The sequence below is a fragment of the Sus scrofa genome, chromosome 4 (genome assembly GCF_000003025.6).
Source record: "Sus scrofa isolate TJ Tabasco breed Duroc chromosome 4, Sscrofa11.1, whole genome shotgun sequence".
Lineage (NCBI taxonomy): Eukaryota > Metazoa > Chordata > Mammalia > Artiodactyla > Suidae > Sus > Sus scrofa.
In genome coordinates this window covers 47,017,486-47,089,574 of record NC_010446.5, presented here as the reverse complement: position 1 = coordinate 47,089,574, position 72,089 = coordinate 47,017,486, and the positions used below count along the sequence as shown (strand labels likewise).

Here is a 72,089-nt window from a genome sequence, read left to right as displayed (position 1 = left end):
ACTAGGCATCTATGTTAGCAGACTTAAAAGCTCAGGATAAATTAATCCTCAATTCTTCCCCCAACCCCACCCCCTGCCCTGAATAGAGCAACTTCAGCAATTTTTTCATTGGTTTTAAAAATTGCTCCTTTCATCTCTGTCTACCTACCTCATCCTAAGGATCAACTCCAGGTTGGGCTGGTGCCCAAGCATTTTATATTGTTCTTACAGATTTACCCAACTGGGATGAGAACCTACTTCAGAACTGACTCAGAAATTTCAAAGGATGTGATCATTCATCCCCAGGATCACTGATCAATAATACATCCTGACCCAGCTCAAGGTCCCGACTAAAAAATGCCTTCCAGCTGGCCTCATCTCCACACCCTAGGCTCTACCTCATCACTAGTCATTGGTATCAATATTTATCTTTTCAAAGGAAATTTTTATCTCATAGGTCAACAAGTATCCTATTGTTATCCAGTTGTTTTGTTTTTAAGAGCTAATTAATAAAATAACTCCATCAACATTTTTGTGGGAAGATGTTGAATCTTTGCACTTTCTAAATAATCTATGCTTGGACTTCCTGTCGTGGAGCAGCAGAAACGAATCTGACTAGGAACCACGAGGTTGTGGGTTTGATCCTTTGCCTCGTTCATTGGGTTAAGGACCTGGCATTGCTGTGGTGTGCTGTGGTGAGCTGTGGTGTAGGTTGTAGGCATGTCTTGGATCTGGCATTGCTGTGGCTGTGGCATAGGCCAGCAGCAGCAGCTCCAATTTGACCCCTAGCCTGGGAACCTCCATATGCCGCAAGTGCAGCCCTAAAAGCAAAAGACAAAAGGCAAAATAATAATAATAATAATAGTCTATGCTTTATTTGTAGTATTAGAAAGCTCAACAGTCAAAGCAAGCACCCCATAATGCCTAGGCATCCAATCTGCTGCATTAGTGCTCCAAGCAGTAGGTGAAGCAAATGGAGGGCTTTAGAATTCTTTAAACATTTTGAGGTTTAGGGAGAGTTGCATTGGAAAACACTTTCATCATACTGTGAATTAATGACAATGAAAGCCATAGTGTCAAGCTCTTACAAATAGTTTAGAAGTCATACATGAAGATTACATAAATAAATACAAGTTACAGCAGGCATGTGAGAGATAATAAACCAAAACTGACTGGCACAGCTAGATCCCAAAGCCAGTTTGGTTACTCTGCACGTTTTCCCATGTGTAAGATGACATGCTATATTGTATGAATGAAAGTGTTACACCTAAATACTTTATCTGGTTGTCCTATGTTAGTCAGTGGAGAAATATTTATGGAACTCCACATGGATGAGTAATTTTAGAAACCATGTTAGCAGGAACACATCCAAGGGTGGAATAAGTGCTAAGCCTCTAAAAAACAGTTCTTATTCTCATAAAACTTCTGGAAGGTAGGAAAGACCCTTTGTTTTTCTATATGCGCCTTGTACAGTAGTCACCCTCAAAGGATACTAAACTGGAATTAAAGAAACCTTAGAGAAGAGCTATGATTCAGAACTAGAATTAATTAATGTGTCACAGCTCATGAAGTACTTCCATTTGTGTTATCTCATTCATTCCTCCCATAACACTTATGAATGAGGAAAGCAAGTTTCAGTAAGGATAAGCAATGCAACTACTAAAATAGAGACTGTTAACATGTTTTAATGTATGCGATTAAGACCAAACACACATTGTCCAGATATTTAAAGCCTCTATCCATCTACCCACAAATTATAGATAAGATATTACAAACTCATATTGTGGAACCTGACTCTTAAAACATTTTATTGCCCCAGAATATAGTATGGTACAGTATTCACTCACCATGTTATTGCTACTTTGCTGCATACAGACCTACCAGTGGTCCTGAAAGACATGGTTCTCATTTCCTGGATTTTGTAGCCCTCTCTAAAATGTACCAAAAAGTCTTTGCAAACAACTTTCATCCTATCTTGTAATATTAAAAATGATTCTCTCCTTTTCAGTTACACCTTCAGAACACCTCTTTCCATAAGTTTTTCCCAAGTATTTAACTACAAAATAATAGTGATTTAATTCCTAATTCACTAACTCTCTGGTAACCTACATATTTAGGCATATAATTGAACCTGCTTACAGTGTTTCTATTACATATTTGTGTTAATAAACATGTACAATCTGCTATGTCTCTAATGAGAGCTTCTTAATGACTGAGGTATCTCAGGCATTTAATTCAGATATATGCACCATTTGAGTACTCACTATATAGAAATATATAAAAAGTTTTTATTCTAAGGAGTTCATCACCTCATCACAAAGCAAATGTAAAGAAGACCACAAATTTGTGACATTTGGATCTAACTTTTACATGTAGAGGCTGTAGTTTTACTGTGACTCTAAGATACTATACCACAAACCTCATCTACAAGGGCTCTCTGATGCAATAAACCTAAAAATAAACTACCTGGTTTACTCTCTATCACCTTGTACTTGTAATACTTGAGGCTAGTCAATCCACTCTTAGATTCAGTTTCTCCATCTTTAAAATGAGAATAATTGAGGAGTTCCCATTGTGGTTCAGCGGTAATGAACATGACTAGTATCCATGAGGACACAAGTTTGATCCCTGGCCTCGCTCAGTCAGTTAAGGATACGCCATAGCTGTGAGCTGTGATACAGTTTGAAGACGCAGTTCAGATTCCGCATTGCTGTGGCGTAGGCCAGCTCGGATTAGACCCGTAGTCTGGGAACTTCCATATGCCTTGGGTGCAGCCCTAAAAAGACAGAAAAAGAGAGAGAGAATTGTTGGGAGGACGCTTACCATCAATCACCTCAAACTGGATATTTTCTTCCAGGAAGAGTTCTTCCATTGGAATAACGCATCCAGACTGTTGCTGTACCATCCATTCCCCTGCCTTCATCTGGCCTGGTACTTCTTCCCAGAGGAAGAGGAGTATCTTATCTGACTTGTGAGTTTGGAAGATTTCTTCAGAATCTTCCTGCCTTCAAAATATCATTTATAGCCCTATCATATCTCAATAGGGATAACAGTTACAACACAAGACTGTCTTAATAATATTGTATTTGGTAGAATGTAAAATATGGATTTCCCTGGTGGCTCAGCAGGTTAAGCATCTGTCATTGTCATCACTGCAGCTCTGGTTATTGCTGTGGCATGGGTTCAATCCCTGGCCCAGGAAATTCTACATGCCATGGGTATGGCCAAAAAAAAATAAAAAGCATTTTTTATGTATGAGGAGTTAGTATTTCAATTTTAGTTCTTCTTTAATCTATTAATTTCATAATAAGTTTTTTAAGGAAATTGATTTGTTCACTCGGTCAGATGACTGAGTTTTCACTAAATCTGCTAAGAGGAGTAAAGTTAACATCTAATTATGCTTGAAATAGAATATCTTCCATCCAATATTTTCAGTTGTACATAGTTTATTTAATAATATTTTAATTTTCTAAACAGGTGATAGAAAATACTACTGCACTAGATACAGTCTGAGTTTAGAGATACAGTTTAGATTTAGAGAGTTATCAGAATATTGGCTGCAAATATTTTTAATCTGCTACTTTTTCATAACTTTACCTCTGTGAACTATAATTATTTTTAAACATGAACTTGTAACTTTGAAAAAAAAATTTGAAGTGAGTACACCAGATAATTCTGCATGCTTTTCACCCAAGAATTACAGTCTTCCACTGGCTATAACATCCTTCCTCAGCCTAAAGTGATAATAGGTAGATTATTATCACTTTTATTCATTGTCCTAGGCTCTGTTGAAGAAAACAGATATGGCCCTTGTCTTCCTAGAGATTACGTATGACACAAGAGCATGGCTACACAGTTTTCAAGTTATTTTTCAATAATTCAAAAGCCAGCCTTGACAATCATCTTACAAAGTTGATAATTCTTACATAACTAAAATTGGAAAGGCCCAAATACATTTTTGGGGAAAGGAAACTAATATTTATTGGGTATAATATTATACATACTATCCTATTTAATTCTCTAACTCCCTTTTTAAAATTATTATTTTCACTATTTAATAGATGAAGGAAATGAGACTCACTGGGATTACAAAATACTAAAGAGGTCATGCATGTTGGTTAATGAAAGAAGGCTTAAACTCATGTCCATTGGATTCCAAAGTTCCCTGTTTTTCTGCTAGAATCAGATCAGTTAATGCAAATTATATCCCAATTCAAAGTTGTTATTATAATGAGAAAGATTTCTAAAGAATACAAATGATGTATTTAAAGATTTTAGTCCTCACTTTTATAGGTAACAATGTAGAGTTTATCCTATGTCCCATATTATATGCCAAAGAGCCATTCACATCATAATCATTTAATAAATGCTGAATTAAGTTGTTGATATGTAAAAGAAAAAGAAAAGTACAGCTACCATAAAGTTTAAATTATTCCTATGAGAAACCATTTTAAAGAGGCATATCAGGAGTTCCTGCTGTGGCACAGTGAGTTAAGAATTCGACTGCAGTGACTCAGGTCACTACAGAGGTACAGGTTCTCCTGGCCCAGTTCAGTGGGTTAAAGGATACAGAGTTGCCACAGCTGTGGCATAGGTTATTGCAGCTGCTGCTCAGATTCAATCCCTGGCCTAGGAAATTCCATATGCCACAGGTGCAGCCATTAAGAAAGAAAGAAAGAGAGAGAGAAAGGAAGGAAGGAAGGAAGGAAGGAAAAGGAAGGAAGGAGGACTTTAAGATTGCTAGACTGAACTTCTTAAAAGATATCTTTCCACACATAAAATAATTCTTCATATAAAAGTGGGTTGAGCAGTTCCAAATCATTCAGACTCCATCTCTCAGTACTCTAGTACCATGAGAACAGTTGAACTAATTCAGACTACAACAACGTAATTTCCTTGGTTCAATTGTTGACTCTACCACTTAAGAGCTGTGGGACTTTACATAAGTAACTAACATTTCTGTGCCTCAATTTGTGTATCTGCAAAGTGAGAATGGTAATAGCATCCAGTGCACAGTGTTATTGTACCAAATGAGTTGTTATACAGAAATTGCTCATAAGAGTTTCTAACACATAGCAAGCATTATATACCTGTTAGCTGTTATTGCTATTGTTGTTGCTGTTTTAGAAATTCAGGACCTTATGTCCATATCCCCATAATCCACAAAGGACATGAAGGATGAGATTATAACCAGCCAGAAGCTCTTCTTCTGCAGTTCTGGGCTCTGAAATAGAACTAACACCATAGGCAAGGCCCTAGAGAAGTCAAAGGAGCCAACTCTTTAAATGAAATGTGGATAGTGAGGTCTCCAGGCTGTGTAATAACTGCTCTAGGAAATTGTCAATCTTGTCTAGCCAGAGATGACCAGGAACATATCTGCAGTTCTATGAAGCTGGGTTTACTGACTCTCTGCAAGTAGAAGGGATGTGTACCACAAAGAACCATAGGACATTTCAGTAAGAAGATGTCAGAGAAAACTAATTACAGGATTTGGACTTGTTGTGGGTGATTTTGGGGAGCATTCAAAAAAAGGGGTATCTTCTCTGCATTGGATTCTGTCTGGTAATTCTCTGATCAGTTATCTTAATAATTCATATCTAGACAGTGAGAAGAACAAAATTGAGCTTAAGCTATACTTAGTAAAGAAGGAGCAGGCACTCACTATTAGCCAGGAAAGGGCAATGTTTGCTCATTCTTGTGTTTGAACAATGTTTTTTAACTCTGTTCAAACATGATTATGAAGTGGTCTTATTTTTTCTTATTCCACTACAGTGACAAAGTAGTCTTGTCTGAGGCTGGTGTCCTATGAAAGTGTTTATATTGAATAGGAGAATGTCACAGAGTCACAGGGAGTACCAACCCAGCTCCCAGCTAATAGGAACTGGTTTTCTCTTTCTCAAACTAGGGCAGAGATGGCCAGGAAAATAACAACTATTATTATTATTATTTACATAGATTGACAGGTTTGTAGTTTATAAAGTTCTTTCATATTCATTGTGTAATTGAGTATCTGAGAACAACCCTGGGAGATAGGTAGGCTGTAGGGTCCCCACATTGCACAACTCCAGGGGCCCACTCACAATACATTGCATGTAAATGGCACCTCTCCAGTGTGAATAGTATCTCCTGGAGTTGTGCAACAAGGTTTCCCAGGTAGGGCAGACATTTCTATTCCTTTTCACAATTATGAAAATTAAGTCAAAGAAGCTTCCTAAGTGTTCTTTAGTTCCCAATAAATTTTAGAGTTCTCTCTGGCAACTTGTTAAGCTGCTGACGTTCGATCACTGCCTTGGTCATAGTGTCCACTTCCAGACAATTGCACCAGCCTGCCTTGTTATGACCTAGACTACTGGCTACTACAATAAGACAAGCACTGCCTTCCTCCACAGCTTTGTTCCTGCCCCACTGAAAAAAAAAAAAAAAAAAAAAAAAAAAAAAAAAGGATGTTAAAAAGGTTAGTGAAATTACAATCTCTTTCACATAGCCACTTCCTAAAGCCAAAAAAAAAATGTGTTTCTCTGTGTGCTTCTGTGTCTATTGCCTAACAATATACTTTGGTATATTTTACTTACAATCTGGGAGTGACATATGGAAAAAATGACTTTTATTTCTGAAGATATTTTTAAAAGCAAAATATCCTGCTAAATTCAGGGGCTGAAATTTTTAAGTGCAGACTGAGCATAGTAATATATCTTTCCACACTCTTGGAAATCTGCCAAGTAAAATGTCAAAAGAAAATGGAATTTCCCAAGAAAAGTCCATAAATAATCAATTTTTGTCCAACACTTTTTGTATCTGGGAAATCCCCTCTTGCTAATAAATTCCTCTCCTGACACATTATATAAAGTGAAACTGAAAATGGAATAATCTACTGAAAGAGCAAGTGGTTCCCAGAAAGAATATGAGCTTTAACACAAATAGATCTGTACAGGAATCTTGTCCCTTTAATTTACAAACTCTATGACTTTGGGCAATTTGCCATACCTTTCTTTATTAAATTACCATGCATGTCTCTCTCCCCTAATATCTGAGTGTGCCCTGGACTTCACTATCAGACCCTGAACTTTCCTATCAGAACATTTTTCACACTGTACTATAATTTTATGCTCAGGTTATATCTCCCTTAGAACACTAAAAGCATTTTAAGGGCAGAGCCCTTATGTCTTATCCTTGAATTTCCAGCCCCTAGCATTATGGCACATAATATTCGTTAAATTTATTTGTCACCTTAGGGGAGGTGGACTGGTGATCTGAAGAGTCAGGAAGGCTTGCTTCTCATTTACATACCTTTTCATAATTCTCAAATATTTTATCATGTCAATCTGATACATGTATTTATTTTTAGTTAAAAGTCATATTTACATGAAAAGAAGAAAAAATGTTTCTTGAACATTAATAAGCAAATAAATATTTGGTAATGGAATAATAGGTACTCAATACCATCTAGCTTCCTTTCTTCTTTAAGCAGGAATCAAAGTAGGTGAGTTTAAAGCAAATTATTTTCTCTATTTTCTTCTACACAATAAACCATACGTACAATTTGAGGATTAAAGTATAGTTCATTTGGATATAATTTTTTTATTATGAAAAAGCGATAGTCCAGCTAGCTCTCTCTTAAATCCAAAACATTCCAGTTTGAGGTTAGATGGAGGACAGCAGCAAGAGGGAAGTTTCCTTGGGCCTTTTGCCTAGCATTCTAGTAGGCTAATGCAAGCTTTAAAAATATACTACTGGAGTTCCCATTATGGTTCGGCAGGTTCAGGACCTGATGTCGTCTCTGTGAGGATGCAGGTTCAATCCCTGGCCTCACTCAGTCTGTTAAGCTGTAGCATAGGCCTGCGGCTGCAGCTCCAATTCAGTCCTTAGCCCGGGAACTTCCATATGCCACAAGTGCAGCCGTAAAAAGAAAAAATACGTATTTGTTTTTTCCTACTACTTTTCCTTTTTTGGTTGCTATTATTTGTCCGTATAGATTTATCAGGGTACCTCATGAACAGGAGGCCTGGGGACTGAGGCATGATGTAGCTAAGCTTGAGCACCTTGGCCTAATGCCATAAAAAAGCACAAAAATCCCTACCCCTATCCACTACTAATTTGAATTTTTGAGCAACTTTCCCACATAGAATATTCTGAAGACTTTAATTGGTTATCTTCTTACTCTGAATGACCACAATCCTTCAATCTTTCCAAAGGACTTCTGTTTCTTTAGTTACATAACTCAGATCATGCTCATGTAAAAAGATTTGAATCAGAATTTATCTACCAATTGCATATTTTCTACTAGCTCATTCTCTATATTATCAATTTGAAAGGCTTAACAACATGGTCCATTTCAATGAGCAAATAAAAAGCAATTTTCCCAGGCTATAATCTGAAAAGTAAAGGGAAAATTTCCTATAGTTTTACAATCTATGTGAAAAATATTTTCTAGGGAGTTCCCTAAGGATTCAATGTTGTCACTGCTATGGCTCCAGTTCAGTCCCTGGCCCAGGAACTTCTGCATGCCATAAGCATGATCAAAACATAAATAAATAAAAAGAAGCTGGGCAAGCATTTGCTAGGCATTCCAATGAGAGATTGTACTAGTGCAGTGTCTTCCAACTTATTTTTTATTTTTTCATACTTTTACAGAAAGATATGTTATGTTAGTTTAAACCTCTCAGGAATTTTTTAAAAATAATTTCGCCTCTGGATTTCCCATCATGGCAAACTGGAAATGAATCAGACTAGGAACCATGAGGTTGAGGGTTCAATCCCTGGCCTCGCTCAGTGAGTTAAGGATCTGGTGCTGCCATGAGCTGCAATGTAGGTCACAGATACAGCTTGGATCTGGCATTGCTGTGGCTCTAGCATGGTCTGGCAGCTGTAGCTCCGACTGCACCCCTAGCCTGGGAACTTGCATATGCCATGGGTGTGGCCCTAAAAAAGTAAATAAAATTCACCTTGGACTTCTCTTGTGGCACAGTAGGTTAAGGATCAGCATTGTCACTGCAGCAGCTGAGGTTGCTGCCATGGCATGGGTTTAATCCCTAGCCCAAGGGTACAGCTACAATAATAATAATAATTGCACCACTTTATGAATGTTAAATGATGAAGATACATCTTTAAACTGAAAAAATGTTTGAGAAAAGTGTTATCACTAAATACTATATTAAAAGTCTGAATTTACAATAGCTGAGACATGGAAACAACCCAAATGTCCATCGACAGATGATTGGATTAGGAAGATGTGGTATATATACACAATGGAATACTACTCAGCCACAAAAAGGAAGGACATAATGCCATTTGCAGCAACATGGATGAAACCAAAGACTCTCATACTGAGTGAAATAAGTCAGAAAGAGAAAGACAAATACCATATGATATCACTTATAACTGGAATCTAATATACAGCACAAATGAACATTTCTACAGGAAAGAAAATCATAGACTTGGAGAATAGACTTGTGGCTGCCCCAGGAGAGAGGAAGGGAGTGGGAGGGATGGGGAGCTTGGAGTTAAGGGATGCAAACTATTGCTCTTGGAATGGACTTACAATGAGATCCTGCTGTGTAGCATTGAGAACTATGTCTAGATACTTACATTGCAACACAACGATGGGAGGAAAAATTATGTACACATGTATGTGTAACTTGGTCCCCATGCTATACAGCGGAAAAAAAAATAAATTTAAAAAAAGGTTGAATTTAATGTTATCTTTACTAATAATCCCATTTTCTTACAATTGGCATGCATTTTGTTTTGTTTTATTTTTTTCTTTTTAGGGCCACACTTGTGGCCTATGGAAATTTGGAAGTTCCCAGGCTAGGGGTCGAATCAGAGCTGCAGCTGCCAGCCTATGCCACAGCTACAGCAAGACCAGATCCGAGCCACATCTGTGACCTACACCACAGCTCATGTCAATGCTGGATGGCTGACCCACTGAGTGAGGCCAGGGATGGAACCTGGATCCTCATGGATACTAGTCAGATTCATCTCTGCTGCGCCACAACAGGAACATCGACATGTATAGATTTTTTTAATTTAGCTTATCAGAAAAAGCATCATTTTATCAATCAATTTTAAAATGACATCATGGGAGATCTCACTGTGGCTCAGCACTAACAAATCTGACTAGTCAGGTTTGAGCCCTGGCCTCATTCAGTGGGTTAAGGATCCGGCATTGTCGTGAGCTGTGGTGTAGGTTGCAGATGTGGCTAGGATCCACATTGCTGTGGCTGTGCCGTAGGCTGGCAGCTAGAGCTCCAATTTGCCCCCTACCCTGGGAACTTCCATATGCTGGAGGTGTGGCCCTAAAAAAACAAAACTAAAATAAAATAAAATAAAATGACATCATGTTCAATTTTAGGACTGAATACAATTAGAGTGATAAAAAGAGAAACATTATTGTGCTAACTGCCAAAATGTGTAGTTTTCACACTTAATAATAACAAACTCTAATGTCATCAGAGGTATCAGATGTTTTCTGATATTTGGGAGGAGAAAATGTAGCAAATGTGCCCACAATTTTAGTAATATGCAGTACATGGGTAACATGCAGAACATTCATTGTTATGTAATTATGTGTTTTTTAAACTTACATGATGCTTTTAGACCAAAAAATAGAAAAGACTGGAATGTTTTTAATTCTTGCACTTGTAGTTTTTTAAGTGGTTTACTTTTCATCTTTTCTGTCTTGTTTCTTATTTAAGAGCCTATGAGAAATTTCAAGCATGTCATTTCAGGCTTCTACATCCCTAAAATAGCATGTACAGGTTTAAATAACCTTTATTTATTGGAAAATGGAAAATATAACTGAATAGAATTTTACAGAATTTTGAATAGAGGAATTCAACATGCAGATGTGATTCTTGTTTTTTTTAGGTTGTTTATTTTTTTAAGCCTAATGTGAACAATTACTCTCATTTATTTTTTTGTTTCTTGAAGTTCAGCATCAGTATTCATCAGGCATTCTGTCTTTAGCCATTCATTATGGGCATAAATTAGACAATATCTGAATGACTAAGAATACATACTTTTTTAAACTATATAATGGTGAAACTATCATGAAAGTTAAAGATTTGAGGTTGAGATAAACAAACTGAGGTCAAATATTTAGAAAGTTTGCAATAAAAAGAATTTAAGCATTTAAATGAGTTTAGAAGGACTGAAATATAGTAATCAGCAGACAAACAATGTATCTCAAAAAGGAATGAAGACAAGTATGTGGAGAAACAGCACTCTCATTTGTCTGAAGAAAAAAAAATGGAAAAATTTCAGAGAAGATCAATTCAACAATACAAATCAAAATTACAAATGAACATAACTATTTGGCCCATCAATTCAGCTTCTAGGACTTATACATGTAGATATAGTTGCACATGTATGAAATGACATGTGTAGAAATTATTTATTGCAGCATTATTTGTAATAGCAAATACGTGGAAACCATCAAGTGTCCATCAATGGAGGATAAATTATGGTATACCCATCATTAAAATAGTTGAGGAGACTTTTTATGCATTCATATGGAAAGATATCCAAAAAAGATGGCTAAGTGAAAAACAAGCCAAGTGAACAGACATATAGTGTAACCTAATTACATAAGACATAATATATATCCACATTTATTATTTATTTGTATTTAAACCTATGAATTTTTTATTGAAGTATAACATACATACACAGAAAAGGACACATTGTGTAAACTCAGAGAATTTCTATAACTGAACATATCCAGTTATGGCACCTAGGGTCTAGGTCTTAAATCAAGAAACAGAGTATTACTATCACACCAGAAGCCTCATCATGTCCCTTCTAGTTAATACATCCACCCTACAAGAATAACCATTATCCTGATTTGTAAAAGCATAGTTTTTGTATTTAACAGAAATTGACTCATAAAATGTACTCTTCTGTGTCTAGCTTTTTTGCATCCAGTATTATGTTTTTGCATTTGATCAGTATTGTACACTGTTCAATATCATTGCTGTTTAGTACCCCATTGTGTTAATGTGTCACAAATTACCCATTCCATTGTTTATGGATATTTGGGTAATCTCCATTTAAAGCTATTATAAATAGCACTATGAATATTATAGTATATTATATATATAGTCTATGCATATGCATGTCCACATATGTAGGCAAGGAATTGCTGAGGATATATGTACCAGAAATTTTAATAGATTCCTCCATGCGGTTTGCAAAACTGCTTATACCAACGGACATTCCTGCAAAATGTATAAAAGTTCCAATTGCTACAAAATATCACCCACACTTGGTATACTGTCTTTTTAATTTTAGCTATTCTTGTATCTGTGTAGTGATACTGCACTGTTTTTTAACTTGTTCTCTGATGACCAATAATGTTACGCACCTCTTAACATTTATTTACTATTCGCTATTTAGATATCCTCATTTGTGAGGTATCTAGGTCTTCTGCTTAATTATCTACTGGATTAGAACCGTGTAAATACATTTATTTTCTAAAGTAAACTTAAAATATAATTAAAAATAAAAATTATAGAGCTCTATGCTGCATGTTCTATCCTTCTTAGAGATTTATAATATACTACTATTTCAGAGCTTTAAAAAGTCTTAAACTTTTCACTACCACAATAGTTTGGAGAAATGCTGTTTCCATTCCTCTATAATTTTTATTTTTCATAGAATTAATAATTACCTCATTTTTTCACTTGCTTATATTTTTAAAAATTCTGTCCAGTTTTATCACATATATCATTAGATCTATCAAACACCTATGAATGTAACTACCCAAATACTCAAAATTAGGTAATCTGTAATTCAATTATTTTAACTAGTTTCTCTTCTTGGAGCCTGCCCTCCTCCTGCTCCAGTGAAAATGGATTGCTCTCTAATTCTGCCACTTACCTTTCATCCTAATATTTCCCTTCATATTCTTCTGTTCTTGTGTTCTGAATCCTATGTCATTTTCTTTTTTTGTTTTACTCTCATATTTTGTGGGAGCACATCTTCTAGAAGCTTTCTTTAAAAAAAGGCAAATGGATGGAAAATAAATGTTTGCGTCTTTATATATAGGTGCAAATGTTTTTATTCTGTTCTTATACTTAATAGTTTGACTACAGAATTCCAGGCTGAAAGCTACTGTCCTTCAAAATTTGAAAAAAATCTCTGCAGTGCATTAGCATAAAATCATTATTATTGAGAAATCCAATGCCATTCTAATTCCCATTCATTTTTTTGTTTCTTCCCTCCGAAAACTTTTGGAATCTTTTCTTTCTTAGGGTTCTTATCTTTTTATTGATGTGTTTTAATATGTATCTTTATGCAAACTATTACATTTAGAATTAATAAGCAATGAGGTCCTACTGTACAACACAGGGAACTATATCCAATTTCTTGGGGTAGAGCATGATGGAAGACCATATGAGGAAAAAAAATGCACATATAAGTATGACTGGGTCACTATGTTGTACAGCAGAAATTGACATAATACTGTGTATCAACTATACTCTAACAAAAAATGTAAAAAATTTTAAAGATATAGGTCTTTTTTCATTCACTGTGAGGAGCTAATGGGCCCTTTCAATATGAAGACCTTTGTCCTTTGATACTGGAAAAATTTCTTAAATTGTTATTTTGATCATTTCCTCTTTATTTACATTTTACTCTCTTTGGAACTCTTTTTTAACTGGATGAAAGAATGAAAGGAAAAAGTTTTCTGAGCACTTTTTGAGCAAAAAGCTTATTAAGTAATAAACCACAGATTATCAGACCATATCTTTGAAGCTAGACATTTTATTTTGAATGATCAAATTTTAAAACACTCTCATTACAGTTTCCATTTATTGTAAAATGTAACATTGCCACTATCATTTCAGACAATACAAAAAAGGAAGCACCGATTCTCTTTAGGCAAAAATCTCTCATTGAAATCAGGCATTCCTTATTACTTTTGTCTTAGAATTCATTAAATGTCTGGCATGATCTTGGTATTGCATATATTTGCACGCACACTTTGCAAAATAGTCATTTCAGTAGAAAAGTGTTTAAGGTAAAAAGATGAACAGATGTTTGCAGTTTTTTCTGACTGACATTAAACACTGTTTTCTTCCCAGATCTATAAGACAAGCGTTTTCAGTCTTACCTGGAATCAGAGGGAAGGAGAGACTGAAGGTTATTTTTCAATCTCTGTCTATAATTGTGGACTTTGGGGGTGGGGGAAGGAGTAAGAGAAATAGGTCTCATAGTGAACTAAACAGCTGAACTTTTTGTCGGGGTTAAACTCCGACAATCCACCCCCTCAAGACTGAAGTAGCTGGAAGTAATGGAAGATTGGAGTTCAGATAGGCAGGTAAATTTACCCCTATCTGACTCACTGGGTTCAAGAGCTGAGTCCTGGTTAGTCACCACTGCATTCCCTCAAAGCACATTCTGCGCAGGCGCACAGTCCTAGTTGTCAGTCATCACACCCGCCCCGCCACCCCTCCGGGGTTTAGCGACTCCCGGAACACTCGGGGCCCAGAGGAAATTCCTCCGGGGTAAGGGGGGGGGGGGGGGGCTGCTGCCCGGTATGAGGCTGCAGAGAGGAACTGTGCCCAAAAGCAAACTTTCCAAACCTAGCAGGTGGGGGGAGAGAAGACAAAATTGAGCGCCTCTGGTTCCCTTCCCCATCCCAAGCCCGCCCGTACCCCGCCGAAGCGGCACGGGTTTTCTGGGCGCCACCAGGCAGAAATCCTGGCCTCATATCGAGGCCGGAGCCAGCTGGAAGGACCGCGGGCTGTACCGGGGCCCTCTTCGTCGCTTTAGCGTCAGTCGCTGACGTCGACTGAGAAGTCTAGGGAGGGAGGAGCCCCGAAGGGCGGGCTCTGGTGGCTGCGCCTGAGAGGAAGCTCCTCCTCCACCCGCCCAGCGACCCCAGTCTCTAGAGGAGTACTCGGGCTCGGGAAACGCTGCGGCTTGGTGTGGGCTGCTCGGGGAATGGATGACCTCGTGACCTAGCGTCCAACAGCGGGGAGGGCTGGCCGCCCCGAGCGCGCTGGGACGGAGCCGCGGGAACAGCGGGCACACCCGGAACCGGCTGGTGGCCGAGTGCCCGCGCCGCCCGCCACCATGAACGAGGAGGCCATCTGCAGCGCCCTGCCCACCATCCCGTACCGAAAGCTCGCTGACCTGTGCTACTTGAGCCGTGGCGCGTCCGGCACCGTGTCGTCCGCCCGCCACGCAGACTGGCGCATCCAGGTGGCCGTAAAGCACTTGCACATCCACACCCCACTGCTTGACAGGTAAGTCTCCCCAGCGGTTCCCCCGCGGAGTCCCGAAATGTATGTGCCCTGTCCCCTCTGGCTCCAACCCTGGGCTGGCGGGCTCTTCTGCCCAAACGACGGTGACCATGGAGTCGGCCCTACCATTCGTCACTGCTAGGCAGCCCTTCAAGGCTCAGGGCTAACCTGATAGGGAAAACTGGCTTCTCTGAAGATGCAGCAGCCATCGCACTTCTTTTCACAGCCTTCTCTCCTTGGCCTTACTTTCTCCAGGCACCAAAAATCTGCAGTCACAGCCCAACTCTAAACGTCCTCTTTACTGAAATTGGATTTTGTTTGCTTTGTTTTCACCCCTTCTTTTCTGTTTTTGTTGTTGTTTTTTGGGGTTTTTGGTTTTTTTGATTTTTTGTTTTTTTGTTTTTGTAGATGGGTTTCTACCCAATAGGTAGCTCTTAACCATAGGTGGCTTTTGAGCACTTGAAATGTGGCTTTCTGAACTGAAATGTGCTCTAAGTGTAAAATACACAGCAGATTTCTACCACTCACTATTGAAAAAATTATATATATCATTAATACTTTTATATTGATATGCTAAGATGATATTTTTGATACACTGGGATAAATATATTAAAGTTCATTTCAGGTGTTTCTTTTTACTTTTAAAGTGGCTGCTAGAAAATTTTTAATTGTGTGGCTCACATATTTTTATTGCACAGCATGGCTCTAGAGTCAGGGATGTTTCAGTTTTGGCTTTTTATTGTTGTTTTGGTTCGCTACATGTAGTCATGAAAGTTTAGATATCAAATTCAATTCAGTTTGGTTTCTACCCTTAGTCTCACAGAGAAGGAAGCCTGTCCCTAGAGGAAATACATATTGTTTTTTGCTAACAATAAACCAAAATCAGAAGATGGTTATATGACCAAAATTTTTGAATGTCTTTCAAATCCAGCAACAATATTAGTGCAGTTGTCCAGTTTTTAAGGGACAGCTAGCAATGGTTTCTGTTTCCAGAAAAGTCTTTGAACCATATGTATTAGTCAGTGATCTAGTCAGCAGTCTTGTGTATTTTCTTTCCAACAGGAATTTAACTAGGCCCTGTATTCAATTCTTAGTGAGTTAACATTCATGATTGCAACATTCTCCTCTCCTCCTCCCTGTGTCTAAAGTGAAAATACATCATGCTAGATGCCTGATTGGCCAGAGGCTGTAGGCATCCAATAGCAGATTAATTCCTCAGCTTCAGCACTGCTAATATTTAACTTTCATCTGCCTGGGGCTTTTCTTTGCTCTCTTGTTGTCAGGCTTGGATGGACTAGATCTTACAGTAAGTTTGAGACATCTTTAGATATTTTTCACACTTTTTGTGTACCATAATCCAGACCTACTGATATACAGGGTGTGTTTATCCTGGGCCTTGAATTCTGTGGAGCAGGTCCTGGGCAATGTTGTGTATGTGAATGTAGTCAGCTCTGAAGAGTGGTGATTGATTAAAGAAGGCGGACATATTTTAGAATCAACTGTTTTAAAATGTAGAAGTCTAGTACTTATGTACTCATTAGGTATTTTAAAGCAAATTGATCCATTTTGGATCTGCTTCTCAAGATTTTAATTTAAGTTTTGTGCCATTTGGGGCCAAGAAATGAAGATGGAGTTTCCTTTCCATGCTCATTAACAATTTTTATAATCTAAAATTCTTTACTAAATTTGGAAGGAGACTAACTCTGTTGTCAAAGAAACCATAAAAACCAGTGATACGCTTTGGCATTACTGCATCACATTTTTTTCTCCCACTTATTACCTAGAATGTTAACATTAGCAGTATTTTGGTAGTCTGAGCATAGGGCTAGGCTGTGCTGTTGACTCACAGGTGTCTATTTCCTCACTTGTAAAGCCAGGCATACAAATACATGTACTTCTTGGGCTCTGGTGTGGATAATGTTTGCTTTGTTCTTTGGAATCATGAAAGAAAAATAAATTTATGTGCTGTCACATGTTCATTCTTATTTTAGTGATTGGTGAGTTCTCTATAACCTGACTTCTGCCCAATGAGTGGTCCTTCAATAGTCTTCCAACTCCTTATGAGTAGATGAGTCTGATTGGTTTTATGAACACCCTGTGTAGACAACATAGCTGTTTTGTGACTGAATTTTTTTTTTTTTTTGGTCTTTTTGTCTTTTTGTCTTTTCTATGGCTACACCCACGGCTTATGGAGGTTCCCAGGCTAGAGGTCTAATCGGAGCTGTAGCCACTGACCTACGCCACAGCCACAGCAACGTGGGGTCCGAGCCACGTCTGTGACCTACACCACAGCTCACGGCAACGCCGGATCCTTAACCCACTGAGCAAGGCCAGGGATTGAACCCACAACCTTATGATTTCTAGTCAGATTCTTTAACCACTGGGCCAAGATAGGAACTCCCTAAAATTTTGATTTGTGTGGTTTTGGTGATGTGTCTGTAGAAGTTGTATTTTACATTTTTATTTTTAAAATATAAAAACCTATTTTTAACCTGTTTTGGCTTTTTCTGTTTTCCTAATCACTCATTCTTCCCAAAATCTGACTTCAAGAACTTTTCTTCTCTGATCAAGCAGTGAATGGAAAGAACAAAGGCTTTAGAATCCCACAATTAACAATTCACATCTGACTCCAACCCTGCCACTTATGGTTGGTATGATGGTTAGAAAATTACTAATTTTTCTGAGCCAGAGCACCTTCATATATAAAGTGGAGATAAACAAAAGAAACCAACTTTAAAGGGTTGGTCTTAGGATGATGGTGACTATAAAGTGGCTGACACTTAATATGATCATGGGAGAAGGAAGAATGCCTCATACTCTTAAAAGGAGGAGGCATTATTACGTTAAGTATCACTAAGATTTCCCTAAAATGCCCTCTCTATAGTTCTTTCTCATAGTATCCAGGAACCTTCAGGTCCATCCTGTCTCTGCAAATTTCCTACTCAATAACTGCCTTGTTGACCTACATCTCTTGAGACAAATACGAAACTGTTTCAATTTAGGAAATATAAATTTAATTAAAACAGATCTCACAAACGTATGTAATTGGTTGCCTCACAGCTGGGATATTAAGTGGCTGAAGAACAGGGAGAAGGAGGGAAACTTTTTGCTTTATCCTTTCTTATAACTCCTGAATTTTGAAACATGTAAGTATATTACCTAGCTAAGATTTTTTGCTTTATTTTGTTTTTTGTTTGTTTTTAAGGGAGGCCTCATAGTCTGGTCTGAAATGTCCATTGCTTTTCTTACTTCAGTAGCCATTCATCAAGAGCTTGGGTGATTTAAGCACCAACCAGTCATCATCACTTACCTAATAAGCTTCTCCTAGAGACATTTCTGTTTCTGTTATTGCTCCTACCAACACCAAATCGTCCACAATAAAAATTGGTGGAAAATCTAGTTCCCTTCCTTTTTATATATTTATATACACCCCCCCCCACTTTAGTCAATCAGTCAGTTACCACAGCCTGGGCATTCTATTCTGCTAGTATTTTTCTTTCTATTTCTACTGCAATCTTTATAGTTTCAGACTCTCATTGCTTCACATCTTAACTAATATTATATCTTCTAACACCTGGTTTTTCAACTCTACCTCTTTCTGCTGAGCCTACACCCTTGCTGCCAAGTTAATCATCCTAAAAGTTTGTCCCACTAACGTCATTCCCTTTCTCAATAACCTGCAGTCACAACTCAGTGACCACCAAATAAAGTGTGAACACCCTCACCTGCTTAAAGGCTCTGAAATGAGGCCCTACCCTACACTCTTCACCTTCACTGTATACATGGTGTTACACACCTATTCGTACTAAACAATTTGCCATTTTCCAAATATACCTTTCACTTTAACTTCCTTGAATACATTTGATACATACCTCTTAGACATATTCTGTATACTAGATACTATTCTACATCCTGGGGATACAGTGATGAAAAAGAAAGGCAAAAATCTCCCCCATCTTGCAGGCCACATCCATCTTGGATACCATTTTTCCAGTGGTAGAAATTTTATCCATCCTTAAAGTACTATTGAAATCTCTCTCTAAGAGCTATAGCAACTCCCTTAGCCCAAGTTACTAGTTCTTTGAGCTCTCTATAGTTATTTATTTACTTACTTACTTGCTTATTTACTTGTTTTTGATGGCAGCTCATTCTACTTTATATTTAAGTATTCGATATTCTTTTTTATTTGCTTTTCTTATTTTTTAACTTTATTGAGGAATAATAGACAAATATAATTGTATATATTTAAAGTACACAAGGTGATTGTTTGCTATACATATCCATCATCATGGGATGATTAACAAGATCAATATAATTAACATATCCAAAGACATACAAATGACCAATAGTTATATGAAAAGGTCTCAATATCGCTAATCATTACAGAAATGCAAATCAAAACCACAATGAGTATTTTCCTTAAAAAGAGTTCTGGACAGCTTGGGGTCACAGACTTTTTTTTTTTTTTGCATTAATAGTCTCCATAATGCTAAGCACAGTTCTTTATTCATAATAAAAGTTCAGTCATCTACTTGTCTTAATGATAAGCAAATGAAACTGGGATCCAGAGTTATAAGCATTTACCTGTTCCCATTGTTCTTTTCCTAAGTTCCAGTGTATAGTTTCTAAGCATCATTGACCGTCATGAAACTATTATCATCTAGCCGTTAAGATCTGTAATATTTAAGCATTTTAATATTGAGGATATTTAGAAAAACTTTATGTGATATGCAACCATAAAATTTAATGTAACATTCTAATCAAATTTGATCATTTTAATCAACATAAACTTAATGTAATTAGTTAAAGCACCTCTCATTCTAATATAGTAGACTTTTTTAAGGGGCCGGGGGGGTGGGCACACCTGCAGCATATGGAAGTTCCTAAGCTAGGGGTTGCATCAGAGCTACAGCTGCCGGCCTATACAGCAGCCACGCCAGATCTGAGCCGTGTCTGCAACCTATACCACAACTCACAGCAATGCCAGATCCTTAACCCACTAAGTGAGCCAGGGATCGAACCTGCATCCTCATGGATACTAGTCAGATTTGTAACCCACTGAGCCACAACGGGAACTCCATAATAGAGTAGACTTTATAGACTTAAACATCTTGTTCTTTCCCTTCCCTAGGAAAAGGACAATAATAATTTGTATGTAGCAATTTTTTCTGTCAGCACTTTTGCTACAAGCACGTCTGGCTTATACAAGTTATTTTGATCTCTAATCAGACCTATAGAATATATACAGTAGATATTATCTCTACTTTAAATAGGAAGAAACTAAGATAAGTTGCATAATTTACATGACCAAAAGCTAATGAATGAAAAAAATCTAGGTTTAATTAATATTATGGGCATGATAATTGTCTATTTTTCGTTAATTTGAAATAATTATGCATTTTCTTTCTTTAGTGAAAGAAATGATGTCTTAAGAGAAGCTGAAATTTTACACAAAGCTAGATTTAGTTACATTCTTCCAATTTTGGGAATTTGCAATGAGCCTGAATTTTTGGGAATAGTTACCGAATATATGCCAAATGGATCGTTAAATGAACTCCTACATAGGGTAAGTATTATTTGTTTTCAGCGCCTGCAATTCTCTTATTCAGGCCATGTAGTGCTTTGGTTTTACATATGATCATATTATTTGGGGATATATAGATGAATAAGAATAATGAAAAACAATTGCAATGGTAAAGTTTCACCATTTATTTTATCAGAGAAGCCTTATTACTTCTTTAAATGATATAATTTTCAAAGAAGTTACCTTTTTTTTTTATTATTTATACGGTTGCAAATACGACATATGGAAGTTCCCAGCCTAGGGGTCAAATCAGAGCTGTAGCTGCTGGCCTACAACACAGACACAGCAACGCCAGATCCAAGCTGCATCTGCAACCTATACCATAGCTCACAGCAACACTGGATCATTAACCCACTGAGCAAGGCCAGAAATCGAACCCGCATCCTCATAAATACTATTCGGGCTTGGTACCACTGAGCCACAATGGGAACTTCCAAAGTCACCTTTTTATAGATTAAAAGATTCAGTTACTCAAGGGAATGGGGATCTGTGTATACAGGAGAAAGTAATGTTCACCATTTGTGTTTTGTGTTTCTTTTGGTGTGCTGCGTTGTGTTATTAGGGTAGGGTTTATCTTGACATACCCTCCCCCAACCTCACAAAGATTGAACGAAATACTTATCAACACAAAGTATTTTGATCCATTCCCCTGCCAAGTTAATCAGTGAACTATAAGCTGACCCATTCACAGAAAAAAAATTCTCAAGAACAGTTTTGAGCTTTCACTAGAAGTGTACTTTATCATATCATTTAGAAAAATATACCCAGTGATCTCTCATGGTTCGTTGTCAAATTTTCCCAAATTATCTAATTTCTCTGAGTATGTTCATCCTCCTAGGAAGCTGTATAAACTTTTATGTTTAGAAAACATTTAAGAAAGTTCAGATGGTTATCACTTGTAAGTAGCAGGAAATAGAAAAAATTACATTTTTAATTGTCAATGTTATATACGCTTAGAAATTAAAATGATCTTTGTCCCCTTCATGAAAACTCCCAAAAGCTAATTTTTCAGGCTTGAGTGCAAATAAATTAATTAATATGATTTAAAAGTTTTATGTATTAATGCTTATTGAATATAATATAGTCATAATTCTAATTGATACGTGTGTATGTGCACGTGCATGGGCACAAGTTACTTGATGAATCCATAGAATGGGGAGATGGGCATAAGTATAAATATATATGTCTGGGTATTATATATATATAAAGGAATTAAAAACTGTCAACTAAGAAAAGACCTCATACTATGTAATTGCATTACCTATATAAACTAAAAGGAAATATCAGTAAAGTCATTTTCTCTGAAAATTGAGGAAAAGGAGAATAGGGATCTTAAATAATGTCAAATTGATACAATTTAATAAAAATGAGCATATTTTTGATCTATATTTAATTATACTAGATATTTAGTGTATATTTCCTCAAGGAATATTTCATTTTCTAAGTGAAAATGTAATGAAATTTAGCCACTAATTTTGGTTTTGTTTCTTTCATATATATGAAGAAAAATGAATATCCTGATGTTCCTTGGCCTTTGAGATTTCGTATTTTGCATGAAATTGCACTAGGTGTAAATTACCTGCACAATATGAATCCTCCTTTACTTCACCATGATCTGAAGACTCAAAATATCTTATTGGATAATGAATTTCATGTTAAGGTAATTGGTAATTACTTTTTTTTTAAAAAAAAAAGCTTATCTGCATCCTTGTGTTTAATAGTTTTAAAGACTTTTTAGTTGTTTCTTCTACCCTACCAGTTTAATACCTCTTCCTTTTCCATAGCTCCTAATATATTATAGTGGCTTGGTTATTCCTAGACTATAGAGATTGATAAAATTATGGTTCAAGAGAATTCCTGTCATGGCTCAGTGTAAACAAATCCAACTAGTATCAGTTAGGATGCGGGTTTGATCCCTGGACTTGCTCAGTGGGTTAAGGACCTGGCGTTGCCATGAGCTGTGGTGTAACTCGCAGACGTGCCTTAGACCAGCATTGCTGTGGCTGTGGTGTAGGCTGGCAGGTGCAGCTCTGATTCTACCCCTGGCCTAGAAACTTCCATATGCCGTGGGTGTGGCCCTAAAAAGCAAAAAAATAAAATAAAAGTTATTATGTTCTTAATTGATATTGTCAAGTATACCTGTAGTCTACTTTTTACTTTGAAATTATTATAGATTCACTGAAAGTTGCAAAGGTAAACAAAGAAGTTGCATGTATCCTTCACCCAATTTCTGCCACGTATAATTATAGCACCGTTTCAAGACCAGGAATTTGACATTTGTACAATGCATGTATGTAGTTATATATTGCTTTACAAGGTAAAAATTTGTATAACCACCACAGCAATCAGCTGTAGCACTGTCTATCATAACAGAGATATCAGTTATACTACCTCTTTCTAGTCACTCTCACCTCTTCCCCTTCATCATCCCTAACCATCATCAGTCACTAATGTGTTTTCCATCTGTATAATTTTGTCATTTTGAGAATGGTATATGAGTGGAATCATACAGTGTATGATGTTGGCATTGTTTTACTTAGCGTGTTCTATCTCATAATGCCTTTGAGATCCATTTAACTTACTGCTTTATCAATAGCTGATTCTTTTTCATTGGTGAATACTATTCCATGGTATGGATATACCAAAATTGTTTCACCATTCATCTATTGAAGGATATTTTGGTTATTTTGAGCCTTTGGCAATTACAATAAAGCTCCTATGAACAGTCCTGTGAAACTTTTTGAACAAACGTAAGTTTGCATTCCTCTGAAATAAATACCCAAGAGTATAACTACTTGGTCATATAGTAATGGTATGTTTAGCTTTTTAAGAAACTACCTATCTGTTTTCCACAGTAGCTGTACCATTGTACATTCCACCAGCAATGTATGATAGACTAAGCTTTTCTGCACCCTCACCAGCATTTGGTATTATCATAGTTTTTTGTTCTAGCATTCTAATAGGCATATGGTGATATGTCATCATGGTCTTAATTTTCATTTTCCTAATTGCTAATGATGTTGAACATTGTTATTTACTTATTTGCCATCTATATATCCTTTTCGGTGAAATGTCTCATTATATCTCAAGACCATGTTCTACTTGGATTCTTTGGGTTTTTACTATTGAATTTTAAGAGTTCTGTATATTTTAGATACAAATCCTTCATCAGATATGTAGTTTGCAAAATTTGTCTTCCAGTTCAAAATTTATCCTTTCCATTCTTTTAAGAGAGTTTTTCACAGAACAAAAGTTTTTATTTTTTCTTTAATGATCATGCTTTTGCTGTCCTGTCTAAGCAATCTTCACCAAGCTATAGGGATTAAAGATTCATTTCTATGTTATCTTCTGCAAGTTCCATACTTCCGTGTTTTACATATAAATCTATGGTCTATGATATATTTCAAATTAATTTTTTGCATAAGGTGTAAGATTTAGATACATAAAGTTACCAGAGGAGTAATGATTTAAGTTACCCTAAATCTAACTGATGACAACAAATAAAAAGCAGTTGCTGGAAAATTAAGACTAAATAAATTGTCTTTATTTTTATATGTTAATTTGCTATACTTCTTAGGATAATATACATATTTGAAGGTTTTTTTCATTTTATTTAGTTATTTTTATTTTTTTTTTTTTGCTTTTTGTTGTTGTTGTTGTTGTTATTGTTGTTGTTGTTGTTGTTGTTGCTATTTCTTGGGCCGCTCCCGCGGCATATGGAGGTTCCCAGGCTAGGGGTTGAATCGGAGCTGTAGCCCCCGGCCTACGCCAGAGCCACAGCAACGCGGGATCCAAGCCGCGTCTGCAACCTACACCACAGCTCACAGCAACGCCGGATCGTTAACCCACTGAGCAAGGGCAGGGACCAACCCGCAACCTCATGGTTCCTAGTCGGATTCGTTAACCACTGGCCACGACGGGAACTCCAATTTAGCTATTTTTATTTATTTTTTATTTTATTTATTTATTTATTTACTTATTTTTTATTTTATTTTATTTATTTTTTCATTTTATTTAGCTATTTTTATTTATTTTTTTAATTGTTATTTCCCTAATGCAGTTTTTTTCTGCTGTACAGCATGGTGACCCAGTTACACATACATGTATATATTCTTTTTTCTCACATTGTCTTGCTCCATCATAAGTGACTAGACATAGTTCACAGTGCTACACAGCAGGATCTCATTGCTAATCCACCCCAAAGGCAAAATTCTGCATCTATTAACACCAAGTTCCCAATCCATCCCACTCCTTCCCACTCCCCCTTGGGAACCACAAGTCTATTCTCCAAGTCCATGATTTTCTTTTCTGTAGAAAGGTTCATTTGTGCTGTATATTAGATTCCAGATATCAGTGATATCACATGGTATTTGTCTTTCTCTCTTTCTGACTTAATTCACTCAGTATGAAAGTCTCTAGTTCCATCCATGTTGCAGCAAATGGCATTATTTTGTTCATTTTTATGGCTGAGTAGTATTCCATTGTGTATATATACCACATCTTCCTAATCCAATCATCTGTTGATGGACATTTGGGTTGTTTCCATGTCTTGGCCATTGTGAATAATGCTGCAGTTAACCTGCGGGTGTGTGTGTCTTTTTCAAGGCTAGTTTTGTCCAGATATATGCCCATGAGTGGAATTGCTGGGTCATATGGTAGTTCTATGTATAGTTCTCTGAGGTACCTCCACACTGTTCTCCATAGTGGCTGTACCAGTTTACATTCCCACCAACAGTGCAGTAGGGTTCCCTTTTCTCCACACCCCCTCCAGCATTTCTTATTTGTGAACTTATTGGTGATGGCCATTCTGATGATGTGAGGTGGTATATCATGGTAGTTTTGATTTGCATTTCTCTATTAGTCAGGGATGTTGAGCATTGTTTCAAGTGCTTGTTGGCCATCTGTATATCTTCCTTGGAGAAATGTCTATTCAGGTCTTTGGCCCATTTTTCCATTGGATGGTTGGCTTTTTTGCTGTTGAGTTGTATAAACTGCTTATATATTTTAGAGATTAAGGCCTTGTCAGTTGCATCATTTGAAAGTATTTTCTCCCATTCTGTAAGTTGTTGTTTTGTTTTCTTTTTGGTTTCCTTTGCTGTGCAAAAGTTTGTCAGTTGGATTAGGTCCCATTGGTTTATTTTTGTTTTTATTTCTATTGCCTTGGGAGACTAACCTGAGAAAACATTGGTAAGGTTGATGTCAGAGAATGTTTTGCCTATGTTCTCTTCCGGGAGTTTGATGGTGTCTTGTCTTATATTGAAGTCTTTCAGCCATTTTGAGTTTATTTTTATGTGAGGGTGTGTACTGGTTTCATTGGTTTGCATCCAGCTGTCCAATTTTCCCAGCAATAGTTGTTGAAAAGACTGTCTTTTCCCCATTTTATGTTCTTGCCTCCTTTGTCAAAGATTAATTAACCGTAAGTGTCCGGGTTTACTTCTGGGTTCTCTATTCTGATCCATTGGTCTGTATGTCTGTTTTGGTACAGGTACCACACTGTCTTGATGACTGTGGCTTTGTAATATTGCCTGAAGTCTGGGAGAGTTATGCCTCCTACTTGGTTTTTGTTACTCAGTATTGTATTGGCAATTCTGGGTCTTTTGTGGTTCCATATAAATTTTTGGATTGGTTTGTTCTAGTTCTATGAAAAATGTCATGGGTAATTTGATAGGGATTATATTGAATCTGTAGATTGCTTTGGGTAGTATGGCCATTTTTACAATATTAATTTTTACAACCCAGGAGCATGGAATATCTTTCCATTTCTTAACATCTTCTTTATTTTGCTTGATTAATGTTTTATAGCTCTCAGCATATAAATGCTTCACCTCCTTGGTCAAGTGTATTCCCCAGGTATTTAATTTTTTGGGGTGCAATTTTGAAAGGTATTGTATTTTTGTATTCCTTTTCTAATAGTTCATTGTTAGTATACAGAAATGCGACTGATTTCTGAATGTTAATCTTATATCCTGCTACCTCGCTGAGTTTGTTGATCAGTTCGAGTAGTTTTTGAGTTGAGTCCTTAGGTTTTTCTATGTATAGTATCATGTCATCTGCATACAGTGCCAGTTCTACCTTTTCTCTTCCTATTTGGATGCCTTTTATTTCTTTTGTTTGTCTGATTGCTGTGGCTAGGACTTCCAATACTATGTTGAATAACAGTGGTAAGAGTGGGCATCCTTGTCTTGCTCCATATTTTAGTGGGAAGGCTTTCAGCTTTTCTCCATTGAGTGTTGTATTTGCTGTGGGTTTTTCATAAATGGCTTTGATTGTGTTAAGGTATGTTCCCTCTATACCCACTTTGGTAAGAGTTTTGATCATGAATGGATGTTGTACTTTGTCAAATGCTTGTTCTGCATCTATTGAGATGATCGTGTGGTTTTTGACCATATTTAAAGATTATTATAAGTATCCAAAAAACATTCAGATAAGTAATAGCAAAGTTGCAACAATAGAAATATGCATACAGGAGTTCCCATTGTGGCTTAGCAGTTAACAAATCCGACTAGCATCCATGAGGACAGGGTTTGATCCCTGGCCTTGCTTAGTGGGTTAAGGATCCGGCATTGCCATGACCTGTGGTGTAGGTTTGCAGACTTGGCTCGGATTCCACATTGCTGTGACCCTGGCATAGACTGGAGGCTACAACTCCCATTGGACCCCTAGCCTGGGAACTCTATATGCTGTAGATATGGCCCTGAAAAAAAAAGAAATATGCATATAAAAACTGTGAGAAAAACTAAGTGAAAAAAAAATAAACTTTTATTTAAGGCACTTCCTCTCCCTGTAATAAAATGGAAGAAAAGGGAAAAGGGAAGCAAGCTGCTGCTTCAGTAGTGCTTTAACAAAGAGACTAATCTATTACATCAATTATAGCACCCTATCAGTAGAGCGACTTAGTTTAGTCCCCTAATCAGCTAGTCCCCTGAATTCTCACTACAACAGTCCCTCATCTCCCAAGGTGGTTATCCTATTGACACGGGAGTCGTTAACATACATACCTGAATGTCTGTGACATTTTCTTTTTTTTATGATCCGTCAAAACTCCTCCCCAGTAGATTCCACTGACTGGTCCTAGTTCTTCGCTATGTGATAAAATGGTTCAAAGTCCAATTTTATGTCCACCTGACAGCCATTCTGAGATTTGAAATTAGTCATAATCCTTCTGTCCCTCACATACACTTGTGTTTTGTCCTTCTCCCTTATACATATCTTTATTCATTCATCTCGTTTCCTTATTACATGGGTTTTAATCCCAGATGCTATCTAGATGCATTTGTGTAAATCTCTTTTAAATTTTGATCCTCACAAGTAAACAAAACAGCTATATTACCAAACTTAAGTTCATGTGCTGGACACACAATGAGGTCAAACAAACAGAACTGTCAGAGCAGAGAAAGATTTATTTCAGGGCCAAATAAGGAGAACAGGTGGCTCATGCTGAGAAAACCCAAACTCCCCAAAGGGTTTCAGCAAAGCATTTTTTAAAGGCAAGGTGAGGAAGGAGTGTTCCACCGTGTATGATCAGCTTATCCACAGTTCTCTGATTGGTTGATGGTGATCAATCCTTAAGTGCCAAAAGGCCTGACATGATCATCATGTTAATTTCTTCCATTTGGTGGTGGTTTTAACATCTGAACAACTCAGGAAATATGCATCAAATACTGGTATCTAGGTACTTCAGAAAGGAGCTAAATCAGAAGATATGGGGGAGGGGTCTGTCCCCAGAAGACCTCATAGGGTCATGCTGGGTAACACTCTTAATGTGGTCTGGTAAATGTAGAATTGTGTGGAGATTCATTTCCCAGGTCCTTAAATACTTCACTTCGTATTCATAGTTCCTTAATAATTCATGTTTTAGGGGCAGTCCTATAACAACATTAAATTGGGTTCAATGTCAACAAAAAGCACTGCGAGGTTTTCTTTTTTTTTAATGTATTGTCAGTTAAGTCATATCTCCTTGTCCTATACTTTACAGAATACATTCTGGCAATCATCAGAGTTTAATCTTGTTAGATTTGGGTGATAACTTCAGCTCTTAAGACCTTTCTGGGAAGACAGCTCACGCAACATGGGATCCTTAACCCACTGAGTGAGGCCAGGGATCAAACCTACATCCTTATGGATCCTAGTGCTCTCATCTTCAGTCACACTGAAAATATACATGTATGTTTAAAATGCCACCTTGGGAAGACGGGATTAAGATAACAGAATAGAAGGACTGGAGCTCAACTTCTCTCCTAAAAACAGCAAAATTCACAACTAAAGGCTGAGCACACTTCACCAAAATGGACCGTAAACCTTAAAAAAGATACCCTACTCCAGAAGAAAAAGAGGAGGGCATATCAAGAGGTAGGAGGGGCAATTTCTGCTATAAACAACACCATACCTCCTGCGTGGGAAGCTCCACAGACTGGAAACTAATTCACAGAGACTCACCTACAGGAGTGAGAGTTCTGAGCCACACATCAAATTCTCACGTGTGGGGATCTGGCATGGAGAGAAAAAGCCTCTGGAGTGTCTGGCGTTGAAGACCAGTGGAGCTTGTGCTCAAGAGCTCCACGGGACTGTGGGAAACGGAGACCCCATTCTTAAAAGGCGCACACGGACTTTCACATGCACTGAGTCTCAGGGCAAAGTAAAGTCTCCAAGGGAATCTGGGTCAAACCTGACTGCAGTTCTTGGAGGACATCCTGGGAAAACAGGGGTGAACGTAGCTTGTTGTGAGGGAAGGACATTGAAAGCAAAGCTCTTGGGAATATTCAGCAGCTGCCTTTCTCTGGAGGTGGCCATTTTGGGAAAATATGGCCCCACCATCAGTCAGCTGCTGAGATGCCCCAGGGCAAACAAAAACCCAGGTGGGATCAGAGCCCCACCCATCAGTAAACAGGCTACCCAAAGACCCCTCAGGCATACAGCTGCCTCTAATCCAATCCAGAGACTAAGCCCCACCCACCAGAGGGATTAGAATCGGCTCCTCCTACCAGGGGGCAGGCATCAGCCCCTCCCATCAGGAAGCCTACAGCAAGCCCCCATACTGACTTCAGCCACAAGGGAGTCAGCCACCAGATGTAAGAGAGGCTACAACTCTATTCTCTGTAAAGAGGTCACCACACCAAAAACCTATAAAAATGAAAAGAACTATAACTCAGATGAGGGAGAAAGGAAAAACGCCAGAAAATCAACTAAGTGATCAGGAGATTCCAGCCTCCAGGAAAACAACTTTAGACTGTTGATGCTGAAGATGATGCAAGACATTGGAAATAAACTGGAGGCAAAGATGGATAACTTACAGGAAACACTGAGCAAAGAGATACAAGTTATAAAACTTAAACAAGGAGAGATGCAAAATACAATAACTGAAATAAGAAATTCACTAGAAGCAGCCAACGGCAGAATACAGGAGGCAGAAGAACAAATAAGTGGGATGGAGGACAGATTAGTGGAAATTACAGATGCGGAACAGAAAAGAGAAAAAAGACTGAAAACAAATGAAGAGAGTCTCAGAGAAGTCTGGGACAACGTTAAACTCACCAGCATCCATATTATAGGGGTGCCAGAAGGAGAAGAGAGAGAGAAGGGGACAGAAAAAAACATTACAGAAGATAATAGCCAAAAACTTCCCTTGCATGAGAAAGGAACCACTCCCTCAAATCCAGGAAGCACAACAAGTACCATATAAAATAAACCCAGGGAGGAATACCCCAAGACACATATGAATCAAACTGACCAAATGAAAGACAAAGAGAAAATCTTGAAAGCAGCTAGGGAAAAGAAACAGATAATATACAAGGGAACCCCAATAAGGTTATAGGAGCTTTCTCAGCAGAAACTCTGCAGGCCAGAAGGGAGTGGCATGATATACTTAAATTGATGAAAGGAAAAAAGCTCCAACCAAGATTACTTTACCCATTGAGGCTCTCATTCAGATTTGAAGGAGAAATCAAAAGCTTCACAGATAAGCAAAAGCTAAGAGAATTCAGCAACACTAAACCAGCCTTATAACAATACTGAAGGAACTTCTCTAGGCGGAAAAGAAAAAGAGAAGAAGGAAAGGAAAAAGAGCAACAAAGCAAATCTAAAGTAATTAATAAAATGGCAATAAGAACATACATATCAATAATTACCTTAAATGTGAATGGACTAAACGCCCCAGCCAAAAGACATAAACTGGCTGAATGGATACAAAAAAAAGACCCATATATATGCTGTCTTCAGAGACCCACTTCACTTCTAGGGACACATACAAATTGAAAGTGAGAGGATGGAAGAAAATATTTCATGCAAACAGGGATCGAAAGAAAGCTGGAATAGCAGTACTCATATCAGACAAAATAGACTTTAAAATGAAGAATATTTTAAGGGACAAAGAAGGGCATTACATAATGATCAAAGGATCAATCCAAGAAGATGATATAACAATTTTAAATATCTACACACCCAACACAGGTTCACCACAATATATAAGGCAACTGCTAACACCCTTAAAAGGAGAAATCGACAATAACACAATCATAGTGGGGGACTTAACACCCCACTTACAGCAATGGACAAATCAACCAGACAGAAAATGAATAAGGAAACACAGGCCCTGAATGAAGCATTAAACCAGATGGACTCAATAGATATTTATAGGACATTTCATCCAAAAGCAACAAGACACATTCATCTAAAGTGCACATGGAACATTTCTAAGATTGATCATATCCTGGGCTTTAAATCCAACCTCAGTAACTTTAACAAAATTGAAATAATATCAAGAATCTTTTCTGACCACAACGCTATACAACTGGAAATCAACAACAAAAAAAACTGCAAAAAACACAAACACATAGAGACTCAACAACAGGCTACTAAACAATCAGTAAATCACTGAAGAAATCAAAGAGGAAATTAAAAAATACCTAGAAGCAAATGCAACAAAGATACGACACTCCAAAACCTATGGGATGCAGCAAAAACCATTCTAAGAGGAAAGTTTATAGCAATACAAGCCCACCTCAGGAAACAAGAAAAAGCCCAAATAAACAAGCTAACTTGACATCTAAAGCAGCTCAAGAGAGAAGAACAGACAAGACCTAAAGTTAGTAGAAGGAAAGAAATCATAAAGATCAGAGAAGAAATCAATGAAATAGAAACAAAGAAAACCATAGAAAAGATCAATGAAATGAAAAGCTGGTTCTTTGAAAAGATCAACGAAGTTAATAAACCCCTAGCCGGACTTATCAAGCAAAAAAGAGGGAGGACTCAAATCAATAAAATTAGAAATGAAAAAGAAGTAACAACGGACACCACAGAAACACAAAGGATCATAAGAACTACTATATGCAACAATAGGCCAATAAAATGGAAACCCTAGAAGAAATGGACAAATTCTTAGAAAAGTACAATCTTCCAAGACTAAACCAAGATGAATCGACCCATCACAAGAACTGAAATTGAAACTGTGATTTAAAAACTTCCAACAAACAAAAGTCCAGGACCAGAAAGCTTCACAGGCAAATTCTATCAAACATTTCAAGAAGAGCGAACACCTCTCCTTCTGAAACTATTTCAAAAAATTGCAGAGGAAGGGATACTCCCAAACTCATTCTATGAAGCCACCATCACCCCGGTACCAATACCAGACAAAGACTCCACAAAAAAAGAAAACTACAGGCCAATTTCACTGATGAACATCGATGCAAAAATCCTCAACAAAATCCTAGCAAACTGCATCCAACAATACATGAAAAGGATTGTACATCATGATCAAGTGGGATTTATCCCAGGGATGCAAGGGTTCTTCAATATCCGCAAATCCATCAGTGTAATACACCACGTTAACAAACTGAAGAATAAAAACCAGACGATCCTCCCAATAGATGCGGAAAAAGCCTTTGACAAAATCCAACACCCGTTTCTGATAAAAAGCCCTTCAGAAACTGGGCATAGTGGGAACCTACCTCAACATAATAAAGGCCATATAGGACAGACCCACAGCAAACATCATTCTCAATGGTGAAAAGCTGAAAGAATTCCCACTGCGATCAGTAACATGACTAGGATGTCTGCTCTCGCCACTACTCTTTGACATAGTTCTGGAAGTCCCAGCCACAGCAATCAGAGAAGTAAAACACATAAAAGGAATCCAAATTGGAAAGGAAGAAGTAAAACTATCACTATCTGCAGATGACATGATCCTATACCTAGAGAATCCTAAAGACTCTACCAGAAAACTGTTAGAGCTCATCCACGAATTTGGCAAAGTCGCAGTATACAAAATCAATACGCAGATATCGACAGCGTTTCTATATACTAACAATGAAAAAGCAGAAAAGGAAATTAGGGAAGCAATCCCGTTTACCACCACATCCAAAAGAATAAAATACCTAGGAGTAAACCTAACTAAAGAAACAAAAGACCTATACTCTGAAAACTACAAGCCACTGATGAAAGAAATCAAAGATGACACAAATAGATGGAAAGACATACCATGCTCGTGGATTGAAGAGTTAATATTATCAAATGACTATACTACCAAAGGCAATCTACAGATTCAATGCAATCCCTATCAAATTACCAAGGACATTTTTCATAGAACTTGAGCAAAATATTTTAAAGTTTGTTTGGAAGCACAAAAGACCCAGAATAGCCAAAGACATCCTGAAAAAGAAAAATGGAGCTGGAGGAATCAGGCTCCCAGACTTCAGACTATACTACAAAACAACAGTCATCAAAACTGCATGGTACTGGCACAAAGACAGAAATATAGATCAGTGGAACAGGATAGAAAGCCCAGAATTCAACCCACGCACCTACAGCCAACTAATCTATGACAAAGGAGGCAAGAATGTACAAAGGAGAAAGGACAGCTTGTTCAATAAGTGGTGCTGGGAAAACTGGACAGCCACATGGAAAAGAATGAAATTAGAACACTCCCTAACACCATACACAAAAATAAACTCAAAATGGATTTAAAACCTAGATATAAGACCAGACACTATCAAACTCCTAGAGGAAAACATAGGCCAAACACTCTCTGACATAAACGACAGCAACATCTTCTCAGATCCATCTATCAGAATATTGACAATAAAAAGAAAAATAAACAAATGGGATCTAATCAAACTTAAAAGTTTCTTCACAGCAAAGGAAACCCTAAACAACACAAAAAGACAACCCACAGAATGGGAAAAAATCTTTGCAAGTAAATATTGACTGACGAGGGATTAATCTCCAAAATTTATACGTACCTTCTGCAGCTCCATACCAAAAAAACAAACAACCCCACAAAAAAAATGGGCAGAAGATCTAAACAGACATTCTCCAAAGAAGACATACAAATGGCCAAGAAACACATGAAAGGATGTTCAACATCACTCATTATTAGAGAGATGCAAATCAAATCCACTCTGAGGTACCACCTTACACCCAGCCAGAATGGCCATCAACAAAAAGTTTACAAACAATAAGTGCTGGAGAGGGTGTGGAGATAAAGGAACCCTATGACACTGTTGGTGGGATTGCAAATTGGTGCAACCACTGTGGAAAGCAGTATGGAGAGTCCTCAGAAAACTAAACATAGAACTCCCATTTAATCCAGCAATCCCACTCCTGGGCATCTATCCAGAGAAAACCACAACTCGCAAAGACACATGTACTCTGATGTTCATTGCAGCACTATTTACAATAGCCAAGACATGGAGACAACCTAGATGTCCATCGACAGAGGAGTGGATCCAGAAGATGTGGTACATATACACAATGGAATATTACTAAGCGATCAAAAAGAACGAAATACCAGCATTTTTTGCAACATGGATGGACCTAGAAATTATCATGCTAAGTGAAGTCAGCCGTACAATGAGACACCAACATCCAGTGCTTTCACTGACATGTGGCATCTGAAAAAAGGACAGACTGAACTTCTTGCAGAACAGGTGCTGACTTACAGACATTGAAAAACTTACTCTGGAGGAGACAGTTTGGGGGAGGGGGGATGTGCTTGGGCTGTGGATGGAAATCCTGTGAAATCAGATTGTTATGATCATTATACAACTACAGATGTGATAAATTCATTTGAGTAATTAAAAAAAAAAGAGACCTTTCTGGGGAGTTCCCTTTGTGGCTCAGTGGTAATGAATCCAACTAGGAACTATGAGATTGCAGGTTCGATTCCTGGCCTGCTCAGTGGCTTAAGGATCTGGCGTTGCTGTGAGCTGTGGTGTAGGTTGCAGACGCGGCCCAGATCCTGTGATGCTGTGGCTGTGGCTTAGGCCTGCGGCTACAGCTCCAATTAGAACCCTAGCCTGGGAACCTTCTCATGCTGCGGGTATGGCCTGAAAAAGGCAAAAAAAAAAAAAAAAAAAAAAAAAAAAAACCTTTCTGAATGTTTTTTCTGTCAATCAAGGTTTTTTTTAACTTTGTCTTCTAGCTTTGTGTCATCTTCAAATTTAATTTTTTTTTTTTTTTTTTTTTTTTGTATCTTCAAGTCGTGATTAACTACTAACTAGTACAGAGGTAAAATCAGAGCTACACAACATGGCCCTAAAAAACCTCCCTTCAGGTCAAGATCAATCCTTTATTAATTAGCACTTTTGGAGACTATGCATTCATTTTGTTTGGAATATTCTTGAAAGAGCTGTTATACAGCCCATGTTTCTTCATTTTGTTTATAAGAATATTACAAAAGTCCTTGCTTGTTTTCTTAGGTATCCTGTCACCAAGTCCAAGCACATACTGCCCAATGCACAACAGGCCAATAAATTGATAGACAAAATGTTGGAACAAGGAATAATAACTTATTTTTAAAACCATCATCTGATCAAGAAGATGGTAGAATAGTGTCCCAAAGAACTACCTTACTCAAGTTAGAACTCAGGCTTCTTTTATACTAAAAGGGGAGAGGGTGTGGTTGGTTGTTGCAAACTTCTTGGAATCTTTTGTTCTTGCAGCTGTCCATGTAGATTAGGTCATGATATTCATGTAAACCATCAAGACAAATGTTATTCTCTGTTCTGTAACTTTTTATCCCTATATGAATGGGAAAATGTTATACTTTCAAGGGTCACAGCCTTGCCAGTGGGCTATCCTGCATATTTCAGGCAACATTCTTAACTTGTAGCAAAAGCAGTAGAAACAAAGGTTAAAATAAAAGAAATAGATCCAATACAGAGTGATTTGTTCTTCCCCATCACATCCTCTTGGTTTATTTACATCCTCCCCTTCTTGAAACTCATCACAGTGACTTTGCTGGATGCCCCATCCAGTTCTTTGGTTTACTCATACCTTAATTAATGCTTCTCATAGTATTTTTTATCATCTAACAGCATTTTTTATTAATGCCTTTGAATAACCATCTCCCCCAATTAGAATATAAAGTCTGTAAAAGCTAAAATTTAGTCTTTTTTATTAACTACCACCTGCTCAGCACATGCCGTATAGAAGCATTCAGTTATTTGTTGAACAAATGAATGAATTTCAGATGGAATAGGCCTGATAATTTAATAGTCAAGGATATTATTATAGCACCTCAAAGTGTTTTATACAAACTGTTTTAATATTTGTTCTTTGACAGTAGCACTACGGTCATTCATTTATTCAGTTAAGTAGTCGTGGAGCAACGGTGTTGTGGTAGACGTCTCAAGTACTTGGTATATGTTACATGAAATCTAAAATTGACCACTGGTCTGATATAATTTTTCCTTTTTTTTTCATTTTTTAAAGTTTTATTGAAGTTTGTTGATTTATAATGTCATAATTTCTTCTGTATAACAAAGTGATTCAGTTTTACATATTCACACATCCATTCTATTTCAGATTCTTTTCCCATATAGAATGTCACAGAATATGGGGTACAGTTCCCTATGCTATATAGCAGATCCCCATTAGCCAATCAGTCCATATACCACAATGTGCAGATGCCAGTCCCAAACCCCCAATTCATACCTCCCCCGCCTGTCTACTTTAGTAACCATAAGTTTATTTTCAGTCTGTGGGTCTTGTTTCTGTTCTGCAAATAAGTTCATTGTATCTTTTTTTTAGATTCTACATGTAAGTGATATCATGATATTTATCTCTCTCTGACTTATTTCACTTATGTGCTAAATCTCTAGGTCCATTCATGTTGCTACAAATGGCATTTTTATGGCTGAGTAATATATGTATATATTCCATATATATATACACCACATTTTCTTTATACATTGCTCTGTCAGTGGACATTTAGGTTGCTTCCATGTCTTGGCTATTGTAAATAGTGCTGCAGTGAACATGGGGTGCATGTATCTTTTTGAATTATGATTTTCTCTACATAAATGCCCAGGAGTAGAATTGCTGAATCATATGATAGTTCTATGTTTAGTTTAATTGGAGAACCTCCGTACTGTTCTCCATAGTGTTTGCACCAATGTACATTCCCACCAAGAGTATAGGAGGGTTCCCTTTTCTCCAGACCCTCTCCAGCATTTATCATTAGTAACATTTGGACAATAGCCATTCTGGCTGGTATAAGATGGTACCTCATAGTAGTTTTGATTTGCATTTCTCTAATAATTAGCAATGATTGGCACCTTTTCCTATGTTTTTGTGCATCTGTATGCCTTCTTTAGAGAAATGTCTAATTATGTCTTTTGCACCATTTTTTATTGGATTGTTCATTTTTTCTTATATTGAGTTGCATGAGTTGTTTGTATACTTTGGAGATTAATCCCTTGTCAATCATGCCATTTGCAAATATCTTCTCCCATTCCGTGAGTTGTCTTTTCATTTGTTTATGGTTTCCTTGGCTGTGCAAAAACATTTAAGTCTAATTAGGTCCCATTTGTTTATTTTTGTTTTTATTTTCATTAGCCTAAGAGGTGGATCTGAAAAGATATTTCTATGGTTTATGTTAGTATTCTGCCTCTGTTTTCCTCTAAGATTTTTATAGTATCTGGTCTTACATTTAGGTCTATGATACCTTTTGAGTTTATTTTTGTGTGTGGTGTTAAGAGTGTTTTAATTTCATTCTTTTACATGTAGCTGTCCAGTTTTCCCAGAACCACCTATCAAAGAGACTTGTCCTTTCTCCGTGATATATTCTTGCCCCCTTTGTCATAGATTAATTGACCAGGTGTGCATGGATTTACTTCTGGGCTTTCCATCATGTTCCATTGATATATGTTTCTGTTGTTGTGCCAGTACCATTACTGTTCTGATGACTATAGCTCTGTAGTATAGTCTGAAGTCAGGGAGCCTGATTCCTCCAGCTCTGTTTTTCATTCTCAAGATTGCTTTGGCTATTTGGGTCTTTTTTGGTTCCATACGAATTTTTTAAATTTTTGTTCTAGTTCTGTGAAAAATACCATTGGTAATTTGATAGGGATTGTATTGAATCATTAGATTGCTTGTGTGTGGGGGGGGGTAGTATGGTCACTTTGACAATATTGATTCTTCCAATCCAAGAACATGATATATCTTTCCATCTGTTTGTGTCATCTTTAATTTCTTTCATCAATGTCTTATAATTTTCAGAGTACAAGTTTTTGCCTCTTCAGGTAGGTTTCTTCCTAGGTGTTTTATTCTTTTGGATGCAGTGGTAAATGGGATTGTTTCCTTAATTTATCTTTCTGATCTTTCATTCTTAGTATGTAGAAATGCAACAGATTCCATGTATTAATTTTGTATCCTCCAACTTTACTGAAATTATTGATGAGCTCTAGTAGTTTTCTGACAGCATCTTTAAGATTTTCCCTGTATAGTAATGTCATCTGCAGATAGCAACAGTTTTACAAACAGCAACAGCTTTACTTCTTCGTTTTCAATTTGGATTCCTTTTATTTCTTTTTCTTCTGGTTGCTGTGGTTAGAAAGTCCAAAACTATTCAACTTTCGTGTTGAATAGAAGTCCATTCTCACAGTGGACATCCTTGTCTTGTCTTGACCTTAGAAGTTCTTTCAGCTTTTCATCATAGAGAATTATGTTAGGTGTGGGTTTGTATATATGCCCTTTATTGTAGCTTCCCTCTATGCCCAGTTTCTGGAGGGTTTTTTTTAATCATCAATGGGTGTTGGATTTTAGCAAAAGCTTTTTCTGCCTCTGTTGAGATGATCCTATGTTTTTACTCCGCAATTTGTTAATGTGGTATATCACACTGATTGATTTGTGGATATTGAAAAATATTTTCTTCCCTGGGGTAAAACCCACTTGATCAGGGTATATGATTCTTTTAATATCCTGTTGATTCAGTTTGCTAGTATTTTCTTTAGGGTTTTTGCATCTATATTCATCAGTCATATTGGCCTATAATTTTCTTTTTTTAGTGGTATCTGGTTTAGGTATCAGCATGATCATGGCCTCATAAAAAGAGTTTGGGAGTTTTCCTTCCTCTGAAGTTTTTTGGAAGAATTTCACAAGGATAGGTGTTAACTCTTCTCTAAATGTGTGATAGAATTCTCCTGCGAAGCCATCTGGTCCTGGACTTTTGTTTGTTGTCAGTTTTAAAATCACAATGGCAACTTCAATACTTTTTATTGGTCTATTCATATTTTCTATTTCTTCCTGGTTTAGTCTTGGAAGATTGCTTTTGCTGCATCCCATAGGGTTTTTTGTTTGTTTGTTTGTTTTTGCTTTTTGTCTTTTTAGGGTTGCACCCACAGCATATGGAGGTTCCCAGTCTAGAGGTTGAATCAGAGCTGTAGCTGCTGGCCTACACCACAGCCACAGCAACACAGGATCGGAGCCACATCTGTCACCTGTGCCATAGCTCAGGGCAATGTCAGATCCTTAACCCACTGAGCAAGGCCAGGGATTGAACCCACATCCTAATGGATACTAGTCAGGTTCATTAACCACTGAGCCATGATGGGAACTCTTGGATCATTGTGGGTTTTTTTGTTACTTGTCCCTAGGATTTGTTTTTATTGGTCTTTTCCTTCCCTTCCTCTTTTGTTCTCCTTGTTTGTGGTTTGATGACTACTATTAGTGTTGTGTTGGATTGCTTTTTCTTAACTGTGTATGTATCTATTGTGGTTACCATGAAGTTTTCATTTGCAGTTACCATCCTTTATATATATGAAGGATTGTTTTTTGGGTGTTTTTTGCTTTTTAGGGCCACACCTGCAGCATATAGATGTTCCCAGACTAGGGGTCGAATCAGAGCTACAGCTGCTGGCCTACACATGGATCCAAGCTGTGTCTGCAACCTACACCACAGTTCATGGCAGCGCTGGATTCCCAACCCACTGAGCAAGGCCAGGGATTGAACCCACATCCTCACAGATACTAGTCAGATTTGTTTCCACTGCATCATAACAGGAGCTCCCTATACAGGATTGTTTTTATGATGCTGGTTTCTCTTCTTTCTGTCTTTCTTTTTTTTTTTTTTTTTTTTTTTTTTGCTTTTCAGGGCCATGACCATGGCATATGGAAGTTCCCAGGCTAGGGGTCAAATCAGTTACATCTGCCAGCCACAGCCACAGCCACAGCCACAACTACAGTCAATCCACAACAATGCCAGAACCATGCCTCATCTGTGACCTACAGCACAGCTCATAGCAGCACCGGATCCTTAACCCACTGAGCGAGGCCAGGGTTCAAACCTGCATCCTCATTGATACTAGTTGGATTCGTTTCTGCTACGTCACAATGGGAACCTCCTGTTGCTGGTTTCTTAACTGCAAATGCATCTCCAGCATCATGCATTTGTACTCTCCTATTCTCACAGTTGATGGTTTCGATATCATATTTGCATGTGGATGATTTCCTACCTTTATTATGTTTGCCTTTACTGGTGAGCCTATATTCTGCTGTCAGTTCCATATAGTGAACTCTTCATTTTGATTGTTCTGTTCATCTGTGCTTATTTGTTCTTTAAATCTCCTAATTCTTTGTTAAAAGTTTCTTGTAACTATGAATTCTTTGTTAAATATTTCTTGTAATTTCTTGATCTTTGCCTCCAGTATTTTTCCATGATCTTGGATATCCTTACTATCATTACTGTAAAGTCTTTTTCATTTAGGTTGCTTATCTCCACTTCACTTATCTGTTCTTCTAGGTTTTATCTTGTTCCTTCTTCCAGAGAATATTTCTCTGCTATTTCTTTTTGTCCAGCTTTCTTTGTTTGTAGTTTTCTTTTTGCAGGCTGCAGTGTAGCCATTCTTGCTTCTGGTGTCTTCTTGTGGATGATGTTTATATAGTGGCTTGTGGCAGGCTTCCTGGTGGGAGGAACTGATACCTGCCCACTGGTGGGTGGAGCTGAGTCTTATCCCTCTGGTAGGTGGGGCTGTGTTCCCACCCTGTTTATTGTTTTGTCTGAGGCTTCTCAACAGTCATGCCTGCATGCAGTTGTTGGGTGGGCCAGATTTTTCCAAAATGGCAGCCTCTAGTGGAGCTCACACTGATGATTATTCCCTGAGTCTTCTGCCTCCTGTGTCCTGCCCTCATAGTGAGTTACAGCTGACCCCTGCTTTCCCAGAAGACCCTCCAAGACTCTAGGTAGGTCTGGCCCTGATTCATGTAGAGGCCCTGCTTTGCCATGGGACCCAGTGCACGTCATACCATGTGTGCGCCTTCCAAGAGTGGAGTCTTTGTTTTCCCCAGTGCTGTCGAGCTCCTGTAGTCAAGCCCCACTGACCTTCAACACCAAATACTTTGGGGGCTCCTCTTCGCAATGCCAAACCCTGGGGATTGGAACTCACACTCCTGTGGGAGAGCCTCTAAAATAGTGATTTTCCTGTTTGTCATATGCCCACCTGGCATGTATGGGATTTTTAATATTGTGAAAATGCTCTTCCTACCACCCTGTTGTGGCTGCTTCTTCATTGTTCAGTGTAGTATATCTTTTTTGGTAGCTTACAGTCTACTTTGTTCATGGTTGTTCACCAGTTAGTTGTGATTTTGGTGAGCTCAAGTCCTTCTATAACTTGTCTAGAATTTCTGGTATAATTTTTCATCAATTCTTTCTGGCTCTTTGAAGTACCCCTTTCATTAAATCTTCTATTTTTTTTAACCTTTATTTAAGAATATTTTCTATCAGCATGTAGATTTGCAAAAATCAACATTTTTTTTTCCTGTTTAAAAATCAGTATCAGGAGTTCCATTATGGCTCAGTAGTAACAAACCCAACGAGTATCCATGAGGATGCATGTTCAATTCCTGGCCTTGCTCAGTGGGTTAAGGATCCAGCATTACTGTGAGCTGTGGTATAGTTTGTAGAAACGGCTCAGATCCCATGTTGCTGTGGCTGTGGCTTAGACCTCTGGCTTGGGAATTTCCATATGCTGTGAGCGTGACCCTAAAAAGATGAAAAAATAAAAAATAAAATCAAAATGGCATTTGGTTTTCTCATAATATGTAGTGCACAAATATTCTAACTAACCTAAAATATATGTATTAAATGACCTGAGATTTGTATTTTATGAACTCCATTCTCTTTGGATTTATTTTTATCATCTCAGTCTGAAAAGTATTCTTTTTTTTTTTTTTTTTGTCTTTTCAGGGCCACACCAGCGGCATATGGAGGCTCCCAGGCTAGGGTTCTAATTGGAGCTGCTGGCCACAGCCACAGCCACAGCAACGCCAGATCTGAGCCACATCTCTGACCTACACCACAGCTCATGGCAGCGCCAGTTCCTTAACCCACTGAGCAAGGCCAGGGATTGAACCCACAACCTCATGGTTCCTAGTCATATTTGTTTCTGCTGTACCACAACAGGAACTCCTGAAAACTATTCTTGATAGTGAAAACAGAAGCAGAGTAATAGGTGATTATTCCTACTTTCTCTTTTTCATTGATCAGTAGGGTACCCTTGGCCTTTCTTTGAAAAGAATATAATTTAATGTAGTTTTTTAAATTCTATTGTGTGGGGTTTTTTTAGTTTTTATTAGTTTTAGCACATACAGAATTGTTACCTTTCTAGTACTGTTCTTATAAGACAGTGACATTCTTTTTTATTGGAATATAGTTGCTTTACAGTGATATGTTATTTTCAGATATGTTATCACAGCAAAGTGATTCAGTTATACACATACATATATTCCTTCTTTTTTTTTTTTTTTTTTTTTTGTTTTGGTCTTTTTAGGGCCACACCCACAACCTGAAGATTTCCAGGCTAGGGGTCGAATCAGAGCTGTAGCTGCAGGCCTACTCCAGGGCCACAGCAACTTGTGAACCAAGGCATGTCTGCGACCTACACCACAACTCACAGCAGCACCGGCACCTTAACCCACTGATTGAGGCCAGGTATTGAACCTGCGTCCTCATGGATGCTAGTTGGGTTTGTTAACCACTGAGCTGTGATGGAAACTTCCATATATTCATTCTTTTTCAGATTTTTTTCCCATATAGTTTTTACAAAATACTGAGTGGCATTCTTCTTTATCATCCTATGTGTCCCTAATTTTTATTTTATAAATGTGCCTTAAAAGTCAAAATTTATCCACAACTCAAGAAAAAGTAACAATGGAGTTCCTGTCAAGGTCCAGTGGAAACTAATCCAACTAGGAACCAGGAGGTTGAGTGTTCGATCCCTGGCCTCGCTTAGTGGGTTAAGGATACAGCATTGACATGAGCTGTGGTGTAGGTCACAGATGCAGCTCAGATCCTGTGTTGCTGTGGCTGTGGCATAGGCTGGCAGCTGTAGCTCTTATTCCTTAGCCTGGGAACCTCCATATGCCATGGGTGCAGCCCTAAAATAAAAAGGAAAGAAAAGAAAAGGTAACAGTTATCTGATCTTCTTGGAAGGGCCTTTAAGTGCAAAAAAAAATCTTTGAAAATAGTACAAAAAAATCTTGTGAGAAATAGATTTTAAAAAGTCTATTACTGTACCTTAGATACAGATGAACCAGTGATAGTCTTAATTGAAATAAATATTCGTATGTACTATATTTGCTTTCTCTACTATCCTCTCAGTCCTAGGTAGAAAACAGAATACGTAGAAGTTATTCTTCATAGCTTAGCTATTCTAGTAGGGTGATAGGATCATGGATTGTTTTTATGAGTAGTGTGTTTCAATTTTTCTAATTTTTTAATCTTTTTTTAATTGACATTAATTGATTTACAATACTGTATTAGTTTCAGGTGTACAGCAAAGTGACACAGTTACATATTTTTTCATGTTATTTACCTGTATGTGTTATTATAAGGTACTGAATATAGTTTCCTGTGCTATATAATAAATTCCTGTTCCTTTTTTTTTTTTTTTTTTGCTTTTTAGGACTGCACTCGCAGCGTATGGAGGTTCCCTGACTAGGGGTCTAATCAGAGCTACAGCTGCCTGCCACAGCCCCAGTAACACAGAATCTGAGCTGTGTTTGTGGCCTGCACCTCAGCTCACGGCAAGGCCAGATCCTTAACCCACTGAGCGAAGCCGGGGATCAAACCTGCAACCTCATGGTTCATAGTCGGATTCGTTTCCGCTGTGCCAGGATGAGAACTCCAAACCCCACTGCTTTTGACTGCTTTTTTTTAAAATTATTAAAAAAGAACATTTGGAGTTCCCATCATGGCTCAGCAAAAACGACTCCAACTAGGAACCATGAGGTTGCGGGTTAGATCCCTGGCCTGGCTCAGTGGGTTAAGGATCCAGCATTGCCATGAGCTGTGGTGTAGGTCGCAGACGCGGCTGGGATCCCATGTTGCTGTAGCTGTGGTGTAGGCCAGCGGCTACAGCTGATTGGACCCCTAGCCTGGGAACTTCCATATGCCACCAGTGAGGCCCTGAAAAGACAAAAAAATAGAAACTTTAGCTTTTAAATGGATGTTAAGATCATGTGTAGAATAACAAACTTTCTATTCTCTGTTTTCATTGCTGAATACTAAATATATTAGGACCTTCAAGAAGTCATGGAACTCATATTCCTTTCATCATATTTTTCCCTTTTTTCCTTCTGTGGAAGATGCAGATTTAATGAGTCATATCTCTTGTTAGTGGTGTTGGTAATAGAGAAAAGGAAAAATATGGTTCCATGTGAAAGACAGACTAAATTAGCTGATAGAGGGAATTCTGATTAAGTTTTCTGGTATAGGTTTGAAAACACAGAGATGAAGTAAAAGGAGTACATAAGGAAGTAAGCTCAGAATACATTTTCTCCAGCACTATAAACAAACCAATATTTAGCCTGTTAGTTTGCATGGACCATGTCCCCAATTTATTTTTAGCATTTTTCACTCTGGCACAAAAATAAACTTTACTTCTCGTAGTAATGCATGTTATCTTAGCAGATGTGCAGCTGGAATACTCTTTTTTGCTTTTAAAAGGGTGAGTAGGAGGAATAAGAGCTAGGAATAAGTGAGATACATGGTCCCCAAAGTCTTAATACCACCTAAAAGTGATTAAAGGCCCTGAAAGTACATAATGTGCTTTTTGGTATTGTATGAATAAGTACAACTTTTAGAGGTTTATTCCTTTATACAAAACATTAAAAATACACATGGGTGACTTACTAAGTGCCAAATATTGTTCTGAGTGCTTTGCTTAGAGTAACTGGTTTAATTTTCTCAGTAAAACTCTGTGTTATATTTACTGTTACTATCCTCAGTTTAAAGATGGGTAATCTGAGGCACAGAGAAATTAGAAAATGTGCTCAAGGTCACCCAGCTAATTAAGTGGTTGAATTAGAATGTAAGTCTAAAATAATTAAGGTTCTAGGAGTTCCCATCATGGCTCAGGGGAAACGAATCTGACTAGCATCCTTGAGGACGCAGGTTGGATCCCTGGCATCACTCAGTGGATTAAGGATCTGGCTTTGCCATGAGCTGTGATGTAGGTCACAGATGTGGCTCGGATCTGGCATTGCTCTGGCTGTGGCATAGGCCAGTGGCTACAGCTCTGGTTGGACCCCTAGCCTGGGAACCTCCATATGCTGCTGGTGGGCCCTAAAAAGCAAAAAAAAAAAAAAAAAAAAAAAATCAAGGCTCCAGAATCCATGTTCCAGAACACATACTGTATTGCCTTTAGAAGTTAGTCCAGTTTAGCTCTTCATGTATTGGCACAATGTTTCCTTTTCATCTTTTCTATTTTATTTTTCTTAGACCTACCCTTTTATTATGACAATGTATGAAAGATTCATATAGTCAACCCCTCCCCTTTTGGATTGAGGCCATAATTCTTTTTAATCTCAAATTCATCTGAACACTAGATAAATTATTTTATCTCTTAAAAGTAGTAAATATTTTAAGAGTTAAATGATTAAAACACAAATGGTGTCCTGATGGAGCTCAGTCCACCTTGTTGACTCCTAAATTGTGTAGTGGTCTAAATAATTTGAATTAAATGTCTAAATAATTTTAAATGTCTTCAGAGTTTTCCTACACTTTTTTCACTAAATATTGTTTCTGTTCTTACATTTGTGTGCCCCACTTTTTAAGGAACATTTTGTTAGATAGTTTAGAGAATTATAAGATATTGTGTAGTATCTGAACAAAATTTGCAAATGAAATAAAACTCTAAAGGACATGTCAAAAGTACAGAATGGTTGTCACTGATAGTTTTTTAGGCAATCCTTGTCATGAACATAAATATGCTTTATATGCTAATTATACTGTTGTCAACAGATATTCTTTTGTGGTAGGCATAAGTCATATAGGAATTTTATTTATTTCAAAATTTAAGGATACTATTTTTAGCAGATTATAAATAAGAACACATAAACCTGAATTGTAAATAGAACCCAGTGATAATATTAGATATGAATAGTTTAGCAGTTCTGTGAGATATGGATAAATTTTAAAAGCACATGACACAAAGCCGTTTGTCATAAAAAGCAGAGTATTCAGGAGTTCTCCTGGGGCTCAGTGGCTTAAGGATCCGGCATTGTCACTGCAGTGGTTCATGTCACTGCTGTGACTCAAGTTTAGTCCCTGGCCCAAGAATTTCTATATGCCACAGATGCAACCAAAAAAAGTAAAGTATTCAATATATATACTCATTCAGAATAAAAGGCAAAAAATACTCCTGTTTAATTTTTCAAAACTTAGTCTCTCTTTTTAAACCTGTGATATTATGCTAAACTCCAAATTGCTATTGCTTCTAGAGTTGTTGGATTCAGCACTATGGAATCCAGTTTGTTAAGAAACTGGTGAAATATATAGAAATAAAATATTAATATATATATAGCATTTACTGTGGCCTCAAATCCAAATATAAACAAATTCAGTCAATTCTTAGGTTTAAGAGAAAATTCATAAATCAATTATTCTTTTCCCTTACAGATTGCAGATTTTGGTTTATCAAAATGGCGTATGATGTCCCTCTCACAATCACGAAGTATTAAATCTGCTCCAGAAGGAGGGACAATTATCTATATGCCACCTGAAAACTATGAACCTGGACAAAAATCAAGGGCTACTGTCAAGCATGATATATATAGGTACAGTATATTACTTTTCCTCAGAGTTAATCTTGTCTACAAAATAAAAATTTTGAAGCTACATTTTAAAAGTATGATTTTTATGCTTGTCTAGTTTGATGAAAACAAATTAGAGATAGTGGTTAATATTTTTCAAATTAAAGATGCCTTGCTTTAAGCCACTTTTACATCCTTAAAAAATATTAAGGTATTTCTTATTGTTCTATTAATTTATAATATAATATCCAAGGATCTTTATCATATGACATTGATAAGGGGAGAGAAACAGTGTGATTAACACTTAACACTACCAAAGGAGATGGTACTTACCACCAAAAAAAAATCTGTAGAATAGGGCTACCTGGGAGAGTTTTTTATTACTCTTTGTGTGAATAATAGAATCATGTAATTAGAGGGCATAGCTTAATGTGTTCAAGAGTCACTCACAAGTTATCCTTGCCTATAACTTCAAGTTTTCATTACAATAACTTCCTAATTTTTCAAATTGAGTTAATTCCCCTTCAAAACAAAACTATATATGAACATTCATCATCTTAGTTCTATATAGTGATTCTTTAAGCAGCATTTCACTACCTGTCTCTACAGTCAGCTTTTAAATTCAGTACTATTTTAGTTTATTATGCTAGTTTATAATGTACTGTATATATATACATATGTATTTTATCTTAAACAGTTATGCAGTTATCACATGGGAAGTCTTATCCAGAAAACAGCCTTTTGAAGGTAAGTGTACTTTGGCTTCCTTTTTTCAGATGATATCATTTTGGCAAGTCTTACTCACTTGTTTTATTTATTTATTTATTTATTTATTTATTTATTTATTGTCTTTTTGCCATTTCTTGGGCTGCTGCCGCAGCATATGAAAGTTCCTAGGCTAGAGGTCTAATCAGAGCTGTAGCAGCTGGCCTACACCACAGCCACAGCAACGCCGGATCCTTAACCCACTGAGCAAGGCCAGGGATCGAACCCACAACCTCATGGTTCCTAGTCGGACTCGTTAACCACTGAGCCACAACAGGAACTCCCATACTCACTTGTTTTAAATCTCTCTACCATTCATTTTGTGGAAAACACTAGAAAAACATAATAATTTATCAATGTGACTCTATGATATATTGAAAGGTACAGAATTAAAGGTCAGAAAAATGTAGTTTCTTCTTGTTCTGATAGTTATTACCTCTATTAAGGCACTAAGTCTCTTGAGTCCTTATTTTTTTCATCTGCAAAATAAAATTTTGAGTTTTTATTTCTAAGATTCTTTCCAGCTATAAAATTCTTTATATGAATATTTAATTAGTTCTCCTTCTATAAAGACCAGCAAACATTGAAGAATAATTTTTAAATTTTCTGATAATACTGTCTCTTTCTTTTTTGAGGTTTATTTAGGTCATTTTGCTGTGTAACAACCCCAAAATCTCAATAGCTTACAAACTAAACGTTTATTTCTCATTCACATTAGATTTTAGTTGCTATGGCCCTTCTTGGTTCTGTTAAGTTCTACTCAGCTCTGCCAAGCTCTGTTATGCCCTGCTCTCTTCATACTCCATTGGCCAAATCAAATCACATTGCCAAGCCCAGAATTAAAGAGGTAAAGATATAAACTCTTTCCACAAGAGGCAGCCAAGTCTGGCAATAGCTGGGATATAAATATTCCTTTAACAGAAGGGGAGGTAATAAATTATTCCTAAGGTTTTAAGATTCCCTCACTTTCATTTGGTTGGCTTTAGAATATATTTAATATATTAGATCATAATGTATTTCTAATGAATGAAATATATTTGTTTTGACAGAAGTCACCAATCCTTTGCAGATTATGTATAGCGTGTCACAAGGACATCGACCTGACACTAGCGAAGAAAGTTTGCCGTTTGATATACCTCATCGAGCACTGATGATCTCTCTAATAGAAAGTGGATGGGCACAAAATCCAGATGAAAGACCATCTTTCTTAAGTTAGCATACAGTTTAATCTTTTGAAATACAAAAATAGTGAATATGTTGTAAATGAAATATTCCTTGAAAAATAACACGTTAGATAACACAAAGTTTTTCTTTTTAATCGAATTGTTTTTATTTTATAAGATGAGATTGAAGTATCAAGGAGAGGCTGTTGACTATCATAAAAATATTAGAAATTTATTCCCTATACAGTGGAAGGCCTTTAAAGTGAGTTTTTCATAGAAATGACATGATTAAATTTAAATTTAGGAGCTATCACATGCTGCTATTTATAAAATTGATTGGAGGAGTTCCTGTCCTGGCTCGGTGGTAGTGAGCCCAATTAGTATCCATGAGGATGCAGTTTCAATCCCTGGCCTCACTCAGTGGGTTAAGAACCCATCGTTGCTGTGAGCTGTGGTGTAGGTCACAGACATGGCTCGAATCCGGTGTTGCTGTGGCTGTGATGTAGACTGGTAGCTACAGTTCCAATTCGACCCCTAGCCTGGGAACCTCCATATGCTGCATGTGCAACCCTAAAAAGACAAAAAAAAAAAAATTTGATTGGAGAGGAGCAAGAGTAGAGTCATAAATCAACTAGGAGACTCTTGTAGGAGTTTTTTAATTAAAGTGCTATTCTTGGAGATTGGAAAGTCAGATAGAATTCAGATTTTTTTTCTGAGGTAGAATGGATCATCACCTAAATAGAAAATCAGAGGAAATCTTCATGACCTTGGGTTAAGCAAAGAAGTCTTATATATGACATCAAAAACAAGATCCAATGAAAAAAATTGTTGATAATTAGACTTTGAAAAAAATTGAAAACTTTTGCACTTAGAAAGATTCTATTAAAAAAGTGAAATGAAAATGAAGTTCCCTGGTGGTTCAGTGGTTAGGATTCATCGCTTTCACTGCTGCGGTCTGAGTCCCTGATCTGGAAACTGAGATCCCACATCAAGCCACTGCACACCATGGCCAAAAAAGAAAAAGAAAAAAAAAAATGGAATTCCCTGGTGGCACAGCATTTAAGCTTTTAGCATTGTCACTGCTGTGGCTTAGGTTAGATTCCTGGCCCAGAAACTTATGAATGACGCAGGCGCAGGCAAAAAAAAAAAAAAATAGAAAGACAAGCTATAGACTGGGAATCCTCTTTCCAGCTAAAATAGCAATGAAATATATTTCCCATTGAAAACTTAGGCCCAGTTCTTATTAGCACTGTAATTTAAAAAAAAAAAAAGTTGCTATAATAATGGATTAACATTTTATCTCTTATTTCCCAGAGCCATGTAAGGGGCGGGGGGTGTGCGTGCATGCGTGTGTGTGTGTGTGTGTGTGTGTGTGTGTGTGTGTGTGTGTATTTGTCCTCAGTGCCATTTCCAAACTGTTACTGATTTCTTCTCCATTTCCTAAAGATTCTAGCTTTTCTGAAGCTCATGCCATCAGGCAATATGTACTTTTCTTGTTTTTCCCTATTGTTCATCGAAGTCACTGGCTTTTGGCTTACGGACTTCTCTACCCTGCGCTGATCAGTGCTGCTGAATATTTAAGAGGAACCCTCTGCAGATATCTAAGAGTTCTCTGTGTACCTCTCCTCTTTGGTACTCTGTCCAATTAACTCTATCTGCCTCTGCCTACCTTAATTCTCAGTCCTGTCTCCTCAACTCTGAGCATCCACTGTGCTCCACCTGACTTTTCTGTCCCTATAGTGCAATTGGAAACTCTCTCAAGGCAATAAGCCTGAGCAGTCACGCTATTTTAAGGCTCACCTCCATATATCTAGTGTCCTGAAAACCACTGTTTCATGTATTTTGTCTGTCTAATGGTTGTTGGAGGAAGGAGGGTAAATCAGTCCTTGTTGCTCATCTTAGCCAGAGTGGAATTAATCGGTTTCTCTCTAAATTAATGGCTAAAACTGGGCATTAAACACTACTTAGCGGAGTTCCCATCATGGCACAGTGGAAATGAATCCAACTAGGAACCATGAGGTTGCAAGTTTGATCCTTGGCCTCGCTCATTGGGTTAAGGATCCGGTGTTGTCATGAGCTGTGGTGTAGGTTGCAGAGGCGGCTCGGATCCTGTATTGCTGAGGCTGTGATGTAGGCTGGCAGCTGTAGCTCCGATTAGACCCCTAGCCTGGAAATCTCCATATGCTATGGGTGCGGCCCTAAAAAGACAAAAAAAAAAAAAAAAAACCCACTGCTTAGCAATTCTGCTATGTTTCTCAAATGTAGCTGCTATTCGATTCTCAGAGATCAGCTGTTCTTAAAGTGTGGTGCAAAGACCCCTGAGGGTGGGGTTGGTCCCTGAGACTTTTTTTTTTCTTTTTACGGTGGCACCAGGTCAGGGATCAAATCAGAACTGCAGCTGCAGTCAATGCCACAGTCCTAGCAGCACCAGATCCAAGCCACATCTGTGACCTATACCACAGCTTGTCGCAACATCAGATCCTTAATTCACTGAGTGAAGCCAGGGATCAAACCCACATCCTCACAGAGACATCAAGTTCTTAACCTGTGAGCCACAAAACCGGAACTCCCCTGTGACTTTTTATAAGGGGTTCACAAAATTAATTGTTTTTGAAATAATAAATATTATATTATTTTCCCTTTTTATTCTCATCTTATGGAAAAATAGTGGGTTTTTCCAGAGATTAAATGAAGTGTGATGATATCATTGCTCCAATAGATAATATAATGTGTTCTCATATTCTCTGATGTTTTAAAATTTTCCTTTTTAATTTCTAATATACTAAATATCAATAGATATTTGTACATTAACGGTATTGTATATTGACATATACAAAAGCATTTTGGGATACACAATAATTTTGAAGAGTTCCGAGACCTAAAAGTTTGAGAATTACTGACTTAGATGATCATCTTGTACTACTGTAGGAGATGCATAAGTCTCATTCTTCCTGTTCCCCAGTAAAGATGAAATTCCATTTCCACCCCCAAGAGGGAAAGCATCGGAACAACATTTCCAGCTTCTATCTGCCCCTTAGCAGTCCTTGTCATTTGCTAATTTTGGAGAAAAAATAGGCATACTTATCTAGTCCTTTTTCATTTTTCTAAAAAAGTAAGCTTGATTAAGGATGCTTACATTTTCTGCTTCCCCATGTAGAAGCAGGAGAGGCCTGTGGCTTAGTGAGTAAAACTGTCAACTATAGGGGCAAAGTATTGCCAAGTTCATCAGCTACAGATCTAAAAAGGGACATATTCCAATTAGCTTTAGTAATAAGAGTGATATTTTGATCACATCTATCATTATTGTGTGGCTTTTCTTAATAGATTCTGAACTTAGGAAGGGAAGATAGGGCTAATGCATACTGTACGTTGTCCTCTCTTCTTAAACCTCCTAAACGCCATGCACCATATTTCATTTGAGCATTGGGAAAATAGAAACAATGAAAGAGAACTCCCTCATAGTTCCATTACCATATCTACAAACTTGGTTGTACTTTATCTCTCTTTCCTACCTTATCTTTTACAATGGAAAAAAGTATCCTTATACTGAACACAAATGTACAGTATTACTTGTGCTTTGGATACCATTCCCTTCCTTTCTCTAGCATTCTGTTCCTTATATTCTCTCTGCTCTTTGATTGCCAATCTCTGCCCACCAACTGGATCATTCAACTGTCATACAGATATATTCTATTATTATTTCCTATCTTTATATAGGAAAAAATTCTTGACCCTGTCATCCTTCAGCTACTACCTCATTTTTCTACTCCCATTTAGATCTAATACCTTGTAGGAATTGTCCATAATGTCTCTACTTCTTCCCTTCTAATTCATTTTTTAAAAGCTTAGATCAGTGTTTTCATATCTCCACTCTAGCTACATTTGCTCAAGTTACCAAGAATGGCAGTACTGGAAAATCCTTATCTCATTTGGCCTGTCTGCACATTAAATATGGCTGAATGTTTCTCCTTGAAACTTCACTTCTGATGGCTCCCAGGACACAAGAGACTATATTCCCTATTGTCCTCTCTTTCTTAATCTATTTTTCTCTTCCTCTGCTCAATTTCTAACTGTTGGAATGCCTCAGAGCTCTAATGTGGGTCACTTACTATTTGCTGTCTGTATTCTCCCCAGATGATCTAGTCCAGACTGGTTTTATATATCATCTATATGTTAATGATGCTCAATTTTACATCTTGAAGCCTTGGCCTCTCCCTTGTTCATATATTTTAGTAGTAGTAGTAGCAGTAATAGTAAGTGGTAATAATAAGAGTGATTATGAAGGTTTCCACTTGTTGGCTATTCTGCATAATGCTGCTATGACTGTTCATATGAAAGTCTGTGTGTGAATATATATTTTCATTTCTCTTAGGTAACTACCTATGAGTGGGATTTCTTGGTTGTATGGTACATTTATCTTTAATTTTTAAGAAACTGACCATCTGTTTTTCCAAAGTGGCCATATCGTGATACATTCCCACCAGCAATGTGTGAGGTTTTCAGTTTCTCTACATAATTGTCAATACTCACTGTCTGTCGTTTTAAGTATAGCCATTTTAGTGGGTATGGAGTGACACACTTCACTGTTTTAATTTACATTTCCTAATGACTAATGGTGTTAAGCACAGCTGTTTTTTTCAGTGGCTGCAACCACGGCCTGTGGAAGTTCCCTGGCCAGGGATTGAATCTGAGTCACAGCTACAGCAGCAATGGAACCTTTAACTCACTGCACCAGGCTGGGGATCAAATCCATGCCTCTGCAGTGAACCTAACCACCACAGACTGATTCTTAACCCACTGTGCCCCATTGGGAACTCTGGTGTTAAACACATTTTCATGTGCTTTTTAGCTGTTTGTATCTCCTTTGGTGAAATTCAGTCTCTTACCCATTTTTGAATCGGGTTATTTACTAAGCTGTCAAAGTTCTTTTTATATTCTAGATATAAGTTTTTTAGCAGATACATGATGTGTAAAAGTGTTCTCCTAGTCTGGGGCTTGTCTTTTCATTTTTCTTAATAGCATCTTTTGAAATGCAGAACTTTTCAATTTTTTTGAACTCTAATTATCAAAAATGTTTCTGATCCTGTTTCTGATGTTGAAGTCTAATTATCAAATTATCTAATTATCTGATTTTGAAGTCTAATTATCAAAAATGTTTCTGATCCTGTTTCTGATGTTGTAGCTATGAATTATTTATGTAATCCAAGGTTATGAAGATTTTTTTTCCTATATTTACATTTAGGTGCATCATAGTCCATTTCAAGTTAGTTCTGTGTATGGTGTTAAGAGTCTAAATTTATCTGTTTCAGATATCCAACTGTCCTAGTACCATTTGTTGAAAAGACTGTCCTTTCTCCATTGAATTTCCTTAGCAGCTTTGTCAAAAAACAGTAGACCATAATTTGAAGGACTTATTTTTAGACTCTCAGTTCTATTCCTTTGATCTGTATGTTTATCTTTATGCCTGTAATAAAGGCTTGGAAGACAGTTGAATGTCATCAATTTGGGGAAAAATTGACCTAGAGCCTTATCAATTAAATGTTACCACTTATGTTTTCATTTTAATGATTAAAGGTAATCTGAACTCAATTTTTTTCTTATTTAGAATGTTTAATAGAACTTGAACCTGTTCTGAGAATATTTGAAGATATAACTTTCCTTGAAGCTGTTATTCAACTAAAGAAAACAAAGGTAAATTTGCTAAATGAAATGCTGGAAATTAGAACTTTAAATCATGGAGATTTTTAGTTTAATTTAGTTTCTTTCTATGTACCTTCCACAGATAAAGGCTACAGCACTGAGGCAGTGGAGTTTACCAGAGATTATGAATAGTCTTTAATCTGTGACCAAAGAACATTTCCATTTCATTCAGATAGCCACCTCCAAATTTGAAAGACAGACCTCCCACATATCAAATTTAATTTAAAATGTATAATGAGTGACAGTTATGTACAGTGAATACCCTAAATTACTACAGTTATTTTCTTTTAAATCATGTTTCTTTCCCTAAAGTTTTGATATATACAGAATGAAAAAATGTCTGGGTTATTGCTCTTCTCCTTATTCAGTAGTCTTGAGTTTTTCTGAGGTTTATTGTCAAGTTAAGTTGTAAAATTTTGTTCTCCCACTCAAACACACCATGGGCATAAATAGGTCAAAGTAGCAATTGATGTGAATTATCTAGAACGGTTGTCTTTTTTACTTATTCTGGCTCCTGTAGATCAGAACAATTGAAAGGACCTATTACTGCAGGGTTTTTGTACAATTATCAAAGTTGTTTAAAAAGCAGCTACAGTCCATTTGGGACAGAGTTAACCTAGTTTAATACTTGCTAAGTTTCATTGAACTGTGCTTAAAATGTGATAATAAAAACCATCCGTTTTTAGCCAAACTGTTGATTGTGAACAGGCATAATCTACAATTGATTTCTCACTAAATGACATTGCTTGCCTCCTGCATTTGGCTGGATCTGTTAACATATAACCTTTGGTTTAGAAGGGAAGGTGCATAAAGGAAATGTCTGCCCTTAATCAAACTTAAAATTGCTAATGACAGTATTAGTGCCTGAGTTTTTTAAGGAACTAAGGAGGAAATGTGTTTTAATCTTTTGATAAATTTTCATTGACTTTCCCACTTCTGAATAGGTAGCCTTTTCCAGAATATGCCAGTCTTTCCACTTCTTAGTATATACAAACTTCTAATAACATTTCTATTTGCTTTACCTTTTCAGTTTCCTTTTCTCTCCTCGCAATTTTCTTCTCTTCTGTAGAGCAGAGGTAGATAGAAAGGTCTTTTTTCTTGGTTATAAGAAACCAAACTGGAAGAAAATCAGTTCCTTTTTTTGTGTCCAACCAACTTAAATACTAAGAATCTATATTTAAAACTGTTAATTTAGGGGAGAAATTTTTGCTTTTTAAATAAATAATTTAAATTATATATTTTCAAATACTTGAATAACACTTAATAATATTATTACTTTCTTTGGTCATTGTTTTTAAGTTACTGTATTGTTTTCACTTAGAGTTATTGTAGTTATATTTTCTTTTTTTTTTTTAATCCTTGTGTCAACTCTATAAATCTGTTAGGGAAAGAGTATCATCTCCACTTTGTATATAAAATAACTGATATTCAAGGAAGTAGTCACATAACACCCTGCATAGCTGAGAGTAGAATGGCCAGTCTAAGAGTAGAATAAGATTTAGCTTAATAAGATTTAATTTAAATTAAGTTAATATAATAAGATTTTTCATAAAGAAATTTCTGAAAACAAAGATCACCATTTAGAATGCCTTGTTTTCTTTGAGTTTCCTACATTTTTTTAGTTCTTTGAACTGACTGTTCTAATTCAGGTTTTCATAAATAGCATCTCTTACATCTTGAGTAATAAAACTGAATCAAAACTGTCTTTCCTTAATATTCCATTTCGTTTCTTTTAGTTCATAGATAATTTAATTGTCATTAACGGACTGTTTAAGAAAAATTATGTTAGTAATTAACAACATTACTTAATCAGGAATTCCCTTGTGGTTCAGTAGGTTAAGGATGCGGTGTTGTCACTGCCACGGCTTGGGTTGCTGCTGGGGCATGGGTTTGAGCCCTAGCCCAGGAACTTCTGTGTGCCACGGGCACAACCAAAAAGAAAAAAAAAAAAAACAATATTGCATGATCAAAAATATTTCAGTAAATTTAAAAGCACAGAAAAAACTTATATAACAGAGGTGGATCCAAAGATGAGTTTTGAAGTTTCATATGAAAATATATGTAACAAATGTTAATTGGACTCTGTATGAAAAGTACTATGCTAGATAGATTATATACACAGACGAATAGTAGTCTTTCCTCCTAAAACTTCGTAGACCTGTAATGGAGCAGACAGTCATTAAGCATGGATGATGAAGGACTGGGTGTGAATCCCACCAATGTCTAAAGTTCTCTAGAGCAGTTGCCATTATATTGGTTTGGGGAAGAAAAGAAGACTGACGGGTTTGTTTTTAAATCACTCAGTAGTGATGACTACTAATCCAAGCCTAGCTTAAGAGAGTAAATCACTAACCAATTTTACATTGATGGTACTAAATTGTTTGGTACTAAACAATTTTAGTACCAAAATTATAGCATTTAAATAAATAATTCTGCTTTAAAAAGCTACTATTTATTGAATGTTTCAAAGTAATGTTACTTCTCATCTTCTTTACAATAATACTGCAGAACAGGTATTATCTCCAGTTTACAAATAAGTAAACTAAGATTAAATCTTATGCCCAGAATCAAACAGATATCCTGGGATTCTAAGCCAGATCTGATTGACCCCTATCATTCCTTTAGGGTACTCTTCCTCCTTCACTTATTCCAGCCCTCAATTTCTTATCTACAAAATGAAAATAATAATAGACAATAGTGAATGCTTATAGCTATGGATAGATAGACACACAAATTGAAATTTATTAAGCACATAATTTGAACCAGATACTTTTATATTCATTATCTCACTTAATCTCTAGATTGATCCTGCATGTAGATATTATTGTTTTAAAAGATGAATTTTCTCAAGGTAATCAGTTAATATGAGATAGAATTCAGAGCCTGTGTCTTTAAAGTTATTTCCCCTATTCTACATTATCTCTGCTATAAATTATATACTATATTCTTAACTGATGGAGATTTTCTTTCCTTTGATTTTTTTGTATAAACATATAAAATATGTTAAATAGACTGCATTTCACTCATATAATTTACTAATCACTTCTAATTCAAGTAATATATGTATTATTTATTCCAGTTGCAAAGTGCTTCCAGTACTGTTCACTTATGTGACAAGAAGAAAACAGAGTTATATCCGAACACATCTGTAAATCATGGTTCACAAGAGGTAAAAAAAAATATGTTGATTAACTCAAAATGTGAGAAAAATATGAAAAATCAGTCTATCTTGCTCTTTTATAAATGGGAAGCTAAAGTCCAGGAAGATTTTAGGATTTGTTAGGTAGCCCATGGCAATCTCCAATTTGAAAGCCAGCTCCCCTAATTCTCAGTTCTTGGTTCATTTCATCAAATCACAGTCCTTGTTTCCTTCATAGGCATTGTTTTATGTAATGAACAGTGTTCCAGTGTAGTTCATAGGCAAATCATCAACACAGTTCTGCCACTATATTTATACTTTCTTATCCAAATGTAAAAAAGCTATAATACTAGTTCTTAACCTCTTACAATGATTAATAAAAGGAAAATACCATTTGTGTGGCTATCCAAAAAGAAAGATTTCTTTAGTAGCACTCATTCAGAATTATTTCACAGTAATCATATCTTTTAAGAATATATATGTTGGAGTTCCCGTCGTGGCTCAGTGGTTAACGAATCCAACTAGGAACCATGAGGTTGCGGGTTCGATCCCTAGCCTTGCTCAGTGGGTTAAGAATCCAGCGTTGCTGTGAGCTGTGGTGAAGGTTGCAGACGCGGCTCAGATCCTGCATTGCTGTGGCTGTGGCGTAGGCCGACGGCTACGGCTCTGATTAGACCCCTAGCCTGGGAATCTCCACATGCCGTGAGAGTGGCCCAAGAAATGGCAAAAAAAAAAAAAAGAATATATATGTTCTCTTTACAGATTCAGTAAAGTAATGATACCTTTAAAATGAACCTTAAAACTCAGTATAGTATTTGAATCACCTTTATATACACTCTCTCATTGGATCTTTGAGCCCATACATGCACATTTTGGGGTAAATATTACAAGAAAAGAACCTGAGAGCCATATTGTTTAAATGTCTTGCCAACACTTAGCAGTAATCCTATGACAGAGCTAGGATTAGGGCCAAGTTTTACATTACTTTTTCTATGGGTTCTCATTCTTCCATGTTGAAGGAACCTGAGGTATTGAGAATAGGCATTTGCTCTAAATTACTAGGTAATCAGAGTTGCAGATCTCAAATTTTTCATCAGCTGGACATAGTATTAATATTTTGTACATAATCTCAGCTCTTCTGGAATTATGTACAAAATACTGAAAAACTCATATTTTAATATATTTAATTATTTCCCCATCCCCCAATTTGACCTGATTTAAAAAATCAAGTTCATTTTTGTTATTTTATATATGTGTTTAATTTTGTAAGGTATAATTTGTGTTAGTTTTGATTCTTTGTTTGTAATAAGCCAAAAGCAAGAATAATTTTTTAAATGATTTTTCATTAACCTAAATCATTTATCTATTATTTACTTTAGGAATCATGTGGATCTTCGCAGCTTCATAAACCTAGTAATTCTCCAGGAACCTCAAAGTCCCTGTCAGCTACTCAAGACAGTGACTTTTTATCTAGTATGTAAATTTTTCAGCCAATATTAATGGCAGGTTTTCCGTTTTCTTTCAAAATCATATTTTGACAAGCAGTCTTTGTTTGTATGGAATATGTCTTTCACTTGCATTCATAACTCGTTTTTTAAAAGTGACAGTCTAAAAATAATGAAAATACTAGTGGGGTATTAAGCAAACACATTTAAGTATTAAAAGCATCATGTTAGACACTATAGAAAGATAAAAAAAAAATCTCTTGTAAGAAAGAGGAGAAATGTTTCTAAGTGACCATAGCATAAGATAGCAATGTAAGAAGTACAGGGATATAGAGCTGTGGTAGTATAGTGGAAGAGTAACATTTTTAACCGAGTACTTTCACAACAACCTTGTGAGGGAGATATTCCTCATTTTACAGATTCTTAAGATCAAGACTTCTGGATCACATAGTTAGTAGCTGGGAAATCCAAGATTCGAAGCCAGGTCTTTTGGTAAATATTTTCATGTCACTCTACTACACCATGTTGTCATCATGAAGAAGTTATTTCTGGCTGAAGGTTGGACCTATAGTTATAAAGAATGGGCATTCCAGGCAAAAGGAACAACATAGAGGCAAAGAAGGAAGAAAACACAGAGAACAGTGAGTAGCTGGGATTAGCTGGTAAGGACGGTGAATGAAAGGAGATAAAAGATCAGGAGGGTGGAGTCTTATCATCATGAATTCTAATACCAGACTAAGCCATTTGGGCTCTTTTGCTTGGGTAGGGAACAACTATTGCAAATTTTTGAGCAAGGGTGTGTGACATGATAAAATTTTTGGCTTTAGGAAGCTTCATCCTGGCTGGAATATGTAAAATGTTTTAGAAAGAAAAGAAGACTCAAGGTGGGGAGATGAGTTAGGAAACTGTTGATCTATTACCAAACTACAGGTGTGAGATTATGAGACTTACTCCAGAATACAAGAATGGTGTGAGAGAGGAGGCACATTGATAGGACTTTATAACTTTTCACTTGCAGGAGGGAAGTGAGAAAAAAATTTAAGCTGAACAAGTTTGCTGGGAGAACATTGGTATAATTAACAGAATTAGAAGTTGAAATGGCTTTTAGAGTTAAGTTTTTGTTTTTTTTTTTTCTTATTTGAAGTGCATGTGAGGGTAATGTCGAGTGGGCTATTGAAAATATAAGACTAAGATTCAATGAAGACAGAAAATTAAATTACATGGATTTGAAATGAGAGGTGACAGTTGAGGCCCTGAAGTTGAATAAGATTACCAAAAAAGAGTATAGACAGACACATATAAATTTAGGGGGTATGTTTGATGTGCAGAAGGAGAAAGACGATACAGAAGAAAAAATGTGGGACCACATGAAGAAATAAAATTCATGATTTATAATTTACATTGGACAGATAAGCACGAACAAAAGTGTTTAAAAAAAAAACATTCAGCATAAACCTTTTTTTGTTCTAAAAAATATTTACTTGTGAAATTAGGTCTATGAACCAGCTTATATAGTGAAAAATTAAAGACATTGAATACTGCTCTCTGTATGACCCAGATGTTCATATTTTAGCTAATAGGAAAAGCTGAGGAATATTCTACCCCTAAAAGATATTGTCTTTTATAGGAAAAACTCAAGACTTTTCCACGCCACGTCAGTGTCCAGTAAATCGCAGTTGGGACAGTAACATTTCTGTGGCTCAAAGGGCAACATTCTGTGATCACAAGACCACCCCATGCTCTTTAGCAATAATAAATCCACTCTCAGCCGAAGGAAATTCAGGTAAATATATACTGTGAGATGCATTGTAAATTATGCTATTTACGCTACAACTATATGTTCATTAGATCTGCTGTACAAAAAGTTTTATTTATAAATAAATACTTACCATTTGTGAGAAAACATTTAAAATCCCAGAAGATATGGTGTTGACATGTAATAATAGGACTAAATGGTATTGCATGAACATCTGTCTAGGGAGGGACTGCTGAAGAAGGTGTGATTTAATATGTTATGAAAGGTAAACATGTTTCTATTTATTTATCAAATATGCAAGTATCATTTATATTAAAGAAAAAACCCTGAAAAAAAGTGTTATTTGCCTCCATGATTTATAACATGTAAAAAGGTAGTGCTTTTTCTTGGAGGAGGGGGAAGAGAAAACCCAAATATCTGAATGTTTACTGAAAGTTAGTAGCATCCCTCAAAATAGTGGTATTCCATGTTAGCACAATCATAGTAAAATTAGGTTTTATGCCTTATTTTGTTTTTACCTTAATTTTATTCATAGCCACATATTAGTTACCTTCTTACTTTTCATCCCTGGATTTTCTACAGAGCGATTTCAGCCTGGTATAGCCCAACAGTGGATCCAGAGTAAAAGGGAAGACATTGTGAACCAGATGACGGAAGCCTGTCTTAACCAATCTCTGGATGCCCTCCTGTCCAGGGATTTGATCATGAAGGAGGACTATGAACTCATTAGTACCAAACCTACAAGAACCTCAAAAGTCAGACAATTACTGGATACCACTGACATCCAAGGAGAAGAATTTGCCAGAGTTATAGTACAAAAGTTGAAAGATAACAAGCAAATGGGACTCCAGCCTTACCCAGAAATACTTGTGGTTTCTCGACCACCATCTTTAAATTTATTTTAGAATAAAACCTTATAAATAACTCTTTCTCAAGAAGAAAAGTCAGTTTGTAAAAGGGTGTTTTATATTTCTTTTGCTCTGATAGTGTTTTTATGAGATCCATCTGAGTATTAGATATTTTAATGAAGTTTCTTCAGATAAATATTAGTCTCCTTCCATGACATTACAGTATTTTTTAAATTAATAACAGTGGAAAGTTTATATTTTGTTACGTAGTTCAATTTTTTTGTCTCTGGTTAATTGAAATTATTTTTTCAATGTACTAATTATATTTTTCTTGTACATAACAATGTCTTCAGGTTTCATGTGTTTCTCATGGAAACCATTTTCATATTCACTTTCTTTGTGGATTATTTATTACTTGTCTAAGTGTGCATGGTTTTTTTTAAAGTGTACCCTTTAGATTTAAATCAGAGATATTACAGCATTCCTACCCTACAGTCCCATGTTTCTGTCCTCTCCAAAGGTTATTCATTAAACCCTGCTACCTACATTACACTTTTAAATGTTATTGATTGAATTCTTTTTAAAAAATTGTTTCAAAAGATAAAGCAGTACAGGAATTCCCTTGTGGCACAGTGGGTTTAAGGTTCCATCCTTGTCACTACAGCAGCTCAGGTTGCTGCTGTGGTGCAGGTTTTATCCCTGGCCAAGTATCTTCCACATGCCATGGGCATGGCTGCCCCAGAAAAGATAAAGCAATACAAAGTGTATAAAGAAAAGGCTTATATTTCAACATGTGTTTGTATCCCTATTTCTAGCCTCAACTAACAGTCAAGGCAACTGAAGTTAATAGGATGATGCGGATTGTTCCGTTCCTTTCTCCCTGCTCATATTAAAGTATATACTTATTTGGGGAAGAATCTTAATATTATCATCATTATGACATTCATACTACAACCTAATTTGTGCACCTAATAATACAACATGTGCAGCCTTCCAGATCGCATACGAACCTAACTCATTCATTTAATTGCTGCATACTATTATCAGAGCTGCTTTGTTCTCACTAATAATAAAGGTACAATATGAGTTCCTTTTTTGGTTAATGGGTTATGTCACTAAAGTGAAAACTTAGAAGGAATAATAGCCCTTTCCTGAAAATGTTTATTAGCAATGTCAGCAAAACATGGTACAGGACAAATTTGAAAATACAAACCTTCAGGTTGAGCTATGACCCACAGTATAGAGAGAAAAAAAATCAGAAAGGACTAGCTGGCATTGAGAAAATTAAATATTTTATTAAAATAAGATTTTTAATTTCCATTTTGGAGTTGCGCATAACCTGTGATGCCTCATTACTGTGCCTCTGAGAAATATGAAAATTAATAGGGAAGATGGAAACTAAGGATATGAGTTATCTTTTATATCTTACTTTTTAAAGTGTTTAGATAAATAATTTGGGAAATGGGGCATTTTGAAGGTTTTCCCTTTTCTACATATTTTTTAAATTACTGTAAATTTTTATTATTTCATATTGACTTTTATATCAATTTGATGATGTAGTATCTGGATTGATAAAGTGAACTCTTCCTGTTTTTTTCATTTTCTTCCTGGATCTAATAACTCATAGCTTTCCAGTCAGTCTGTATGTTTACAGCTCCATGCATACCAGCCACTTATTCCCATGACACAAGGAAGGCACAGATGCAGTCATCCATCATTTCAGGTCTGCAAACTTTTTCTGCATAAATAACAACAGCAATGTACTGATGAAGAAGATGATGACGGAGATCGAGATGGATCTACAGGAGTTCCTGCTGTGGCACAGTGGGTTAAGGATCCTGCATTGCTGCAGCTGTGACATAGGTTGCAGCTCTGGCTTGGATTCTATCTCTGGCCCAGGAAATTCCATATGCCATGGAGGCAGCTAAAAAAGAGGGGTGGGGGAAGAAGATGAATCTTACAATGAGTTCTCATCCCCGAGTAGAACTGTTACAATCTTAGCAAGCAATTTTCATTATACTCATATCTCATAACACAGTGCCAGTCAGCATAGGACAGGGTCTGGCACAGACACTTTCTAAATATGTTTCTTTGGAATGAAAGCTGGAGAAGGAGGTATTTCCTTGAAGTCACATTTCCCAAGATGTAATTACAAGTGCATCTAGTAGAAGATACGATTGTTTTAGGTGGTATGCAGACAAAGAGCACTAAATTAATATTTGAGTAACATAGTAAGGAAATTCCTTGTAATTCTTTATCAAGCCTTCCAGTTAAGTAAAGGAGAATGTCACAATTGTTCTATCATCCTTTTATCCCCTGTATTTTCCTTTATTGTTAACAAAAAGAATAGCCTTCAGAAATAATATTTAGCAAGAATTTTATAAATTTTAAATTATATTCCATTTGAAAATGACCTACATATAACAAATGGTACTAGTTTTCCATTTATAATACTTAACAAAGTTTTCATTTTGTAATATTCAAAAATAATTTGAAGTACTAAATTCTAGATAGTATACATCAATGTGAACAATAGAGATAATAAAATGACATTAAGATACAATATAAAATACTAAAGTTTTGTAATAATCTATTTTAACTAGATAGTAATAGATAATGCTAAAGATGGTATTCTTTGCACTGTGTTCTCAGACAGTGCTTCCCAGAGGTCCACAGAGTAGCTGCATTAAATTAGCATAGCCTGGAGCTTGTTAAAAATGCAAACAAACTCTTGGCTGTTTAACCAGACCTTTTGACTCAATAGCTAGCAGTGTGTACAGGAAATTGTTTTAACAAACCCTCCATACATTATTCATGTTAAAGTTTGAGACCCACTGTTTCAAAAAACAATAGAGGAAGGGATCAAGATGGCAAAGTAGAGGGATGTGGAACTTACCTCCTTCCACAAAAACATAAAAAAACACATCTACATGTGTAACAATTCTTAATACCAACTGAGAGCTTACAGGAGATCTCATACAACCTAAGCTACAAGTATGACCCCCATGTAATGGGTAGGCTAAAAGAAAAGGAAAGGAAAGGAACTGAGAAAGGACTTGTGCCCCTGGGCATGAGCTGTGAAAGGGAAAATTCCCTCACTTTGGGAACCTACTTCACCAGCTGGGAGGTCTGCCAGGGCAGATAAGAAGCTTCAAAGGCTCAAGAGGAGAGTGCAGAAGCTGGCCTGTGGCCCTGTAGAGTAGAAAGAGACCAGCACAGAGGCCCTCACCACATCACTGCACTTCCCACCCTCAGATGTGTGCCTGCTGGTGTGCACAGCTTTTGGGTGATGAAACTTGGGCTTCAGCCGACAAACTTGGGGAGGCAACTCAGTTTGGCTGTGTGAAGACAGCCCAGAGGGCCTGGAGGCCCAGACCACTACTTGTGGTGCATGAAGGATAGAACATGGGTCTGTTATAGGAGCCCCATTGTCAATATGGTAATGAAGGGGTGGGGTGTGTGGGTCCACAGTAACAGCCTCATTATCAGCATGCTCACAGTGGAGCATAGCTCCAATCACCCTAGGTTTTGCAGACTTTGTGGGCATCAACAGTTGGAGATGAGGCTGATACCTGAGCCAATTACCAGCATTCTCATAGTGGGCACCAGGGCCAGCTTCTGTGGGTTTTTGCACCAGTGTTTTTGTGAGCACACATGCATGCCTAATGGACTTTCAAGCTAAATACTGGCACTTCCCCAGTGGAGGTGTCCACCAAGGGTAGCACCAGCAAAAGTAATCTTTGTTGGCATGCACACCAGGTGTCAGGGAGCATCACAGAGTTACACTTCCAGCAGACAGCTCCTGGGGAGAACACACAACAGCTCCTTTCCCAGAGAAAGTCCTCCAATCCCACCTACCTCACACTACAACTTAGAACTGGATCTGAGAGCTTCTACTTCAAAGACTGGGAAGCAGACGCTGCTCCCAACAGGGTCATGACAACCAGTGAACAAAGAAGTAGCCATACCCAATGTCCAGTTCAGGAACTGCTCACCACAACACCAAACACCCTCTATCAAGGGAACAAGTTCCAGCACATCCTGAGGAAAGACTTGGCAAGCATCCACACCAAAAAGAGCCCTTGCACCAAAATATTGGACACATATAGCCTACAGTATCACTCCTACATAAAAACAGCCCTTAGTGACTATGGTAGATAACATTCTCCTAAATTCATATTCAAAGAAATAAAACTAAATTGAAAAAGCAGAGTAACCATTCCCAATTAAAAGAAAAAGAGAAATCCCTGGAGGGGACAAGCAATGAAACAGACCTCTCCAGTCTACAAAACCCCAAGTTCAAAAAAGAGTTACTAAAAACGCTGAAGGAATGAAGAAAGGTTATACATAGACATGCAAATGACTATAATAAGAAACTAGAAAACATAAGGAGAAGCCAATAAAAATTAGACAACTTAATCACCAAGGTGAAAACTGAACTAAGGGCAATAAATACCAAACTAAATAATGCAGACATAGTTGGGAAGATAGAATAATGGAATTTACCCAATCAAAACCAGACACAAAGACAAATTTTAAAAACGAAAGCAATATATGAAATCTATGGGATAATGTAAAGCATGTCAATTCTCCACATAATAGGAATCCTAGAAGGAGAAAAGAGAGAAAAATGGACTAAAAAGTAGTTGAAGAAATTATGGCTGGGAGTTCCTGTTGTGGCGCAGTGGTTAACGAAACCGACTGGGAACCATGAGGTTGCGAGTTCGGTCCCTGCCCTTGCTCAGTGGGTTGACGATCTGGCGTTGCCATGAGCTGTGGTGTAGGTTGCAGACGCGGCTCGGATCTGATGTTGCTGTAGGCCAGTGGCTGCAGCTCCAATTCGACCCCTAGCCTGGGAACCTCCATATGCCACGGGAGCAGCCCAAGAAATAGCAAAAAGACAAAAAAAAAAAAAAAAAAAAGATATTATGGCTGAAAACTTCCCAAACCTAAAGAAGGAAACAGATATCCAGATAGAGAAAACATGGAGGGTCCCAAATAAGATGAAAGCAAACAGACATACTCCAAGACATATTATAATTAAAATGGCAAAAGTTAAAGATAGGATTCTAAAGGCAGAAAAACAAAAACAAAGAATTGGTTACAAGGGAATCCTCATAAGGCTATCAGCTGATATCTCTACAGAAATTTCACAGGCCAGAAGGGACAGGTAAGATGTATTCAAAGACCCTAAAGAGAAAAAAACTGTAAGCTACCATAGGTTACAGCAAGGATATACCCAGCAAGATTATAACTTAAAATAGGAGAGAGAAAGAAATTCTTAGACAAGCAGAAACTAAAAGAATACAGCAATACTAAACCTATCCTAAAAGAAATATTGAAAGGTTTCTCAAAACAAAAGAAGGAAGAAGCTACAGGAAAGGAGAAAATCACTATAGGAAAGGTTAATATTTAAAAGGACTAAAATCACGTAAAGAAGCCAGCTTATGAATTAAAAAAACAATTTTAAAAAATCTGTGAAAGCAATTATAACTACAATGAACAGCAAAAGTATAAACATGGAAGATATAAAATATGACATCAAAATGCCTAAGAAGTAAGAAAATATATATCTTTTATAATGTGTTTGAGCTCATATGACCATAAGTCTAAAGTAAGTAGACATAGTTGTGAATTAACATACTTAAAAATCAGGTTAACTACAAATCAATAACATACAATAGATTCACAAAAGCCAAAAAAAAAAAAAAAAAGGAACTCAAGCATAACGCAGAAGAAAATCATTGAACCATATTGGGGGTGGGGGGAGAAGCAAGGGACAAGAAATGCAAAATCTACTGGAAAACAATTTAAAATGGAAATAAGTACATCCCTATCAATAATCGTTTTAAAAGTTAATGGAAAAATTCTCCCATCAAAAGACATAGCAAGAAATATTGGATAATGAAAAAAAGAACCAGAGTTCCCATCATGGCTTAGCAGTAACAAATCTGACTACTATCCATGAGGACATGGTTTCAATCCCTGGCCTTAGGTTAAGGATCCAGTGTTGCTGTGAGCTGTGGTGTTATTTGCAAAGTGGCTCAGATAATCATTGCTGTGGCTATGGTGTAGGCCAGCAGCTACAGCTACAATTTGACCCATAACCTGGAACTTCCACTGCTGTGGATGTGGCCCTAAAAAAAATACAAAAAAAAAAAAAAAAGGTACATACAATATGCAGCAACAAGAGACACACTTTACAGAATGTTGCTGACAAAAGACAAACTTTAGGGAAAAAGATAATATAGATTTATGGTGAAGGAATGGGAAAAAGATTATCATGCAAATAAAAATGACAAGAAATTGGAGGTAACAATACCCATATCAGAAAAAAATAGACTTTAAATAAAGTCCATAAAAAAGGAATTCCAGTTGTGGTGCAGTGGAAACGAATCCAACTAGGAACCATGAGATTACGGATTTGATCCCTAGTCTCACTCAGTGGGTTAAGGATCTGATGTTGCCATGAGCTGGGGTGTAGGTTGCAGATGTGGCTTGGATCTGGCATTGCTCTGGCTGTGGCATGGGCTGGCGGCTGTATTCCGATTAGCCTCCTAGCCTGGGATGCCTGGGGTGCAGCCCTAAAAACCAAATAAATTAATTAAATAATTAATTAAAATAAAATAAAGCCCATAAAGAAAAAGGACACTCTAATGTATCAATTAATATTCACATATTAATTAATGCATATGTTCTCAATATAGAACCACCTAAATTCTTAAAACAAATACTAACAGACATAAAGAGAAAAACTGATGAGAATAAAATAACATTGTGAAAATTTAACACCCTGCAGACATCAATGGAAAGATCTTCCATACAGAAAATCAATAAGAGGACAGAGATCCTGAATGACAAAATAGAACAGTTAAACTTAATTGATATCTACTGGACAGTACATCTGAACCAGCATACACATTCTTTGGAAGAGCACATGGAATATGTTCGAGAATAGACCACATACTAGGACACAAAAGAAGCCTCAACAAATTTTAGAGAATAGAATTTTTTTTTAATCTTTTTAGGGCCATGTCCGTGGCACAGGGAAGATCCCAGGCTAGGGTAGAATTGGAGCTATAGCCACTAGCCTACACCACAGCCACAGCAACACAGGATCTGAGCCACACCTCTGACCTACACTACAGCTTACAGCAATGCTGGATCTTTAACCCACTGAGCTAGGCCAGGGATCGAACCTGCTTCCTCACTGATGCTAGTCAGATTTATTCCTACTGAGCCACTACAGGAACTTCCAGGAAGATAGAAATTATTTTGAGCATCTTTTCTGACCACAGTGGCATGAAAAAAAAAAAATAACCATAGAAACATAAATGGAAAAACATAAATGGAAACATAAATGGAAAAAAGATTAATGCAAAAAAGATGGATGCAAACCATTGCCTTTGGAATGGATTAGCAATGAGATCCTTCTGTGTAGCAGTGGTAACTACGTCTAGTCACTTACGATGGAGCATGATAATGTGAGAAAATATAATGTATACATGTATGTATAACTGGGTCACCATGCTATACAGTAGAAAAAAATTTGTATTGCAGAAATAACAATTAAAAAATTAAAATTAAAAAAAGATTATATGGAAACTAAACAACATGTTACCAAAAAAACAATGATTCAATGGTGAAATCAAAGAGGAAAATTAAAAATACCTTGAGACAAAAGACAATGAAAACACAATGACACAAAATCGATGGGAGGTAGTAAAAGTAATCTAAGAAATCAGCTCATAATGATAAAAAATATCATCAAAAACACCCAAAAACCCAAGAAAAATCAACCTGAATAAACAATCTGACCTACCAACTAAAATAGTTAGGAAAAGAAGAACAAACAAAAACTAAGGTGAGCAGGAGGAAGGAAATAATAATATAATAGAGGAAATAAATAAAATAAAGATTAAAAATATGGAAAAAATCAATAAAACCAAGAAGTGGTTCTTTTAAAAGAGTAAACAAAATTAACAAACCTCTAGCCAAGCTCACCGAGACGAGAGAGAGAACCCAAACAAAATAAGAAATGAAAAAGGAGAAATCTCAACTGATGCTGCAGAAATATGAAGAGAGAGAGAGAGAATACTCCGAATAATTATATGCAAACAAATTTGAAAACCTAGAAGAAATGGACGACTTTCTAGAAGCATATGATTACCAAAACTGAATCAAGAAGAAACAGATAATCTGAACAGACATCACAGGAAGTGAAATAGAATCTGTATTTTTTAGTAATTTCATATAAAAATTAAAAAGTCCAGGCCAGGTGGATTTCCTGGGGAATTTTACTAAACTTACAAAGAAGAAATTACACAGATCCTTCTCAAATTATCCCAAAAGACTGAAGTGGTGGGAATAATCCCAAAGTCATCCTATGAAGTCACCTTAAACCAGATACCAAAACTAGACAAAGACACTACAAAAAAGAAAATTACAGGCCAATATCTTTGATGAATATAGGTGCAGATGTCCTCAAAAAAAATTGCAAATTGAATCCAACAACACATAAAAAAGATCACACATTATGATTAAGATGGATTCAACCCAGTGCCATAAGAATGGTTCAGTATATGAAAGTCAATCAATGTAATATACCACACCAATGAAAAGAGACAAAACCTACATGTTCATCTCAAGAGGTGCAGAAAAAAAGCATTTGATAAAATTTGACATTAATTCATGGTAAAAACTCTTGCCTAAGCACATATAGAGGAATCATATCTGAACTTAACAAAAAGGAATTTACAATAAATTCACAGCCAACAAGATACTCAACAATGAAAACCTGAAAAACTTTCCTGCTAAATTCTGGAAAGAGATAAGTATGTCACCTCTCACCACTAATATTCAACATGATATTGGAAGTTCTAACAAGAGCAATCAGAGAAGAAAAAGAAATAAAATCAATCCAAATCAGAAGGTAAGATGGGAGTTCCCGTCGTGGCGCAGTAGTTAATGAATCCGACTAGGAACCATGAGGTTGCGGGTTCGGTCCCTGCCCTTGCTCAGTGGGTTGAGGATCTGGTGTTGCCGTGAGCTGTGGTGGAGGTAGCAGACGCGCTTGGATCCCGCATTGCTGTGGCTGTGGTGTAGGCCAGCGGCTATAGCTCCGATTCAACCCCTGGGACCCCCTGGGAACCTCCATACACCGCAGGAGCAGCCCAAGAATAGCAAAAAGACAAAAAAAAAAAAAAGTAAGATGTAAATTTCTCATTTTATGCAGATGAAATCGATACTTTATTATATAGAAAAGTGTAAAGCTTCCACACAAAAACTATTAGAACTGGTAAATGAATTCAGTAAGATAGCAGGATACAAGATTAATATTCAAAAGCTGGTTGCAATGATTATTATGTTTAAGTGAAGTTATCATTCCAAAATGCAAAATAGGAATAAAATTGTTTTGGAACTCTAGTTGGATTTTTAAGAGGTAAAATTTTAAAATAAACTTCAGTTCTGAAACTACAATCTGAAGACAAATGTGGCAATCACACATAAGGAAAACAGATCTGTCAAATTATACCAGACACATAAAGAAGGACTTATCCTACTTAAAGTTTTCCAAATGGTTGAAGAAGGAAGATTCCCACAGACATTCTATGATGCCACTATCACCCTAATACCAAAACCAGATAAAGACACAACCAAAAAAGAAAAGTATAGGACAATATCCTTGATGAATATAGATGCAAAAATTCTGAGCAGGAGTTCCCATTGTGGCTCAGTGGAAACGAATCTGACTAGGAACCATGAGATTGTGGGTTTGATCCCTGGCCTTGCTCAGTGGGTTAAGGATATGTCATTGCCATGAGCTGAGGTGTATGTCACAGACATGGCTTGGATCCTGCATTGCTGTGGCTGTGGCATAGGCTGGCAGCTGTAGCTCCAATTGGACCTCTAGCCTGAGAACCTCTATATGCCACAGGTACATCCTGAAAAGCAAAATCAACCAATCCATCAATAAAAATATAAATTAAATTTTTTTCTAATTCTTAACAAAATTTTAGCCAACCAAACCCAATCACATACAAAAAAGATCACACCATCACAACCAAGTGGGATGCATGCCAGGTTCACAAGGATGGTTCAACATATACAAATCAATCAAAATCATACACCACATTAACAAAAGTCAAAAACCATGTG

At 36.8% G+C, this 72,089-nt stretch overlaps 1 protein-coding gene across 2 annotated transcripts; it reads left to right on the top strand.

Annotated features, from left to right (window-relative positions):
* RIPK2 (receptor interacting serine/threonine kinase 2) lies at positions 14,442-63,017 on the top strand. 2 transcript variants are annotated; one of them, XM_021089139.1, is made up of 11 exons: positions 14,442-15,230; positions 20,640-20,793; positions 22,316-22,471; positions 46,982-47,139; positions 47,813-47,862; positions 48,930-49,091; positions 54,649-54,734; positions 57,823-57,912; positions 59,262-59,355; positions 60,955-61,110; positions 61,666-63,017. In XM_021089139.1, exons 1-11 carry the CDS (start codon positions 15,058-15,060, stop codon positions 61,986-61,988), a joined length of 1,602 nt encoding a protein of 533 aa, XP_020944798.1. In that variant the 5' UTR covers positions 14,442-15,057; the 3' UTR covers positions 61,989-63,017. The 2 variants fall into 2 exon arrangements, with proteins under 2 accessions (XP_020944798.1, XP_013852079.1); XM_013996625.2 differs by lacking the exon at positions 48,930-49,091 and having other exon boundaries at positions 14,508-15,230.

Excerpts from the sequence above, each read along its gene's own strand:
- RIPK2 (XM_021089139.1), top strand. The coding sequence starts at position 15,058 with ATGAACGAGGAGGCCATCTGCAGCGCCCTGCCCACCATCCCGTACCGA. Across the intron at positions 15,231-20,639 it reads CACACCCCACTGCTTGACAG|TGAAAGAAATGATGTCTTAA; the intron begins GTAAGTCTCCCC and ends TTCTTTCTTTAG. Across the intron at positions 20,794-22,315 it reads TAAATGAACTCCTACATAGG|AAAAATGAATATCCTGATGT; the intron begins GTAAGTATTATT and ends ATATATATGAAG.